A 72,089-nucleotide genomic window follows, 5' to 3' on the forward strand; every position below is an offset into this window, starting at 1 on the left:
TCAGTCTAGGGCCCCCAGAGAAGTTTGTCTGCTCCTGTTCAGTGAGCAGCACTGTAGTCTCACACCCTCAGGGTTGGAGATGCAAAACCCTCCTCTGATGTATGTGTGTATGGAGTTTGCATGTTCTCACTATGTCTGTGGAGGTTTCTCCTGTTTCCTTCCTCAGTCTAAAAGCATGCAGTTAGGTGGACTGATGACACTAAGCTGCCCATAGTGAGTGTCTGTGTGCCCTGTGACTGACTGGCATCCTGCCCAGGGTGCCCCCTGCCTCATGCTTCCTGTGTGGGTCCCAGGCTCACTGCAGCCCTGTACTGGATAATGAATGATGGACAGACATATTGAACTTTAACTTCTGGGTCCTAGAGTTCCTACATATTCTCTAAAATATTAATGGGTTATTGCCCCTAATATTTCTGTGTGAGTGAGTGATTAGTGTATGAGTGAAAGTGTAGATATGAGGGCCATCAATCCATCCAACAACTTGTAATGGTTGAGTATTCTTGAACTCAAATAAAAAAAAAGCAGAATTTAATATCTGTTTATTTAATTCTCCATGAATATTAGTCCAACAATATGGCCAATATGATAAAATGTGCACTCTGCTGTATACCCTCAATATCATCATAGTCCTCTGGTGTGTCTCCTGTCACCATCAACCCTGAACCTGAAACAGTAAAGATTTAAGAATTTAGAGCAGTTTTAGTACATCAAGATGAAGTCAAATTAATGTTATAATTTACCAGACAAACTGCCTTAATTATGCCCAACAGTATCCCCATTATCCTCTGTGGGTCTTTCATTACCAGATTACTTGTCACAGAATGAGAACCAGCCATATTCCAACCAATCATGCAGGATCAGGGCAAGAGTGGAGGGCACATGGCAGGGGAACAGCCAGAACAGGGTACCATTCCATCAACAAAACATTATGGGCAATTTAGAGATGGTTTGCCTAATTGCATCATTTTGGACTGCAGGAGGAAATCAGAGTGCCCAGAGAAAACTGGTGTAGTCACAGCAAGAGTGTCAAAATACAGGATTTACCCCTACAACCCTGGAGGTGGGAGGTGACAATGCTAGTCACAAGTGAACTGCTTACTTAATGTATCTGGATGGCATAATAAAAAATAGATTAAAAGAAATATGGGAAGAAACAAGGAACTGGAATAAGCTTGAGTACATTATGAAGACCCATATGATGATCATCAGGATTCTTCTCCTCAAGGACAGAATCACTGTAATGCTCTATCATCTCCTCTCCTTCTGATTCCCCAGGTAAACTGTGATCTTGACAGACCCACAAAGAGCTTCAATATCAAAGAAGTTTTGCTATAGAATCATAGATTCTGTCATAATAGCAGTTTCTTATAACAAACAAATACATAAAAATTCAGCAATTTTAAGAATACAGCAGTGCAGCAATACAGAATTCTAACAGAATCCCACTGTAAGCACTGCACTAACCCCCACATCCACAGACATTAGCCTCCTACCTGAGAAAGGCTCTCCCACACTGTCCTCCACATCTTCATACCGAGGGCAGCTCCTCAGAGAGGACACGTCCTGTGAAGCAGAAAGTCCATCCTGTGCTCAGGTAGACGCTGCATGAAGTTTCCTCTGCTGATGCCTCTCAGACTGAGAGGAGACAGGATGTGTGGGGTTAGAGCAGCTAATGTTCACGCCCACACAAGCTAACTGACAGTCTTACCAGCAACATCCTCTTCCTCCTGAGGGGTTTACAGTTATGCAGCAATGAGGCCCCCATGTGGTCTCTGAGCTCAATTACATCATTCGTTACATATACTGTAGTTAAATATACAGCTAAAAAAGCTGCTTCATGGACTTTTATGTGCAATTACATCATAAAATCAAATCAGGAATTTGCAATATTGGAAATGCTGTAAAGACTGACTGACATCCTGTCCAGGGTGTTTCCCTGCCTTGTGCCCTATGCTGCCTGGGATTGGCTGCAGGCTCACCATGACCCTGAATCAGACAAGTGCTCTGAAAGATTGATGAGTGGAAGATCATAGAGGTCTTACGTCACTAATAGATTATGCTGTTCCTTCCACGACTGTAACAGAAAATACGTTAAGGCGAGCTGATGTTTAGAGGATGTGTCCTGCTACCTCTGTGGTTTGGGAACAAAGGTTTTGCTGGGGGGACGGGATGAAGGCATTTGTGTGCTGCATAGCTCCCACTGTCAGTCAGCATCCAGGTTCCACTGGTTGGGGACTGCGATAAGCTCTGCAGGGAAGAGGGGCACTGGCTCTGGCTGGGGCTCATATGGCTTGAACTGCCAGGATGGTGTCTTTACTTTAGTGTTCTTCAACACAGGGCAATAAAATTTTTACTTGAAATGAGTGAAGAACAGGGCCCACCTGGCCTGCCGAGGGTTTACCCACTTAGTAGGCAGGGCTTTTATGGAGGGCTAAGAGTGCCAAAATTAAATAAATAAATACACCAATAATTAATTAATTAAATGTGCCATGAATTGTTTAAAATGGGAAATATAAAGATAAATTATTACTTAAATGTGTCATGAATTATTTAAAATGGGAAATAAAAATATCGTTAATTAAATGTGCCATGAATTATTATCTACCATTAGAAATAAAATCATTATTAATTAATTACATGTGTCATTTACAATTATTTCACTATTTATTTAATTTTGGCACTTTTGGCACTTTCACCACATCATGAATTAATTTTATCTGTCAGTGTGACCCATCAAAGTCAGTAGGCGGGACAAACAATGATCTATCTGGATCTTGTGCAGCCGATTGTTTTGGTCTGAAGCTGTGTCATTTCCAACATGGCGCTACCAATCATGGACCAGGCCCAATACTGCGCATGTATTCACATTTTGCGGCAGACCGTGATTCAGGGCATGGATGTCATGTATCATCATTCATTGGTCACGTATTGTGAGATGGGTCATTGATGTTTATATTTATAGTTCAGCCGTCACTTTATTGTGGTATTTAAACCATATTGTTTTGCAGATTGTAATATTTGCATCTGTGTGCGCGTTACTTTTAGTGCCGGTGTTCTGACAAAACATCCTACCTATCGAGACGTGCTATCGAGCCTTTCTGCGCATGTGCAGTTCCACCGTCTTGGGATTAGTGTTAGGTTTTAGGGGTTAGGGTTAAGGTAAGAGTTTTAGGGGGTTTTGGGGGGTTAGGGTTAGGGTTAGGGTAAGAGTTAGGGTTAGGGCTATCGATTAGCACTACGGTAGGATGTTTTGATAAAGTAGGACGTTTTGTCAGAACACCGGACAGTAATCTTACACTTTCCCAATTGGTATTGCTGAATAGATGCCTTTTCTTTAGAAATCGTAATAAAATTGGGGTGTATATCAATCTTGTGTACCCATATTGCTTATCAAGGGGCTGTGATATATGTACAGCATTTTCTAAAAAAAAAAAAAAGTCACTCCAAAATAATAGTTAAGAACTTTTATTTGCACAACATAAACAAATGTTTATGTTGTGCGGTTTGGCCCAAGATAAAACAATCGGTCGTCTGTCAGAAACAAATATAATTTGCTTCATTTAGCACCACAAAACACAGCTGCCATAACTGACAGGAGTGTGTGGTAATTACACTGATACAATTAAGAAAAGAAATGATTAAGGAGAAAAAAGCAGGCTTAGTTTAAGTAACTTCACAGCACATCGAACTGGGAGTAGTACATAATGGTAACATTAAAGTAATGTCACCTTTGAGTAAAATTGATGGCCATACCCTGTATTTTACGTCGCTCCTTCTGAAGCACATTAGGCATTAAAGGCCTATGCGAAATAAAATCTTTTAAAGTCGAAGGACTCCATCATTATCCGGTTAATTATCTTTCCTCTCGCTGTCGACATTATCATAAAAAATCAACAGACGATGAAATGTGACGCGATGCCATAAAAATAGCACGCCTTCTTCCAGAAGTCGCAAGCGTGCGCATGCGTAGTAGCGGAAGTTACATTTTCGGTAGTGACACCCCTACCTATATCGCTCAATTAAGGCCGTTGCGAAATTCTTCTTCTTCTTGATTATTATAGGTAGCAATGTAAAAACAAATACTGCCGTCTATTGTCTCGGAGTATGTTGACGGGTCCCGTACCGATCCATTATCTGGGATCTATTTGTTTTGACTTGCTGTACAGGGTAACCAATCAGATGTTACTCTCGGTTGACGACCCGCAGTGACCCGCCTACTGACTTTGATGGGTCACACTGACAGATAAAATTAATTCATGATGTGGTGAAAGTGCCAAAAGTGCCAAAATTAAATAAATAGTGAAATAATTGTAAATGACACATGTAATTAATTAATAATGATTTTATTTCTAATGGTAGATATAATTCATTGCACATTTTGTCACGTTCGGTGCTGAGGGTGAGCAGGGAAGCAGGAGAGAGCAGCCAGGTAGTCAGGGAAACCGGGTTTATTTGGAGGAAGACGGACAGGCACGGACATCGACGGACACTACAATGACAAGTCTGAGGAAGACTGACTCAGACGAGGACTAAATACAAAAGACAAGCTAGACTTAATAGGACACAGGCGATCACAATCAGGGCTGAACACGAAGTAACGAGGTGGGCGTGGCACACATTAGGATCGAACGGAGCAGGGTGTGACACATTTAATTAACGATATTTTTATTTCCCATTTTAAATAATTCATGACACATTTAAGTAATAATTTATCTTTATTAGTGCTGGGCAAGTTAACGCGTTATTATCGCGTTAACGCAGTACTTTATTAACGCCGACAATTATTTTATCGCGAATTAACGCAGTTTATTATATTAGTAGTAGTATTATTTTGAAAGTCTGTTGCTCGCTGGCTCTGAATCAGAGCATGTGAGCGGAGTGGAGCGGAGCGTGAGCGAGGAGCGGAGCCGGCTGAATTTGGTCAGAGCGTGAAGCGGTTTTTTAATTAAGGCTGGAGCAGTCCTCTGTCTCTCCAATTTCGCTCCGATACCGCTCACACTACGATTCTGAGGCGCGCCCAAATCTACCCAGAATTCATCTGTACAATTATCAAGACTGTTACACAAATTGGAACGAGATGGAATTCGCAAAGTATTTCACAAAGGAAACTGATAAATCATACAAGTGTACTATTCTTATCAAACATATAGATGACAAGAATGTAGAGCAAGAACAATAATGTGGTGAAACTGTTTCAGTGAGTAAAGATTCACTTTGGAATCACTTTTCTCAGAAACATGAGAGGGTGCTACACGAACAGGCGGAAGCCAAAGCAAAACGCGAGCAAGTTTTATATGGTTGTACCATATCAAGTCTATAGTAAATTAAAGTATAAAAGCCTATAAAGTAAAGATCGGTAATCAAATAAATTCATTTTGTCATTCAAAGTAGGTCTAATAGGATTTTTTAAATTTCACGTAACGCTGTCAGTGAAATTTTATTTTATAGAGAGACGCAGCAGCAGCATCAACAGAAAAAAATTGAGAAATTTAAAACGTGCATGTATATTTAGGCTATTAAGCCCACTGATTCCTTTATTTTTAAGCCTATTTTTGTGTGGAATGCCATTGCCAAACCTGTTCGTTGTTGCCTATAAGTTGCTTAAAAATAAATATTTTCTGTTCTGACTGGCAATGTTGCCGTTGCTCATATTTCTTTATGACATAAGGTTTCGGTTTAAGGTGACTTTTGTAAGGCATGCAGATTATTTGTCCCTCTTTTAAATTGGAGCGAGCGTGGAGCGATTTGACTGGAGCGGGAGGAAATTTTAGTGGAGCGAGGAGCGGTGTTGAGCGGAGCGGCTTAGTGCGAATTAGAGCGGAGGAGCGGGCGGAGCCAACAGCCTCGTGAGCGAGGAGCGGAAATTCTCACCGCTCCACTCCGCTCACATGCTCTGCTCTGAATACACCTACAAACCATGGGTCACAGGAGGGGAGGGATGTTGATCAGTACTGGCTTGGAATGGGCTTCATCACGCGTTTCAATCAATGAGAGCATTTGGGGTGGGGCTAAGACTGCTGCATTGTTACATGTACTTTTATTCAGCACAAACTCAGCACCAATAATCTGAGACCACTTAAAATGTTATTATTCTATTTTTTGTTAAAATCTTTAAACATATACTTTTCAAAAACCTATTTTCAGACATGCTGAGAAATTGTAAAAAATCACATTGTAGACATTTCTAGGTAAGACTTTTGAGCTCTGAAGCTTAGACACAGGGGTTGGCTACACATAGGTTTTTTATGTGGTTTGGTTACTAAAGTGTTAGAATTTTGGAGTGACACTCTTTTTCCTCAAAGTCAGTGGCTTTCACAATGAATATTGATTGAAACGCAAGAAAGTAGCAACAATAAAATCCCTTTCACAGTTTATTGGTACAGTAGATGGAATGAAAAATGAAACTGTGACCATATAAATATAGAAAGCGATAAATATGATGCAGTGACTATTATTAACACTTGGGACGAGGGCATCGTCAACCGCGTATCTTTCTTGTGTATTTCAGTTTATATCTCGCTGAAATCATTATGTAGAATCATGAAAAAACACTGACTAAATCTGTAATCGGTCTTCTTTTCAAAACTTCCATTTTTGGAAGTATTAAAGTTTTTTTAATTAGGTTAAATAGGAAAAAAGGCAAACTGTACCACCTTTCTTTGTCTTACTTGCATCAGGAGTGTATAGGACTGCTCTCAGCTGAAGATCGCTATTCATGTTCTAAATAGGATGGGTTTGAACTGGCGATCTTGTGATTACAGGCAGACAGGCTTAGCACACTGAGCCATGGACACAGGTACAAGAATTGCTGCTGAAAATGGCAACAATTTCTACCTATATATATTTGAAAAGTAGACCGTCCAAGGTTTCTGAGGGTGTTTTTTAAATGTTTATATGACAAAAACTCGCAATGTTATTTAAATGATTTGGCGAAATTTCTGTCAGGCGGGACCGCCGACCCCAGAGGGTTAAAATAAAGTGCACAAAACACTACTTTTGAATTCATTATAAAATTTTCGCATAACATTGCGATTAATCATGATTAATCAGACAAATCATGCGATTAATTACGATTAAAGATTTTAATCGTTGCCCAGCACTAATCTTTATATTTCCCATTTTAAACAATTCATGACACATTTAATTAATTAATTATTGGTGTATTTATTTATTTAATTTTGGCACTCTTAGCCCTCCGTAGGCTTTTGCCCTGGATTATATCTGTTTAAATAAACTGCTTACGTTTTACTGACCCGCTGGAGTGTCTTCCCTTTTCTCCACGACCCCGATCCCTGACATATATATGCACTGACCTTTATTATTATGTACTATTGTATTTAACCTGTTTTTATATAACAGGCTTTATGGCAGTCTGTCCCTAAGTACAAGTTGTCTGAAAGTTGGATTTTCTTAACCTAGAGACTGCCTGTAATAATAATAGACAGTAGGAAAAAAAAAAACACACATGACCAGAGGGTACAGCTTCCAAGCAGCACGCTCAACCCTTTAAGCTACACAGCAGCCTAGGAAACAGGGAGAGGACACTAGGGCTAAGGGGCTTCAAGACAGAGAAGGGACCAGGATGGCCAGCAACACCTGCTGGCCAAACGGGGACATAACAGACAGGGACGGACAGGCGCAGACGCTGACAGTTTTTATTTACATTTTACACAGCATCCCACAGCCAGTTTTGAATTCTCCTCATAACAGAAAACCTTTTCACACCTAGCCACCTGGTCTACTTCAGTGCTGATCTAGGCAATTAATTACAATTTTAACTCTGATGACTAGGGGTAACCCTCAAACTCCACCCATAAAAATGAAAAAGTGATTTTAACATGGGTACTGAACATACTGCCTGGTTAAGTTGTAAGTTCGCTTAAGTTTGTTTAGGCATAACACGTAAAATGAAACCTAAAAATTCAAAAATGCAGTAATATTCCTGCTTATTCATTTGTACCATCCCCATGAAAATGCATCAAAATATCAAGTTATTCACGGATTGCCTCTTATTCACATCTTACCTCTAGCAAAGTCTAGCTAGTAAGTGAAGTTTTAGTAGCAGTATGGTAAGTGAAATAAGTAAAAATACAAAAACTCAGGACAGAAATCAAGATTTCATTTAGTAATATCTGATCTACTCAAGAAGTGAATGTCTGGTCAGCAGAAACGGAAAGTTCAAAGATGTAGTACTCTGTGAATATGACTCAATCTTGAAGGATTTGTAATTTCTGAACCTGAACTTTCTAACTCTGCTGGTTAATGCTACTAATGAATATTAACATTAAAGCTGATGAAAAAAAACATTATTTTTAGTGCAAAGCTGACCTTTTAAGAGTTCACTTTGTATCACATACTGAATTTTGTAACATTAAAAAAAAAAAAAAAAGATTAACGTTGAAGGAGGTGGAGTTGCACTCCAGCAAGGTGTGCTTTGGATATAAGCAGCCATAGTTGGGCTCCACCAGGCTCAGTCTATCTGTCTCCCACCATCCAAAAGACATGCAGTTTGGTGAATTAGTATCCTTTCATTTCTCAGAGTGTGTGACTGGGTGTTTGTGTGTGCACCCTGTCATGGACTGATATTCACCCATCTGAACCATTCCCCTGAAATGCTTCAGTATATGACTAGAGTGAGACTCCAAATCAACAAAGCATCTACAGCTCCTATTATATATCCACAGCTAAAATACAAGAGGTAAGGGCAGGTAATGTTAGCTATATTCGTAGGTACATAATGCATAATGCATACATAATGCATTCACTACTAAACACAGACGTTTGGTTAGAAAATACAATTTTGTAGTTTCTTAAATTTGCAACTTTTATAGTATTTGTTTAAATATTATGCATGTTTTAGAGCACAAACAAAGACGTGCAGCTTGTTGTCGAAAGGGGCATTGGGCAAATGAAATGTCGTTTCCATGTACTGCATGGAGAAATTTGACTTTGCCCAGAGAGGGTAAATTGAGTAATAACTGTATGTGCCCTTCTGCACAATCTGTGCCAGCAATGGAACATTCCGCAGCCAGTGGAAATTGGTGTGTCACGCCCTGTATTCCTTTCCCCTCGTTTTCTCCATTGTGTGACTCTAATGAGCTACACCTGTTACTTGTTTGATCTTACCTCTTGTTACAGCCCTTGTGTGGGTCACCCCTGATGCCTCTCATCTGTTCCCTTGTTAGTGATGTATTTAGTGCCTCCCTGTCTTGAGCTCCCCAGTCCAGTCATTGATGTTGCTGCCTGCATGTGCTCCCCAGTCTGTCTTGTGTCCTTTGTTCTTGACTGATTCTCCCTTCCCTGTTTTGACCCCTCGTGATCCAGTTCCTTTTTTTTGTCCTGACCTATAATTTCAGTAAATAAAGCCCCTTTTGGTTTTTCCCATGTCTGTTTTTGCCTGCGTCCTTGCCTGTGACATGACAGTAAGATTGCTGTCGGCAGTGATGACGATGACAAACATCAAGATCAAGTCCAAGTACCAGAATTTGGACAAAATAGTCTAGCATACAGAGAACAGTTTGTGAATACACACTTTAGGTAAACAGTCAGAAATGTACACAAATCAGTCAGGACAAAGTGTTTTATGAGTTTATATATGATTTACTGAATTGAGTACGTAATATTCCAGTTTTAATTTGAGAAGTTTCTCAAATTTCCTCTATAACTTTTTCTTTATTTTAAGACCCCCAGCTTCAGTCTCATCTTTTGTCTCATAGGGAGGAGGGTGAACCAGTGACACCACCACTGCCAGCTTTTAGAGGTAGAGGAGCTGGGAGAGGCAGAGGAGCTGTAGGAGAAAGAGGAGCTGTCAGACGAAGAGGAGCAGCTGGGGGAGGAAGAGGAACTGTGGGAGGATGTGGAGGAATAGCAGGAAGCAGGAGCAGGATCTTGATGTGACCTTTAAGATACATACACTCACCTAAAGGATTATTAGGAACACCATACTAATACGGTGTTTGACCCCCTTTCGCCTTCAGAACTGCCTTAATTCTATGTGGCATTGATTCAACAAGGTGCTGAAAGCATTCTTTAGAAATGTTGGCCCATATTGATAGGATAGCATCTTGCAGTTGATGGAGATTTGTGGGATGCACATCCAGGGCACGAAGCTCCCGTTCCACCACATCCCAAAGATGCTCTATTGAGTTGAGATCTGGTGACTGTGGGGGCCATTGTAGTACAGTGAACTCATTGTCATGTTCAAGAAACCAATTTGAAATGATTCGAGCTTTGTGACATTATCCTGCTGGAAGTAGCCATCAGAGGATGGGTACATGGTGGTCATAAAGGGATGGACATGGTCAAAAACAATGCTCAGGTAGGCCGTGGCATTTAAACGATGCCCAATTGGCACTAAGGGGCCTAAAGTGTGCCAAGAAAACATCCCCCACACCATTACACCACCACCACCAGCCTGCACAGTGGTAACAAGGCATGATGGATCCATGTTCTCATTCTGTTTACGCCAAATTCTGACTCTAACATTTGAATGTCTCAACAGAAATCGAGACTCATCAGACCAGGCAACATTTTTCCAGTCTTCAACTGTCCAATTTTGGTGAGCTTGTGCAAATTGTAGCCTCTTTTTCCTATTTGTAGTGGAGATGAGTGGTACCCGGTGGGGTCTTCTGCTGTTGTAGCCCATCCGCCTCAAGGTTGTGCGTGTTGTGGCTTCACAAATGCTTTGCTGCATACCTCGGTTGTAACGAGTGGTTATTTCAGTCAAAGTTGCTCTTCCATCAGCTTGAATCAGTCGGCCCATTCTCCTCTGACCTCTAGCATCAACAAGGCATTTTTGCCCACAGGACTGCCGCATGCTGGATGTTTTTCCCTTTGCACACCATTCTTTGTAAACCCTAGAAATGGTTGTGCGTGAAAATCCCAGTAACTGAGCAGATTGTGAAATACTCAGACCGGCCCGTCTGGCACCAACAACCATGCCACGCTCAAAATTGCTTAAATCACCTTTCTTTCCCATTCTGACATTCAGTTTGAAGTTCAGGAGATTGTCTTGACCAGGACCACACCCCTAAATGCATTGAAGCAACTTCCATGTGATTGGTTGATTAGATAATTGCATTAATGAGAAATTGAACAGGTATTCCTAATAATCCTTTAGGTGAGTGTATATACAGTACATGCAGATATATGAGTGAAACATCATTACTTTTGAGTCATAGTTATTTCTTTTTGTGTGTGTGTGTGTGTGTGTGTCTGAGTGTCTGAGTGTGTCTGGAGGGGGTTCATTAAAGATCACACACTTTTGTCACGATTGCAATCATTACAAAAACATACTGATCAATCTCAAAAACTAACTGCATTACAGGATCAACGCATCCGTCCAGCCCTGTGATGCTTGTATCCGACCCCAGGATGTTATACACCACTAAGGCCTTAAATGCATAAATATTTACGGGAAGCACTTACTGTATAGATTACCCGCCAATAGCACATGATAGCCAGTGTAATTTAAAGCAAACAATGTTCTTTCACCTACCTGTTGCAGTAATTTCTCTCTTGAAGGCTGCAGTCTCAGTTGACTGAGACTGCAGCTCATACCACTATGTCTTGCAGTCCTCCCAAGACCGTTTCATTTGTGGAAATGCTATGTTTACAGTGGTACCTCGGTTCTCGAACTTAATGCGTTCCGGACTCCGGATCGAATCCTAAAAAGTTCGAGTTCTGATCAAATTTTCCCCATAAGAAATAATGGAAAACCAATTAATTGGTTCCCGGCCCCCCAAAATTACACCTAAATGTTTTTTTTTATTTTTTTTATTTATCATTTAAACACAAAATGAACAGGATAAAACAAGAAGAGCATTTTTTCTTAATGGCTTCAAAAACGATACAGATCTTATCCCAACATTACCCCTGTCCTGCCCCGATCGTCTGCTCCTTCCGTGTGCCACGCCCCCTCGTTAAGCTCGTGTGGGATCCCCATGTGATCAGCTGTTTCTGGTTGTTGTCATTAGTCCTCTGTATTAAGTCCGTGTTTCAGTTTGTTTCCCCAGTCCGGTCATTGGGTGCGTTCGACTTGCTTACAGCGCTGGCTTAAAGCAAGGCATTACGGTTAGATGCATTGCGACCTATCACCCGGCTGCACAAACTGGAACCGCCTTATTGGCTGAAGAGTTTAGTTACACGCATGACGTTTGTATCCCAGGCAGTTCCGATGCGTAATCTGCTATTTCTCCCGAATATCACGTAAAGCAGTGAGAACTGGGCCGGTATGCATAAAACTTCTCAGAGTAAAATTTCACTCTTAATTGCGTCACAATTCTAAGAGTGACGTGATTTTGCTCCTACTCCCAGACTTTAGAATAAGTGGCATGCATAAACATTCTTAAGTGTTAAGACTTGGTCTCAGCTCCTAAATAATTTAAGAGCGCTGGAGAGGATTCCTAAGCCAGTTAGGAGTTGAATGATGGCAGCTGCACTACGCGCACCCAGACGGAGACCGCGCACTTTCCGTCAAAGAAAAGACGTCCTGCAGACGTACGACAATAATGGATTGATAAATATGTACAGGCTCGATCATGAGGGCATTATTTTTGTTACCAACCTATTTAGGAATCGGATACAATCTCCTACGTCACCTAAAAATGCACTTACAGTTCAACTGAAGGTGATAATGATGCTACGTTTTAATGATAATAAGAAAAAATATAATAATTATAAGAATTATTATTATCATCATCATATTTGTATCATATTTATAATCATATTATAGCGAGGGTCATAAGAGCAATATAAGTAATGACACAAACCTGTAGCTTGCATGCTTGCTTTATAAACTGTGATTTCCCTTTCACAAGGTTGATAAAACATTATACTGTACCACCTTTTTTCACATTCCTCTGCTGAACGCCTTGTCCGAGGTGACGCAGCATTTACGCAGCTTGCAATAGCCTCCTAAGCTTTTTTTGTCTGTTTTTGTAACAGCTGGGCCAAACTTTCCTCGCACTACCATTTAAGCACCAACTGTGCCAAAAGAACTGTTTTGTTTGTCGTCCAGTTTGGTTTTCTTTTACAATCCAATGTCTTGCTATGAGTTTTGCGTTTGGCCCATAATTTATACATGTGCATCTATCAGCACTTAGGAAATGGGCTTAGACTTTGCTGAAAGGTACTTTTAGCAGCTTTATACAATGCTCTTAGGTCCTACTTTTTGCTAAGATTTTTTTTACTCTTAAGTCCAAGTGTATGACCATTCTTAATACCATTCTTAGGAAGTTTTATGCATACCGGCCCTGGATTTCAGTTAATTTACCTGGTAAAATAAAGTTTAAATAAACGACATAAATGCTCTAATAGTACATGTAAGGTTTATTTATTGTTAGTTACTGTAATGTTGCGCTGCTTTATTTAATTAATCGTCCAGTCTCTGAAGAAGGCATTCAAGTAAGAATTGCATTGTAGTATGACTCATTTCCTGGCGCGTACAATTTATATTAGGTCAGCATTCACGGTTCGACTTCTGATATTCAGATCGAGTTCTAGGTCAAACTGGTTTGTTCGGCTTTCAAGAAATTCGAGTTCTAGTGAGTTTGAGAACCGAGGTACCACTGTACTATTTAGTTAATTCACAAGTTACCAGATAGGCCGACTAACAGGTTGGCAATCACATTTAGCTAAATAACCTAGGCAGGTGAGTGTTTTTTTTTGGTTATTGATTTCATTTAGCATTTTTTTACTTATATTGCAAATGGCCGGGTTTATAGGCAACACAATGTCATACATTTTTAAAATACTTTGAAGATGCTCAGTCTTTCACTTGCATATCCTTGGGCACCAAGGAGCCGCCTAACCCCAGTAGGAGGGAGGTTGTTGTAGTAGGGGATTCAATTATAAAAGGTGTAGATAGTTATGTGTGCACCCGTGATAGAGGGTCCCGTACGGTGTCTTGCCTGCCTGGTGCCCAGGTAGGGGACCTTCCAGATCGAGTGGACAGGCTTTTGGCCCCAGCCGGGGTGGATCCAGTGGTCGTGGTGCATGTTGGCACCAATGACATAGGAAAGGGCAGAAGGGCTGTTCTGCAAGATAAATTTATAGAAGTCGCGGATAAGCTTAGAATCAGAACATCCACGGTGGTATTCTCTGGAATACTTCCCGTGCCACATGCAAGTCAGGCTAAGTTAGCTGAGATAAGGGGATTAAATGCGTGGCTAAAATGGTGGTGTAGGAAAGAGGGGTTCAGGTTTATGGGGCACTGGAAGACCTTCTGGAACAGGTGGGACCTGTTCAAGCCGGACGGGTTGCATCTGAACCATAGGGGAACCAGTGTATTGGAGAGGCGTATGTGCAGAATAGTTAAGGAATGTTTAAACTAGGGACTGGGGGGGCAGGGAGGTCAGTTAAGAATTTATGTGGGGAGAGATGGAAAGCCCAAATAAATATTAAAAGTAGACACTGTAAAAGGCCTACCATTAATGGTCTATATTTGATTGCTAGGAGTATTAGAAACAAAATTAATGACTTAGAGGCTTTAATTTCTTCAGACAATTACGACATTATAGGAATAACTGAAACATGGATGAGTGACAATGATGGTGATGAATATAATATGGATGGTTATACGGTGTTCCGTAGAGACCGGATAGGCAAGAAGGGAGGTGGTGTTGCAGTATACGTAAAAGAAAACTTGCAGGCAAGGGAACTCACTGATAAAAATAAAAATTCAGAAGCTGTATGGATAAAACTTGATGCTAAAGATTCAAATGGCCTAATTGTCGGGGTTTGTTATAGAGCACCTAATGTAGCTGTAGAGGAAAGCAGAATGTTATATGATGATATCAGGATTATGAGTAATAAAAATGATGTGGTGGTTATGGGTGATTTTAATTTACCTGGAATACAGTGGGACACAGTCTCTGGCTCTTCTGTAAATGAACTTGAGATGGTGGAATTAGTACAGGATTGTTTTTTAACTCAGTTTGTTAATACTCCTACCAGGGGAGAATCCCTTCTTGATCTAATTTTCTCTAATAACCAGGATAGGATTGGAAAATTAGAGGTTTTAGACCCATTATATGGTAGTGATCATAACATGGTTAAATTCGAGGTTGATTTTAGTGTCCGAAAAGCAAAGTCGAAATTAAAAGTATACAATGTTAGGAAGGCTAACTTTAATGGTATGAGATGGAAATTAGAAACTGTAAACTGAACATAATTAAATAGCAAAACAGTTGAAGAGGCATGGGAATTTTTTAAAAGCACACAAGAGGACTTCATACCCGTTTCCAGCAAAACTAAATCTAGGAAACGACAACCAAGGTGGTTTACTAAGGAAATTAAGAATAAAGTCAGGAGGAAAAGGGCTCTGTTCCACAATTGGAAAATAACTAATGATTTCAAAATTAAGCAGGAGTATCTAAGTCTACAGGCAGAGTTAAAAAATAACATTAGGCTATCCAAGAGGGATGTAGAAAGAAAAATTGCATTGGAGGCTAAGGATGACAGTAAAGGTTTCTTCCAATATTTTAACTCCAAGAGAGCTCTAAAAGCTGAAATCACTAATTTGCAGGATAGTAAGTGTCACGTTCAGTGCTGCAGGCGAGCAGGAAAGCAGACAAGCTGACCAGGAAGTCGAATAACACAGGGGTTTATTCGGAGGACAGGACTGGGGAAAGCACAACAAACACACGTCAATGACCGATCTGGGGTACACCGACTGAGACACGGACTAAATACACAAGACTAGGCAAACGGAACAGGCAACAGCTGGGCACAATCAGGAAAGCACACGTGGATAATGAGGGGGCGTGGCACACACTAGGAGCGGACGGAGCGGGGCGTGACATAACCCCCCCCCAAAGGCGCGCACACCGGGCGCGCCCGACAGGAGGCGACGGACGGGACGAAACCGGGGAACAGGACCTGAAAAACAAAAGCAAGACATCAACCAAAACCGGGGCACAGAACGGAGACGCAGAACAAGAACAAGGACGAGAAGAAGGACAAGACACTACACAGAACAGGGAAGGCAGACAGGCAGACAAGGAAGGGAGACACAGAAGGGGAGAAAGGCGGAACAAAAGGGCCAGGAGTGAACGAAGGAGACAAAGAGGGACGAGGAGCAGAGACAGGCGGGACAAACGGAAAGGGAGGAGGAACAAGGGGAGCACGAGGGAGCCCAGGCGGGCGACGGGCAGCGGCCGGAGGGGCCGCAGGGGAGAGGGAGGAGGGAGCAGGAGGGGACCACCCAGGGGCCAAGGGAACGGGAAGAGGGAGTGACGGAGGGGACACGGAGGGAGCAGGAGGGAACACCAGTGAAGGCAGGCAGGAGGGGGAAGCCGCGGCAGGCGAAGGCGCAGCCGAAGCCGGGGAAGGCGCCGTCCGACGCCCAGCCGGAGCAGGGGGGCCCGGAGGCGGCCGACAAGGACCCGGAGGCGGCCGACAAGGACCCGGAGGCGGGACCGAGGACCGGCACCGAGGATCCAGGGGGGGACCCGGAGGGGACTGCCGACCCCGAGCCGGAGGACCCGCAGGCAGCCACCGAGCCACCGCCAGGGGCAGAACGGGCGAGCCAGGGGGCAGGGCGGGCGGGACCCGGGCCCTACGCCTATGTCCCCGTCCCTTGCCGGATACAGAGAGGCGGGGTCCTGGGGGGCGTCGGCTTTGCCGGGGTGAGGGCGAGTGAGTCAGAGCCTCCCTGGGGGCAACAGGCGAGGCTGTAGGTAGGGCAGCCAGCAGGGTCGCGGGCAGGACGGGAGATGCGGCCTCAAGCAGGGCCGCGGGCGAGTCGGGAGATGCGGCCTCAAGCAGGGCCGCGGGCAGGACGGGAGATGCAGCCTCAGGTAGGGCCGCGGGCAGGACGGGAGAAGCGGTCTCGGACGGGGCCGTGGGCGTGTGGCCAGCAGGGGGCGCCGCAGCGGGTGCCACCATCACGCAGCCAGCAGGGGGCGCCGCAGCGGGTGCCACCATCACGCAACCAGCAGGGGGCGCCACAGCGGCCACCTCAGGCAGTTCAGGAGCCGGCAGGACAGGCGAGACAGGCAGGTCAGGAGCCGGCAGGACAGGCGAGACAGGCAGGTCAAGAGCCGGCAGGACAGGCGAGAGGCAGGTCAAGAGCCGGCAGGACAGGCGAGACAGGCAGTTCAGATGCCGGCAGGACGGCCGCCGCCGTCACATGGCCAGCACGGGGCACCTTGGAGGGCACCCCATTCGGAGCTGCAGTGGGCTCCCTTGGTTCCTGGTCACCAGGGGGCGCCGCAGCGGGCGCCGCCATCACGCGGTCAGTAGGGGGCGCCTCAGCGGGCACCGCCATCACGCGGCCAGCCGGGGGCGCCGCGGCGGGTGCCGCCATCACGCGGCCAGCAGGGGGCGCTGCGGCGGGTGCCGCAGCCAGAGTGGTGGCAGCTGCAGGGACTGCAGGCAGGACAGGCGGGTCAGGTGGGTCAAGCAGGACAGGCGGGTCAGGCGGTGCCGCTGGCAAAGCGGCGGAAGCTGCAGCAGGCAGTGCCGCGGGCAGAGCGGCGGCAGCTGCAGCAGGCAGGACAAGCAGGACAGGCGGGTCAGGCTGGACAGGCGGGTCAGGCGGTGCTGCAGGCAGATCGGCGGCGGCAGCAGGCAGCGCAGCCGCGGGCAGATCGGCGGCGGCAGCAGGCAGCGCAGCCGCGGGCAGATCGGCGGCAGCAGGCAGCGCAGCCGCGGGCAGGTTCGGAGCAGGCAGTGCGGCCGGTAGATTCGGCACGGGCGGCAGGAGGGGTGCCGAGCGCGTTGACGCTGCCCCTTTAAGGGCTCTCGGGACCCGGGGAATGCCGTCCCGCACAGCGCGGATACCTCCGAGGCCCAGACTCTCCGGCCGGTAGAAGTACGCCTCCAGTGGAGGCGGCGTCTCCGGTTGGGAGCTGGCCAGGCTGGTAGCGGTGGTGTCATCCCAGGCTGGGAGGAGAGAGCAGGCTCCCAGGTAGATCGATGGAGTCTCTTCCTGCTTTTCCTCCCCTCGCTCGGTGAGCCGGCGCTGTAGCCGACGGAGGCATTTCCGGGCTTTGGTAAGCGGATAGTCCTGTCCCGGTGGGCGCTCCTTCTGGAGCAGGTCCCGGCCCCGGTTAGCCAGCTCCAGGGCTACCGGGTCCTCCTGGACCTCAGGCTGGGATTGCCAGTACACGAAGGTTTGCAGCAGTCCGAGCCGGTGGTGCTCGGACTGCTGCTTCGTGCTTTCGCAGAGATCGGTCATTCTGTCACGTTCTGTCACGTTCAGTGCTGCAGGCGAGCAGGAAAGCAGACAAGCTGACCAGGAAGTCGAATAACACAGGGGTTTATTTGGAGGACAGGACTGGGGAAAGCACAACAAACACACGTCAATGACCGATCTGGGGTACACCGACCCTAGACACGGACTAAATACACAAGACTAGGCAAACGGAACAGGCAACAGCTGGGCACGATCAGGAAAGCACACGTGGATAATGAGGGGGCGTGGCACACACTAGGAGCGGACGGAGCGGGGCGTGACAGTAAGGGCCTTATAATTGATAACTAAATTGATATAGTAAATGAGTTTAATGATTATTTTTCACGGGTGTTCACAGTAGAGAACACAAGTAACTTACCACCAATTAACACGAATACTGCATCGTCTATGACCAATATATGTATAACTGAGGTTGATGTGATACTAAGCCTAGCTAAATTCAAAATAAATAAATCGCAGGGCCCTGATGGCATCTTACCTATAGTCTTAAAAGAGATGAGGGATATTATTAGCCAACCTTTAACTTTAATATTCCAGAAATCGTTATCTGCGGGTGTGGTACCATCAGATTGGAAGCATGCTAATATAACACCCTTATTCAAAAAAGGGGATAGAAGTAATCCAGCAAACTATAGGCCAATCAGTTTAACTAGCATTACTGGAAAAATAATGGAAGCTATAATTCAGGTGAAAATGGTAGATTACCTAGATGCAAATAACATTATAAAGGATAGCCAACATGGATTTAGGAGAGGTAGATCCTGCTTAACGAATCTACTTGAGTTCTTTGAGGAAGCTACAAGTGAAATTGATCACAAAAAGGCCTATGATGTGATTTACTTAGATTTCCAGAAGGCCTTTGATGTTGTCCCCCACAAACGTCTCTTGCTAAAGCTTAAAGCTGCAGGGATTTTAGGAACTGTGGCAGCTTGGATCGAAAACTGGCTAACTGACAGGAAGCAGCGAGTAGTTATTAGAGGCACAATGTTACAGTGAGCCTCCGTTCATAGTGGGGTACCGCAGGGTTCAATTTTAGGGCCACTATTGTTCCTAATTTGCATTAATGATATTGACACAAATACATACAGTAAACTGGTTAAATTTGCAGACGACACCAAGGTGGGCGGTGTAGCAGATACTGATCTAGCAGCAGAGAGGCTTCAACGGGATCTGGATTTAATTAGCGAATGGGCTGATACTTGGCAGATGAAATTTAACACAGATAAATGTAAGGTAATCCATGCAGGGAGCAGAAATATAAAGTACAGATATTTTATGGGTTCCACTGAAATAAAGGTAGCTGATTACAAGAAAGATCTCGGTATGTATGTTGATGCTTCCATGTCCCACTCTCGCCAGTGTGGGGAAGCAATAAAAAAGGCTAACAGAATGTTGGGTTATATCTCTAGGTGCATGGAGTTTAAGTCAAGGGAGGTGATGTTACACTTATATAATTCCTGGGTAAGACTCCACCTAGAATACTGTGTGCAGGTTTGGTCACCATACCTCAAGAAGGACATTGCTGTCACGCCCCGCTCCGTCCGCTCCCGATGTGTGCCACGCCCACCTCGTTACCTCATGTGATTCCCTGATTGTTCTTATCTGTGATTCGTTACCCTTAGCCTGTGTCTTGTATTTAGTCCGTGTCTAAGTCAGTGTACCCCAGATCTGTCATTGTATTGTCCGTCGATGTCCGTCCGTGGTGAATTAAACCCAGTTTACCTGACTTCCTGGCTACGATCGCCTGCTTCCCTGCTCGCCTCCTTTGCCTGAACGTGACAGAATGACAGATCTCCACGACAACACAGCGCGGCAGACCGAGCACCAGCGGCTCGGTCTGCTGCAGGAGGCTGTGTACTGGCGCTCCCAGCCTGAGGTACTAGAAGACCACATCGCCCTGGAGCTGGCCACCCGGGGCGCGGACCTCCTCACAAAGGAGCGCCCGACCGGACAGCAGTACCCGCTCGAGCGTGCACGCAAGTGCCTACGCCGCCTGCGTGAACTTATCACACTGCAGAGAGACGAACGCGTTGCCCGGAGCCTGGGCGACGTGTTCGCGACGGCTCCGCCTTCCACCGCTCGCGGAAAGAAGAAGCGGAGAAAGACCCGAGGGCAACAGGAAGAAGCCGCCCCGACGCTCTTCCTGGGAGCCTGCTCCTTGCTCCCCGCCTGGGGGGACCCCGTCGCTACCCACCTGACCAGCGCCCACCCGGAGAAGCCGCCTCCGATGGAGGCTTATAACTACCGGCCGGCGCGCCTGGGACAAGGTGGAATACGCGCCGTTAGGGACGCTATCCCTCGGGTCCCTAGATCCCTTAAAGGGACGGCGCATACGCGCTCAGCACCCCTCCTGCCTGCTCCGGACCTGTCCGATCCGGACCTGCCGGCCATGCCAGCTGCTGCTGCCGCCGATCTGCACGCGGCTGCGCTGCCTGCTGCCGCCGCCGATCTGCCCGCGGCTGCGCTGCCTGCTGATGCCGCCGCTCTGCCCGCGGCACCGCCTGCTGCTGATGCCGCCGCTCTGCCCGCGGCACCGCCTGCTGCTGATGCCGCCGCTCTGCCCGCGGCACCGCCTGCTGCAGCTGCCGCTGCCTTGCCAGCGGCATCGCCTGCTGCAGCTGCCGCCCCTCTGCCCGCGGCACCGCCTGCTGCAGCTGCCGCCCCTCTGCCCGCGGCACCGCCTGCTGCAGCTGCCGCCCCTCTGCCCGCGGCTGCGCCGCCTGCTGCTGCCGCCGGCGTGATGCCCGCGGCACCGCCTGTCCTGCCTGACCCGCCTGTCCTGCCTTACCCCCCTGTCCTGCCTGACCTGCCTGCAGTCCCTGCAGCTGCCACCGCTCTGCCTGCGGCACTGGCCGCGGTTGCGCCCCCTGCTGGCCGCGTGGTGGCGGCGCCCGCTGCGGCGCCCCCTGCTGGCCGCGTGGTGGCGGTGCCCGCCCTGCCGGCACCTGAACTGCCTGTCTCGCCTGTCCTGCCGGCTCTAGACCTGCCTGTCTTGCCTGTCCTGCCGGCTCTTGACCTGCCTGTCTCGCCTGTCCTGCCGGCTCCTGAACTGCCTGTGGTGGCCGCGGTGGCGCCCCCTGCTGGCCGTGTGATGGCGGCGCCCGCTGTGGCGCTCCCTGCTGACCTTACGCCCGAGGCGCCTGCCCAGGCGGCCCCTGCTGGTCGCACACCTGCAGCTGCCTCCGCTCTGCCTGAGGTGCCCGCCGAGGCGCCCCCTGCTGGCCACACGCCCGCGGCTCCGTCCGAGGCCACCTCTCCCGTCCTGCCCGCGGCCCTGCCCGAGGCCGCATCTCCCGTCCTGCCCGCGGCCCTGCCCGTGGCCGCATCTCCCGTCCTGCCCGCGGCCCTGCCCGAGGCCGCCTCTCCCGTCCTGCCCGCGGCTCTGGCTTCCCCGCCTGCGGCCACGCCCGCGGCTCTGGCTTCCCCGCCTGCGGCCACGCCCGCGGCTCTGGCTGCCCCGCCTGCGGCCATGCCCGCGGCCATGCCCGCGGCTCCGGCTGCCCCGCCTGTTGCCTCCTTAGAGGCCCTGACTCCCTCGCCCTTACCCCGGCAAGACCAACGCCCCCCAGGACCCCGCCTTTCGGTGTCCCGTAAGGGACGGGGACATAGGCGTCGGGCCCGGGTCCCGCCCGCCCTGCCCCCTGGCTATGGCTCGGTGGCTGCCTGCTGGTCCTCCGGCTCGGGGTCGGCGGTCTCCGCCGGGTCCCCCCCTGGATCCTCGGTGCCGGTCCTCGGTCCCGCCTCCGGGTCCGTGTCGGCCGCCTCCGGGCCCCCCTGCTCCGGCTGGGCGTCGGACGGCGCCTTCGTCGGCTCCGGCTGCGCCTCCGCCTGCCGCGGCTTCCCCCTCCTGCCTGCCTGCACTGGTGTTCCCTTCTGCTCCCTCCGTGTCCCCTCCGTCACTCCCTCGTCCCGTTCCCTTGGCCCCTGGGTGGTCCCCTTCGGTTCCCTTCTCCCTCTCGCCTGCGGCCCCTCCGGCCGCTGCCCGGCTCCCTCGGGCTCCCCTTTGTCCTCCTTCCGTTCCTGTCTGGTCTCCCCTGTCTGCTCCTCCTCCCTTCGTCCCGCCTGTGTCTGTTCCTCGTCCCTTTGTTCCTCCTCTGTTCGCTCCTGGCCCCTTCGTGTCGCCTGTGGGTGTTCCCTCCGTGTCGCCCTTTTCTGTCTGCCTGTCTGCGTTCCCTGTTCTCTGTCAGGTCTTGTCGTTTTTCTCGTCTTTGTTCCTGTTCTGTGTCTCTGTCCTGTTTCCCTGGTCTCGTTGATGGGTTTGTTCTTGTCTTCCAGGTCCTGTTCCCCGGTCCCGTCCGTCGCCTCCTCTCGGGCGCGCCCGGTGTGCGCGCCTTTGGGGGGGGGTTATGTCACGCCCCGCTCCGTCCGCTCCCGATGTGTGCCACGCCCACCTCGTTACCTCGTGTGATTCCCTGATTGTTCTTACCTGTGATTCGTTACCCTTAGCCTGTGTCTTGTATTTAGTCTGTGTCTAAGTCAGTGTACCCCAGATCTGTCATTGTATTGTCCGTCGATGTCCGTCCGTGGTGAATTAAACCCAGTTTACCTGACTTCCTGGCTACGATCGCCTGCTTCCCTGCTCGCCTCCTTTGCCTGAACGTGACAATTGCTGCCTTAGAAAAGGTGCAACAAAGAGCTACGAGAATGATTCCTGGTCTTAGAGGAATGTCTTATGAGGAGAGCTTAGCGGAACTGAATCTGTTTAGCCTTGAGCAAAGGAGACCTATGATTCAGGTCTATAAGATTCTAACGGGTCTGGATGCTGTTCAGCCAAATGACTATTTCAATATTAGTCTAAATACTAGAACTCGTGGCCATAAGTGGAAATTAACGGGAGAACATTTTAAAACAAATTTGAGGAAGCACTTCTTTACACAGCGTGTAGTTAGAGTATGGAATAGTCTTCCTGCTAGTGTAGCGGAAGCTAAAACCATGGGTTCCTTTAAATCAGAGCTAGATAAGATTTTAACAACTCTGAGCTATTAGTTAAGTTCTCCCCAAACGAGCTTGATGGGCCGAATGGCCTCCTCTCGTTTGTAAATTTCTTATGTTCATTTAATTTCTATTATTTAATTTAATTTGCAGTTTGTCTACTTTTTGTGTTTGTGTTTCCTGATATTTTTTCTGTTATTTTTGCAGTAGTTTCACTCAAGCTTATGCATGAGAATTGATGTCAGTCATAGCAAGGGAGTCTTACTCTTATCTTAGAAGTTGGTTCTTAAAAGTTGCTCCTAAATGACACTAAAAGTTTTTAACTAAGAGTTTATTCCTAAAACCTATTCACAAAGCGACTGAGAGCAACTTTGAGTTAGGAAAAGAGATAACTCCTAAGCTAAGAGTAAGACTCCGTCACTAAGGCTGACGTCAGTTATCATGTATGAGCTTGCCTGCAATAACCACGGGGATTGGTTGTTAAGAGGCCAGTATTTTTTAAAAGTTAAAGAAAATTTAGTGTGATTTAGGAGTACCTTTAGTTGTAAGATAAAGAAAAAAAATTATCCAATTTTCACAGTTTTAATTTAATTATATATAGTATGTTTAGTAAAAAGTAGTGAGGCTGTATTTTTTACCAGAATAAGAGATTTAGAAAGCAAGTAAATGTCTTTTTTTTAGAATATGAAGAAATGAAAACAACAAATTCAAAAAGGAAACACCATTCCATTTAACAAACAACACTAAATAAGATTGTATCTGTATTTAACATTTTTTAATTTCTTAACTATCTGTCTTTTATTTACACTTTTCGGTCTCATGTCACTTTGATTCCATAAACTCTCCTATGACGCTGTTTCTCTAAAGTTTATATTTTCATACACTAGAGACTCAGATGATTCCTGAAGCACAGCATTCACGTCATTGGTCCTACTCCTCAGTCTTGAAGGGAACTAAAGCAGAAAACAGGAATGGATAAAACATTAAAATGACATAGATCTAAAGTTGGATGAAATCTAAAAGACTTAGACTTGCCGTCATATTGACATATTCAGATGACTCAGTCTCCTCCTCCAAATCATTACAGAGGTCCTTGTCTTCTCTCTGAATTCAAATGACAAAGACATTGGTTTGCCACCTGCCTAGTCACATGACCAAAAAACAAACGTTCTTTCATACTTCAAATTATATCATACTTTGTTGTCCCCTTCCTTGTTTTTATCCACATTCATTGACTTTACCTTGATCCTGTAACACCAAACAGTCAAATTAAACAAGCAATATACTGTACTGTATAGGAGCACATATTTAATTTTAAATCTGATCGAAAACAATACTGTGGTCATGAAAGAAAATTCACTTACCTTTTAATGTAAACAATACTCACAACAGCTCCTATTAACACAATGAGTAATACTCCCACAATCGAAAATATAATTTTTGATTTAAAATGACCTGCAGAAAACAACAAGGGAAACTAGGGGGTCAAATTTCCTTGATCCAGTCAAAATCAGAAGTTTAACATGACCACTGTCCACCAAGCTGATAGTAGTCTTGGTTTCACCTTACACTAATATTGACCATTGTCCTCAGAGCTGATTTTACTGATGGTGTAACCTTACAGCAGTACTGCATGTTGCACTAAGAGCAGATAGTAGTGATGACGTAATCATACAGTAGTACTGTCTTCAATACAGTGATCAAATTTCTCTTTCATCAACCAAATATCTTTGTGATTACCACAAAAAAAAGTTTCCTCTTAATTTTTTATTATCTATTAAGCTACATCAGGGGTGGGCAGTATTATCCAAAAAGGGCCAGTGTGTATGCATTTTTTTTTTTCTGCAACTCCTAATTAGATTACTAATTAGAGGACTGATTAGCTGAAGAGTCCTCATACCTGGGTTTGAACAGCTGACCTTAAAATGACATTAGACGAGCTAAAAGGAATGTCGAAAGGAAGATCGCATTGGAGGCTAAGGATGACGTTAAAAGTTTCTTCCAGTATTTTAACTCTAAAAGAGCTCTAAAAGCTGAAATGACTAATCTGCAGGATAATAAGGGTCTTATAATTGAAAGGTTATCCCAAAAACCTGCATACACACCGGCCCCTTGCGGATGAGACTGCCTACCCCTGAACTATATGCATGTAAAGTATTAAGAGTATTCACTGTCTTAAACTGCCAATACATACTAGAACAATTAAGCAATCATGCAGAATATTGCAAGGGGATGGTAAAATTACAATATTTTTTCAAAAATTACATAAGTAAATATTACCCTGGGCCGGTATGCATAAAACTTCCTAAGAATGGTCATACACTTTGACTTAAGAGGTTGTAGAAAGAAAAGTCTAAGCCCAATTCCTAAGTGCTGACAGAGCCAGCATGCAAGTGTCGTGAAATGAGGACTACAAATAAAACCCTGCTCCAAATACTGAGTTCAACCAATAGAGGAGCTGCACGGTGAATATATTAGTGACATTAAACCGTTAATGTAGAGCTTTATACAACATACCTTTCTGTGATCATACCTTTAATTGGTTGTACGAAAATCTACCTACAGTAGCACATCACCAATCAATTTCCACTAATAGGATGCACACATTGTGTTTATTATAGGTCAAACGCAAAAGTCATAGCAAGACAATGGATTCTAAAAGAAAACCAAACTGGACGACAAACGAAATGGTTCTTTTGGCACAGTTGGTGCATAAATGGAAGGAGGTAATGCGAGGAAAGTTTTGTGGTTTTGTTGTTTAATAAAATGTATGAAGAGACAACTACTTATAAAAGTGGTCTTACCTGGAACAATCAAATGTACTTCTTTAGACATAGTCTCCTTGCTGCCTTTTAAAGCACAGGAGTAGGTTCCAGAGTGATAGTAGGAGACAGGGTTGAAGTGGAGTGTGGACTGTGTTTCTGGGAGTTGCTGGTTGTCCTTAAACCACGTCAATTCGAATTGGCTGAAAGAGCAACTTCCTGTGTCACATGTGAGATTCACAGAATCTCCTTCTGTTAATGTTCCATTTCCTTTAAATGAGGTCATCACCACCTTTAACTCTAAAATCGCACAGTGTGAGATAGAAGTCAAGCAGAAAGTAAAGCATTAAGTTTCACATACACTTGCTGTGTAATTAGCATGTTATTGTAGTTTTCCTCTTTCTGGTCCATATACTCTTTGAGAATCACTCAGACATTTAGGAAAGATATTTGTTTGTATTATACAGCCATTAGCTGAATGTAGAACAAGGTCAAGACTCACCATCTACTTGATGTACACTGCTCAAAAAAATTAAAAGAACACTTTTTAATCAGAGTATAGCATCAAGTCAATTAAACTTCTGGGATATTGACGTGGTCAGTTAAGTAGCAGAGGGGATTGTTAATCAGTTTCAGCTGCTTTGGTGTTAATGAAATTAACAACAGGTGCACTAGAAAGGCAACAATGAGACGACCCCCAAAACAGGAATGGTTTAACAGGTGGGGGCCACTGACATTTTTCCCTCCTCATCCTTTCTGACTGTTTTTTCCACTAGTTTTGCAATTGGCTACAGTCTGGGTCACTAATGGTAGCATGAGGTGATACCTGGAGCCTAAAGAGGTTGCACAGGTAGTCTAACTCCTCAAGGAGGAACAGGATGATCACTGCCAGAGACCTACAAAATGACCTTCTGCAGGCCACTGGTGTGAATGTCTCTGACCAAACAATCAGGGGTGCGTTTCTCGAAACCATCGTTGCTACCTACGTTAGCAACTTGCGTGGTTCAAACTATGTAAGTACGACGCAGGTGTGTCTCGAAACCATAGTTCAAACTACATAGGTAACGATACTGCGGACTTACGTGGTGCGATGTATCGTTGAACGACGCAGGTGTTTCTCGAAACCATAGTTCGAACGAACGTTCGCAAACACTGTCGTTAAGTTGTGTAGTTCGAACTACAGCTCACGAGCTGTAGTTAGAAGCGTAGTTATATGTAAATTCGTCAGCGATGGTGGAAAATACAGTGCAATAAGGGTATAGTCACCGTGTAAGTAAGAAATTTAATAATCTTTAATACCTAATAAGAAATAATTTAGCTCTACGATCACATATAATGTGAAGTTGTCTGAAAATGTAGTTTGAAACGTAATTGTTGTGTGGGTCTCTGGTCATAAGTACGGTAACTGTCTGTAGTGAGCAACAGGGACAAATCTCAGACTGCAAAGTATTAATTAGCACAGGGGTGGGTAATGTTAGCAGAATGACACTACAGCGGCCAGATACGAATCCATGCCTTTGTTCTCGGGAAATTACGTCTGTAATGTTTGGTTATTACACACACCTGTGTATTCCAGTCAGCCAGTATAACAATATTCTGTAAGCGACAAGTTCGGAATAAAAGTTATTCTGTTTATCACTCCAAGGAGCGTCGCATTATTTTTCCGCGATTGCTAATTTATTCATTTTATTGGCGTTATGTGACTGACAGAAATTGATGTCACAAATAAATATACATGTGTGTGTGTGTGTGTGTGATTATTATATATTTTACACAGTTCGCGAGTGTTTGTACGCGACCGGCTGTGAAAGTGCGTTGTTAGTTGTTGCGCACGACTTGCCGTGAGTCTGACCAATCAGCGCTGGAACCATTGTGGTTTAAACTACGGTAGGTTAGCCGTGAGTCTGACCAATCAGCGCTGGAACCACTGTAGTTCCAACTACATAAGTCCTAACTAACTAACTAACTAACTAACTAACTAACGTGGTTCGAACAACTGTGGTACGACGGTTTCGAGAAACAGTCGTTGGTCGGATGTTGGTTAGTTTGAACTACCATAGTACGATGCATCGTTAATGCTAACTTCCGTCGTTGTTCGAGAAACGCACCCCAGAAACAGACTTCATGAGGGTGGCCTGAGGGCCCGACGTCCTCTAATGGGCCCTGTGCTCACTGCCTGGCACCGTGGAGCTCGATTGGCATTTGCCATAGAATACCAGAATTGGCAGGTCTGCCACTGGTGCCGTGTGCTTTTCACAGATGAGAGCAGGTTCACCCTAAGACAGGGGTCGGCAACCTGCAGCTCGCGAGCCACATGCGGCTCTTTGGCCACGTGGCTGCGGCTCTTCTCAGAATGACAGACGCATTCACATTTTCATGGATTAACACATTATGTAAATGACCTCTGTTTCTTTAATTCCCTCTGTGATACTGACGTTGACATAGTTTACGTGCCTCGGAACCTGCGTAGTCAGGTAGTTTTTTTTTTTCCTTATCCGGCGGCAGAGCGGTCTCTGTTTTTCAACGAGCTAGCAGCGCTCCATGTGAGTGTGAGCAAAGTTTTAATCCTTCAGAGTTGCAGTTTTTCTTTTTTGCTTTTGCACCCTTTGGCAAGCGGAGCGAGGTATGTGATGTAATGAATGTAATATCAAATGTTTGTGCCAAAAGCATCAAATGTTCAAGTTTCTACTTAAAGACGTTCGCGCATTCCTTTATAGTTTAAATATGAAGCATGAAGCCCGTTTTTGTTTTTGGTACGCGAGTTTTGCTACTTGAACGTTTGGATGCAATCTTTAGTGTTATATTGTGTATTAAGCAGTTTGATTTCGATGTTGAAATTGTTTTACAACCATTTCTTTTAATGAAACTTTGAGCAATATGTGTGTATATTTATTTTATTTAATCATAAATTTTTTTTGTAGTTTTCACGGTGCTCATAATCCGGTGGTCAGGATGTTCCCGAATGCTTCCTATGAAGACAAAATAAAATGCTGCACCCGTTAGAGACTTTCTTCTTTATTATTGATGCCAAGGGATGCTACACATTATAACACTGTCATAAAAATTATTTATTTATGGTTTATCATTATTATTAATTTCTTTAGCTATATGTGAATGAGGGCGGTCTGTCGCGTGCTTCTGTGATGTCTTAACTGCATCATTCTCCACGACGAGATTACGTCTCTGGTGAAAAGAAATGCTCTCTAGAGTTTTCTTCAGTACCTGAGATTGGATGTACGCTTCAGTGTTTATTGGGAATCCTAATTCTTTCATATACTTTTTATAGTAAATTCCTTTCCATCCCTTCCCAGGTCTTTATAAAAATTGTTATATTTTCTCTGATTTACAATATTATAGCCAGCTGAGTTCGGAGTGGTGTACGTTTTGCGCTGCTCGATCAGCAGTTACAGTATTGAAGCGCAGAGTGAATGGCGGACAACTGTAGAGTCAAGCGATCTTTACTGAAGAAAGGAGCGGTGAGGGTGAAGACTATTGTTACAGAACTGAACATTGTTGTAATATTAGTCACCTTTGTGCTGTTATGCGTCCGAGTGATTTAAAACTGAGATGCCCCCCCCCCCCCCAATCTGTCTTTATTTTTTGTAACTATTTAAAGTTTTGATGTGTCTTAAACCCACTTCTATACCCATTGTGGCTCTTTGTAAATCTTGGGTCAGATATTTAGGATAAAATGGCTCTTTGCTTTAAAAAAGGTTGCTGACCCCTGCCCTAAGCACATGTGACAGACGTGGAAGGGTCTGGCGAAGCCATGGAGAACATTATGCTGCCTGCAACATTGTTCAGCATGACCGGTTTGGTGGTGGGTCAGTGATGGTCTGGGGAGGCATATCCATGGAGGGACACACAGACCCCTACAGGCTAGACAACGGCACCTTGACTGCCATTAGGTATCGGGATGAAATCTTTGGACCCATTGTCAGACCCTACGCTGGTGCAGTGGGTCCTGGGTTCCTCCTGGTGCACGACAATGCCCAGCCTCATGTAGCAAGAGTATGCAGGTGGTTCCTGGAGGACGAAGGAATTGATACCATTGACTGGCCCCCACACTCGCCTGACCTAAATCCAATGGAACACCTCTAGGACATTATGTTTCGGTCCATCCGATGCCACCAGGTTGCACCTCAGACCGTCCAGGAGGTCAATGATGCCCTGGTCTAGAACTGGGAGAAAACTCCCCAGGAGACCAACCGGCGTCTCATTTGGAGGATGCCCCGACTTTGTCAGGCATGCATACAAGCATGTGGGTGCTATACAAAGTACTGAGTACGATTTTTAGTTGCTGCAATGAAATTTCGGCAAAATGGACTAGCCTGCCGCATCATTTTTTCACTTTGATTTTCGGGGTCTCTTTGAATTCAGCCCTTTGTAGGTTGATAATTTTCATTTCCATCAAACAATGTGGCATCCTTTCATTCCTAACACATTACCTAGTCCATATCAGTATAGATATACAGCATGATTATTTTTCCCATTGAGATCTGATATGTTTTCAAAGTGTTCCTTTAATTTTTTTGAGCAGTGTACTATGCTTGATGCATATCGAACATTGAGGAGAGATATTTGTTTGACCAAATGAGACAAAAAACAAGCTGAACACTCACCATCAACTTGAAGAGTTACTCCAGGTTGACCGCACTGTTCACACCCATTTGTTGTAAATCTGAATCTATACGCTCCAGCATCAGTCTTTGTAACATTCTTTATCTTTAATGTACAGTTCATCACTTTGTTTCCCATAAACTCTGCTCTGTCTATATATTCAGCACTGATGTTTGTATTATTACTGTACCAGGTATATTGTTTTCCAATACAGTTCTCAATATTATGACTCCACATCATCAGCTCCACTTTGTATGACTTTGGATAATCATATTTACATTGAATCACAACAGTTGATCCTCCCAAGGCACACAGGGTTTTTTCTGAATAATGTACTGTCCATGCATCTAGTACCCAGAAAAAATGAAGAAATGTTTTATCAGCCTTGCATCTGGTAAAATATTGAATTTATCAAAACAAAGGAAACCTTCATCAACCAAATTTACTTCTTTAGACACTATTTCTTTCTAAAATTACATAAGTAAATTAAAATGAAATATTACTCTGGTTTTTAAATCACAGGAATTTATCTGACACGAGCTTAATATATTTTAAAGCAGTACTAAAATAACACACTCTTCTCGTATAATAAAAGTATGTTATGAAATATATATATGTGGTTTTGTAGCTTAATAAAAGTAGACTTACCTGAAACAATCAAATGTACTTCTTTAGACACAGTCTCCTTACTGCCTTTTAAAGCACAGGAGTAGTTTCCAGAGTGATATTTGCAAGCTGGATTGAAGTGAACTGAGGACTGTGTTGCTGGGATTGTTTGGTTGTCCTTAAACCAGGTGAATTCTGATTGGCTGAGAGAGCAGCTCACAGTGCTACATATCAGATTCACAGAATCTCCTTCTGTTAATGCTCCATTTCCTCTAGATGAAGTTATCGCAATCCTTAATTCTAAACTTACAAACAAAACAACAAGCAATTGGAGTTTTGTTCAGTAGTATGTGAGGTATTTCTATCACAGGCCCTAATAATATGGCAAGAAATAGAAATCCTAAAACTTGTGCCATGCTAGGGCTGGACAATAATTCGATATCAATAAATATCGCGATATAATTTTTTTCAATAACGGTGATACGATTTTTAAACACATTTCCGATATTTCGATATACATATATACTGTATCATATAATATACAGTATATGAATAATCAGCCTGTTTTAGTTTAAATGGAAGTATATTATTGTTAATAAGCTGAGTCTGAGAGTTTTATTTATTTGATAGTTTATTTCACATTTCTTGTTTGTAAAGGCTAAATACAAATAAAAAGTGAACCTTATTTTTTTTTGTACTGTTTTTATTTAAAAAAAAAATTATATAATTTTAATAGGAGGAGCCTGGAGGTATTATAGACTTTGCAAATTCAGTTTGCAGACATCCATTGTGTGTGTCCTCGGCAGTTTTTTCCTGAGGCTTTTTAATATTGTCCATATCGATATCGGAATTATATCGTATCGACCAAAATTAAGAAATATATCGTGATATAATTTTTAGCCATATCGTCCAGTCCTATGCCATGCTATATATTTATCTTATGTCCTCAAGGTCTCTTCTCAGAGCTAATATTGTCCTCTTCTTACATGAACATATTACATATGGGTGACTCAGTAATTTATAAGGTGTCTAAAAGACGACCAGAATAAGTGGATAGTAGATGAATGTACAGTATAAAGGAAATTATACAAGTTAGTTCCGACCAGGAAATCTGATTGGACAAGAGGTGTTCTGTGAGTGCAGTTATCAGAATTTAACCACACATTGACATTTCCCATCAGATGTATCACTTCGCTTTACAGGTGCATCTAAAAACTGTTACATATGCCTCATTTCCACCAACATGGAGCCAGTAATGGGCTGGTTGTTGCTTGGTGCCTTCTGAGAACCTGCCCGCGTTTCCACCAGCTTCAAAAATGAACGTGGGCAGAAGTGAGAGTAAAGATTCATATGTATTCTGTTTTGTCTGATTTATTTTGATGTTTTAGATTTTATTTTTTTATAAGCTACCGAACTGAAAACAAATGTTTTCAAAGTATGTACTATGTCTCTATTGCCTGTGTCCTACTTTTGTCTCCGTAAAGGCCCTTAAAGCCGTAAAGGTTTTTTCTCGCTCACTGTTTTACTACTGTACTTTTAAGGATCACGCAATTAAAGAGTCTGCTAATAACTGAATTTGCAGTCTGCCTCATGATCTGTTCGCCGCTTGAGTGCCACAATATTTTATTTTTTAGACCTAAGGCATGGTTTTAATTTACAATGCAAAGTTATTTCACTAATAAGCTGGCTAGCTGTTTCACTGCTGGCACTGGCGTTATTAGACAAAACTATATTTGTCATGGACTGAATTTTCTGGGTATGTGAAAGGTTTGGACACGATAGCCCATCCCACTTTCACTGACGTTATGGGAACTGTTTTTTTTTTTTTTTGTGGAGGCCCGTAAATGTTCAAATAAATAAGCAAAATATGCTGTATCTTATTATTGTTACCTTATAATGTTAACTTGGCCGGCGCACACCTTAACATTAGCCATTTATCTATAAGCAGTTAGCCAACAAACACGTTAGCCGGATGTTATCATTAAGGTAGCGGATAGGTGCAATGGCTATCCATCCATCCATTATCTACCGCTTGTCCGGGGTTCGGGTCGCGGGGGCAGCAGCTTCAGGAGAGGCACCCAGACCTCCCTCTCCCCAGCTACCTCCACCAGCTCCTCGGGGGGGACACCGAGGCGTTCCCAGGCCAGCCGGGAGATATAATCCCTCCAACGAGTCCTGGGCCTGCCCTGGGGCCTCCACCCTGTAGGACATGCACGGAAAACCTCTCCGGGTAGCCGCCCAAGAGGCATCCGCACCAGATGTCCAAACCACCTCAACTGGCTCCTTTCGACGTGAAGAAGCAGCGGTTCTACTCTGAGGCCCTCCCGGATATCCGAACTTCTCACCCTATCCCTAAGGGAGAGCCCAGACACCCTGCGGAGAAACCTCATTTCGGCCGCCTGTATTCGCGATCTCATTCTTTCGGTCATTACCCATAGCTCATGACCATAGGTGAGGGTAGGGACAAAGATGGACCAATAGATCGAGAGCTTTACTTTTTGGCTCAGTTCTTTCTTAGCCACAACGGACCGGTTAAGCGCCTGCAAAACTGTAGACGCCGCTCCGATTCGTCTATCCAGCTCCCGAATGGCTAATAAAGTAATATAGTTAATATGGGAACAATGCAAAAACGTATAACAAAAATGTGTCCTGTAAAATCTTGGAAAATGTGGTAAACGCCCAATCATACTTTTTATAAAAATACAGTCTGTTGTATATCGTCATTTGTTGTTATGTACAGCCGATCTTGTGTGTGTGTGACTCCCGGAACCGGAAGGAGAGAGTTAAGTAAAAAGAATGAGTCACCGCCATTAACTCGGGCTAGACTCCTTATTACAGGGGCACCAGGGAAATCATACCCATATTTCTACCATACTCAGGAACATAATAAGTGGCGACGAGGACTATCGACAGCTGCGCATGTCTTGTTATCGGTTGGAGGAGTAAGTAAAACTCTCGGAAGCTAATGCTAACGCACGAGTGACCAGCGGCGGGGAGATCACGCAAAAAAAAAAAAAATTGTGAATAAATATATCACTAGGAGATCGGCATGGCTGGGATTATTGGCAGCATCGGCCCCTTTGATGAAAGTATTGAACAATGGTGCTCTTACACGGAACGTTTTGAGTATTTTATCAAAGCGAATGGTATTGAGGACACTAAAATCGTGCCGACATTCCTAAGCGTAATGGGTCCCAGAACATTCAATCTGCTACGCTGTCTGATTCACCCAGATAAGCCCGGGACCAGATAAGCTCCTTATTACAGGGGCACCAGGGAAATCATACCCATATTTCTACCATACTCAGGAACATAACACAGTCGTATACTGTGAAACCATAATATAAATTTTTGGTCATACCGTCCAGCTCTAATCATACTGTTTTATTTTCATTATAAGAACAGTTAATATGCTCAGTCCTCTACAAGCACCACACCAGCCTAAGATAACTGACTGGGCACTTTAATTTCTTATTTTAATTCTTATGCACTTTATCTTAACGTTTTTGGTGTCCACTAGTTCAGTGTGTTAAAATGCAAAGACAATAAAGTTAAAATTCAATTGAATTATGTTGTTTTGGCTGATTTATTAATGTAATGTGATTCATTAAGACCACCCAGATCATACACAGCAACTTGCATTTCAGGTCTATTTTTACATTTTCAGTGAACTGTACAATATTGCAATATATCGCAATGTAATCGTATCATGAGCCATGTATCGTGATATGTATCATATCGTGAGGTCCTTGCCAATACCCTCCCCTATGCTACATGTAGCGGCGCTACCTCCCATCACTGGTATTACTTATGTATTAGCCACAAAATTTAGTCTTAGTTACATACTGATCTCATGATAATTCATCATTAATGAATCTTTTATCTCAAGTAGCAGCTTTTTCCATATTTGTTTATGATTCAGTAGTAACTGAGTCATTACTAAGTATTTGTGCCCAGTTCAAGTAAAATGTGACCTGAATAGTTACTCTAGGTTGACCGCACTGTTCACACCCAACAGTTGAAAATCTGAATTTACATGTCTTTGTAATGTTCTGCATCTTTGATGTACAGTTTCATTCATCTTGTTCACCAAGAACTCTGCCCTGTATCTGAACTCAGCACTAATGTTTGTATTATCACTGGCTTTCCAGTACAATCCTCAGTATTATGAGTCCGGAAACCCTGTTTCCACTTTGTATGATTTTGGATAATCATGTTTACATGGATAGGTCACTGTCGATCTTCTCACAGCACACAGGAATTTTTCTGGATAATGTATGGACAATTTACTGCCTAGCACCCCACAAAAAATAAACATTCCTTCAACCTTGTTTTTGCATTTTCTTTTAATAAGAGAAAATGCAAGGTTATCTGAGGTACCTTAATGTCTCTTTCTTAATTAATAATAAAAGTCGTGCTGAATGTCTAGTGAACTGTACATGTGTCCTACCTGAGCAGATGACTCCAGCATCCTCATGGTGACCACAGTTATGATCTCCCCATCCTCTATGTCCACAGTCCTCCAGTGTCGACTCTGACCCATTACAGTCCACGTCGTCCATCCAGATGCTCCCTGTTCCTTCTCCAAAGTGAGCACGCCATGGTGCTGCTACAGCATCTCCACAGAACATCTGCCTACACACCACTGCAGCATCCTTCATATCCCAGTCATCATAACACACTGTGCCCCACTGTCCTTCATGAAGAACCTCCACTCTCCCAGCACAACGGCTGCTACCATTTATCAGCCTTACTTCATTGCCTGGAAGCACAGGACAGTGTTAGATATTTCAGTTCAGTGTCACACTCTCACAGTACATCACTTTTTCAGAGGTGTATTAAAGGGTTGCCAACTCTCACACATCTTGTGTGACACTCATGCTTTCAGACTCTCATGCTCACACAAGAAATCGTATGATAAATCTATATTGTTCCATTACAAACCTAAAATTTGCTACATGAAAAGTGTTGGGGTAGTTGGTAAATTCAGCAAATTTAACCAGTTTTCTGTATATGTCAGTGTCAATATTGTTTATGTAAATTAGGAATAATAATGGTCCTAAAATTGAACCCTGGAGTACCTTACTATTGACATAGGCCCATTGTGACACTGTGCTTCTAATAAATACCTACTGCTTTCTGTCTGTTAACCAGTTTTCGATCCAATTCCTAATATGCCATCAGGGCCATGAGAATTATTTTTGAGTTTAGCCAGACATCATCAGCTTCAGTTTTATATACAGTATATTGGTCTGTGCTGCCCTCGTTGCACGTCCTGTACATAACTAGACAGCCAGCTAACTCTTTCCCACATCAAGACTCTGAAGACAGCGTGTTCCTTTGTCCACAGGTCTACTGAGCAGGGAAAGTGTAAAACTGAAAGTACAAAAAAATGCTGCCATTTACTTACAGGCGAGTTTGCTTTTCATGTACATACATAAACAGTGCAATATACAAATATAAGTTTATCACTCTGTTCTTTACTGCAAAATATATGTTTAACTGAAAATATAGTGCTATAGTATCAAATAAGATACTTTACTATTCAAATGGCTCATTACCGTTACATAGCGATTGCATCAGCCGCAGCATGCAATGGATTACCAACGACAAAGTTCACAGAACACAACAATAACATCAAAACAAGGATCGGGGGTATTCCATGAAGCAGGCTTAAGGGAAAGTCTGACTTATTCCGACTAGTCAGTCTTACTTAAGTGAGAGTTCCGTTCCATTAATGTGTCTTAAATTAATCCCTGCTGAATTACCATGGTAATTTAGGCCTGTGAAAAAGCCTGGTCCGGACCAGGCTAACTGTCTCGCATAGTTTAGCATTGTCTCAAAGAACGTCCGACGTGTGGGAACAGATTGTGGAAAAGATTGTTCCGTCGGGTGAAATTCCACGATCTTACTATTCATGTTATGTAATCTATTGAATTATATGTCCTCATCTGACATTATATTTTACATTATCTGATTGAATTTTTTTTGTTAATCTGTAACGTATACCAAAATGACATGATTTTGTTTGAATTAGCGGGAGAATGAGTCTTGTATATACGTATATTAAAAAATGGAACCCTGTAGTCAATGCTGTGAGTAAAAGCAAGACGAGAAAGCAGAGAATAAAAACCATCATTTGTGATCGAAGTAAAGCTCTGCATGATACTTCCATAATAGGGAGAACAGAGCTGAGATTGCTACATAATCAATATAATGAAGTCTATAAAATCACGTCTTGGCATTCCAATTAATTCCAAAATAATTACAGTAAAATCCCGGTTATAGTGGACTCACTTATAACGGAATATCATCCATAACGGACGAGGTCCGTTGGTCCCGGCCGCGTGCCTTTACAAACATGCAGAAAAAGCATCGGATATAACGGACTCGCTTATAACGGAATTTCACTTATAATGGACAAACAATTTGGCCCCCAGGGCCGCTTTTAGCTGTAGTTTTGTTCGGCTCCAACGGACATGCAGTTCCGCCTACAAGGCGTGTGGCGTGCCGGTGATATCCAGCGCAGATACGTACGTAGTCAGGATTATTAATAGTCACGCATCTGATCAGGTAAAGTTGGATTACTACATGTACAATACAATAATCTATACCACAAGTGTGTCTGCTGGGGTGTGGCATGAGTTAATGGTGTCCTGTAGTTGTGTTCTGGGCATACAGCAACTCTGGATATAATGGACTGTTTTTCCAGGTCCCTTGAAGTCCGTTATAACTGGATTGTACTGTACAGGAGGTAAATGCAAATACATGCATGTTATTTAGTAGCGTAACCAGTGGATATAAAGCCTCCAAGAGAGCTGATACATGGAAAGATATCACCTTCTCTGTGAACGTTTTGTGCCAAATAAATCTAAATAACATGCGTCTCCTTCTCAGAGCACGATTGGCAAGCTCTTTAAGAAGTATCAGAAATGCTATTTTGATAGCAAGGCCAATGCGCAGAAACAGCAGACATCCCAAGTCTCCCGGAAGTTCCGGGAGTCTCCCGCATATTGATAGCGGCTCCCTGATGCCCGCAAATTGAATAAAATGTCCCGGAAACTAGAGCAAGCACACAAGAGCATGCGCGCGAGACAGTAACGTGTCCATCGCGCACTTGAGAAAATCGCGCGCACGACGGAATGAGAGAGAGAAAGAGCATGCGTATGTATGGATCCCTGCGTGTGTGCCTGTTCATGTAGCCCGTGCTAGACAGACAGCATCCTGATTGGTCTACTTAGCAAAATAAGCCAATCAGATTTCAGTGCGGGCGGGCTTTTATTTAACTTCTCGAGGACCGAAGTTATCGGTTCAGTGGAGCCTTCAAAATTTAGTGTGCTGACTAGAAAAAATTAATTAACAAAAAATTATACATATGGCCAATGTAGAAATTCTCTTGTGTGAAATAAAGTCATTTCCCTTCTTGGGGGGGGGGGGGGGGACCTCCCTGAAATGAGTTTTTGCAGGTTGGGATGTCTGAAACAGACCTATTTAAAATCCGCATGATTGCCGTTACTACCATGAAAATGATTTTTACACTTTAAAATTATTTAGATTCTGTTCTTAGCTAAGAACAAATTCAAATAAGGAAACATTGGTGAATGTCAGAATCTTCGTTAAAAAGTGCGTACGTGGGGTTTAAGAACAAATTTGTTCGTAAGAACAGTTGGTGAATGAGGCTTCAAATCAACCAAAGCTTGGTTGAGAAAAAGATCCTGGAACATCCTGGAGTGGCCTTCTCAGTCACCAGATTTAAATCCGATTGAAAATCTTTGGTGGGATATAAAGAAGGCAGTTGCAGCACGGAGGCCATCAAACATCACTGAGCTAGAGGCTTTTGCACATGAAGAATGGGCAAAGATTCCGATGGAGAGGTTTAAGAAGCTTGTCAGCACTTACCAAAAATGTTTGTTAGAAGTTATAAAAGCTAATGGATGCTCCACAAAGTACTGAAGCTGGGGGTTGAATAATACTGCACATGCACATGTGTGAAAAGAGTTACATTTTTCATTTGATCTTCAAAGTTAAGTCAAATTCTGTTTATCAAATTAACTCAGATATGTATCAATAAATGTTTTTTTTGTTGTTTAATGAGTTTTTTTTGTCATTTATTGTCATTATCTTTCATCTACATTACTATCCTGTCTTTTGAGGTGAAGGGGTTGAATATTTCTGATTGCAACTGTACATATACACTGCACAAAAAAATTAAAGGAACACTTTGGAAACACATCAGATCTCAATGGGAAAAAAAGTTATGTTAGACATCTATATTGATATGGACTGGGTGATGTGTTAGGAACAAAAAGATGCCACATCGTTTGATGGAAATGAAAATTATCAACCTACAGAGGGCTGAATTCAAAGACACCCCGAAAATCTAAGTGAAAAAATGCTGCAGCAGGCTAGTCCTATTTGCTGAAAATTCATTGCAGCAAATCAAAATCGTACTCAGTAGTTTGTATGGCCCTCATGTGCTTGTATGCATGCCTAACAATGTCAGGGCATCCTCCTAATGAGATGATGGATGGTGTCCTGGGGGATCTCCTCCCAGATCTGGACCAGGGCATCACTGAGCTCCTGGACAGTCTGAGGTGCAACCTGGTGGCGTCGGATGGACCGAAACATAATGTCCCAGAGGTGTTCTATTGGATTTAGGTCATGCAAACGTGGGGGCCCGTCAATGGTATCAATTCCTTCATGTTCCAGGAACTGCCTGCATACTCTCGCCACATGAGGCCGGGCATTGTCGTGCACCAGGAGGAACCCAGGATCCACTGCTCCAGCATAGGGTCTGACAATGGGTCCAAGGATTTCATCCCGATACCTAATGGCAGTCAAGGTGCCGTTGTCTAGCCCAGTGGTTCCCAAACTGGGGGGCATGCACCCCTAGGGGGGCGCAGCGAGGTATTGCGGGGGGGGCACACCAATGGGACAGCCTCAGGGGCATGTGCCACCTTAAAATAATCTCTTCACAGACTGGACGATTAAACAAATAAAGCAGCCCAACATTACAGTAACTAACAATAAATAAACCACTAACTTACTTGTACTATTAGAGAATTTATGTAATTTAGTTAAACTTTATTTTACCAGGTAAATTAACTGAAAGCCAGTTCTCACTGCTTTACGTGATATTCGGGAGAAATAGCAGATAACGCATCGGAACTTCCTGGGATACAAACGTCATGTTCTTCAACCAATAAGGGAAAAGTGGTGTCATCACGGAGGCTGTTCCAGTTTGTTCAGCCGGCTGAGAGGTACTGTAAGATCTGTCTTAAGTCGTCTTTCTCTTGCAAGGTTTTTGTACCATGTGACATGGTGACGCGTGACGACGTTTTGCAGCGCCGGTCAAAAAAATCTAACCATATCATGAAAAACGAGGTTTAAAATTTTCTACATGAAGTGCAGGGAGACTATCAATTAATGGGTATGATTTAGTGTTGTTTTGTGCTATAGTATAGCCTGAAACCTGCGGTTATCCTTAAATACAAAATGCGGTAATCGTAAGACAAACTTTAATTTGTCTACGCCAATGAATATTAACAGGAATGTTAAATCTGCATTAGCATAATTTCAAACTTATGTTGGACTTTTATTTTTAATTGATTGCTCTTTTTTCTCCCACAGTGGTGAAATTGCACCATTTGTATTTTGTAATTGCATTTGTTTAGCTCTATTAGAAAAGGGAGTTGTATTTCAAATAAAGTTTGAATCTGAACCTGTGTAGTGTGAATGGGGGGGCTCAATAATATTCCTATCTAGAAAAGGGGGGCCCTGCAGAGAAAGTTTGGGAACCACTCCCAGGTGGATATGCCTCCCCAGACCATCACTGACCCCCCACCAGACCGGTCATGCTGAACAATGTTACAGGCAGCATAATGTTCTCCGCAGCTTCTCCAGACCTTTTCACTTCTGTCACATGTGCTCAGGGTGAACCTGCTGTCATCTGTGAAAGGCACAGGGTGCCAGTGACGAACCTGCCAATACCGGTATTCTATGGCAAATGCCAATCGAGCTCCAAGGTGCCGGGCAGTGAGCACAGGGCCCACTAGAGGATGTCGGGCCCTTAGGCCACCCTCATGAAGTCTGTTTCTGATTGTTTGGTCAGAGACATGCACACCAGTGGCCTGCTGGAGGTCATTTTGTAGGGCTCTGGCAGTGATCCTCCTTTTCCTCCTTGCACAAAGGAGCAGATACAGTATCAATCCTGCTGATGGGTTAAGGACCTTCTATGGCCCTGTCCATCTCTCCTAGAGTAACTGCCTGTCTCATGAAATCTCCTCCATGCCCTTGAGACTGTGCTGGGAGACACAGCAAAACTTTTGGCAATGACACATCAATATGCGCCATCCTGGAGGAGTCGGACTACCTGTGCAGCCTCTAGGGTCCAGGTATCGCCAGTAGTGACACTTACCGTAGCCAAATGCAATACTAGTGAAAAAACAGTCAGAAGAGATTAGGACGGAAAAATGTCAGTGGCCCCCACCTGTTAAACCATTCCTGTTTTGGGGGTCGTCTCATTGTTGCCCCTCTAGTACACCTGTTGTTAATTTCATTAACACCAAAGCAGCTGAAACTGATTAACAACCCCCTCTGCTACTTAACTGACCAGATGAATATCCAAGAAGTTTAGTTTACTTGATGCTATACTCTGATTAATAAGCATTCCTTTAATTTTTTTGAGCAGTGTATATACACATATATATACACACTAGGGGTGGAGCCGAATGTTTACGTAGCTCTGTTAGCTCGGTAATTTAGACAATAGGCTGTTGACAGAGTAACGTTAACGTTTGGTTAAAAAGGTTAAAACAATGCTTGTGTAGTTGTGTCGAATTATATGCACTTGTAGGAGTTATATGGTACCTTTAAGTTACTCTGTCTACTGCATATCCATAATTATTATAATGGATATAATTAAAGAATACTTACACTATAGCGTAAATTAGAAGTGCAACGCAAAAAAACTTTACTCGAATACGAATACAAATACAAATACTTTTCCCCCCTCAACAAATACAAATACAGATACAAATACCAGCTGCTTTGCACACCCCTAATACACACACATACACACACACATCGTACACGGCACACGGGAGCTTAAAACAAAACGAAAACAATCGGATCACAAGCAAAGTACACGATATGCAGAGAACTGTGAGGCGTCGGGGAAAAATCTGCGATATAGCGGGGGCGCGATAGCTGAACCACGATATTGCGGGGGATCACTGTAATGGCAAAAAATAACTAACTGTAATGACTGTAAGTCAGATAAGAAGGCTCTCCTGGGAGGTTTATGAAAAGCCACAGTTAGGTGTCTGTTTTTTCATCTTTCAGTTCCTATGGGCAGACTGCACAATGAGACTGTGTCAGGTGATTACTGGCACTTTGCCTCAGGAGAATTTGAAATACAGCAACCATGACAGATCTTCCTACAATGTCCTCTGGCAGATTGTGGGAAGCATTGTTTTTCTACTAGTTGTGAACATTTAACATTCCTTACATGGGGTCCTTTGCTGTCAATGGGAGCTGTGCATTGGTGAGGTGCTGATGAAGCTGGATACAACAGCTGCATGTGAGTGAAAATAGCGATTTCTCTTTTAAATATGTACTATAGTTCTCTCAGATATGCACATTTTCAAGTTCCCCAATAGTAACAAATCCCTAAGCTGTTCAAATGTAGCCCCTTTGGTTACAGAGTGCTATTTGCCAAATAAAACACTGTTCTCCTGAGACATTCGGTTGGCAGTTTTTGTCTGGTGAGAGGCTTCTGGCAATACTTCATATGCTCTTAATATAGTTTTTTGTAGAGTCATTACTCTCTCTTTCATGGTGGCAAAAGCCTCATCTTCTGCACTGATTTACATTTGTAGAAGCAGGGACTGTATTTCCTTAGGCCACCCCAAGGAAAGGAGGCAATACGCTCAAAAGCAGGACAAAATTAATCAACTTCAGACTCCTTAAACTGAAGCCCAATGTTTATATTTCAGTCCATGTCAAATTCTCAGACTGATGGATCTGACATAGAGGGATAAGGGAAAAGCACTGGTTCAAAACTTGTAACCATCTCAGGACTTTTAGCTGAAGGTATTTCCATGGAAGGGGCAGTGCGAGGTTTAGCTGTATCACAACATAGCGACTGGTTTTGGATCTGGCTGATGACACATCAAAACCAGCAGAAAGATGGAGCTGTTGCTTTTCCTACTCTTAATGTTTTACTTCTAACTCCAGTTCTATAAGGCGGATGACTAAGGCCCAATCCCAATTCTATTTTCTACCCCTTTGCCTACCCCTCACCCCTTCCCCTTGCCCCTTGAAATGAAGTGGAAAGGGGTAGGGTTAAAAAATTTCCCCTAAGAAATGGGACACCACTACTACACTGTTATACGTCATCATCCATTGTCACTACCTCCTAACGTTACGTCAGAGGACATGCGCCGATGTTTATCACAAATTCCAAGATGTCGCCGTCAGCATCATAGCATGTAAAGATTACTCACTCCCAAAGTTTTTTTGCGCCGTATTTGGACTTTAAAAACAGATGTTCGTTTTCACCTCGAAAACGTCCCTATACAGAATATAATTTACAAAAATGTTGTCATGTTGCAATAAGTACGAATATATAGTGTAAGCACCGTTCATTTACATGTACACATATGGCCGTAAGCAAAACAAAACAACGCGTTACAACATGCAGTCAGTTACCGGGTAACGTTATATGACATAAAAATATATTTCCTAATATTGTGCAATCAGTGCTATCCGCAAGCAAACTTTAGCGATTTTTTTTCAAACTTTTCTTTACAGAACATCACCGTAAACACAAACACAAGATTGATGGTAATATACATGTAATGAAAAAATGGCATAAAAACCCTTATTAATGGCAAAAATTACTTAACATTTATGGGTCTGCTTGCTCGAGTGGGCAGCCATGTTGTAAATTTCTCTTAGCCCTTCGTTTGAAGTGAGGTCCCGAAAAATCTTCGTTTCGAGGGCTATCTAGCCCTTCCCCTTACCCCTACCCCTCCAATCAAAAGAGAATTGAGACACCCCTACCCCTACACGTGAACGCGCCAAACGGAGGGGTAGGGGTAAGTGTAGGGGTAAGGGGTAGAATTGGGATTGGGCCTAAAACTGCATTCGATTTGGGGTCTGGTGATGATGCAACTTTTGCTTAAACCTCTGCAGTAACACACTGTTATGACCTGCCCGTCCAAACCTCTTGTGGCCACGCCCCCCTCGTTAACCTCATGTGGATTCTCCTGTTTCGAGTTGTTTTCATTAGTCTTGTGCATTTAAGTCCACGTCAGAGTCTGTTTCCCTAGTTCTGTCATTGTAGTGTTATGACGTTTCTGTCTTGTCTGCCTCTCCACCTGTCAATTAAAATCCTTATTCCCGATTCCTTGTCTTCCTCGCCTGCTTCCCCGGTCCGTGCTCTGCACGGTCATGACACACACACACAAATCAGATTAGCACTCATTACCTCTAACTAATCGTCTTCAGGCAAGATCTGCCATTGACATAAGTATAAACAAGTAAATGTAAAAATAAATTATAAGATAGATAGATAGATAGTTTTGTCATGAAAATGGCATGTATTACGGAAGTCTGTAGAGTACATGCATAAACTTTTTTTTTTCTTTTCGTTATCTCGAGAGCACGACTTATTTTTTTTTGTGATCTTGACATAACCCATGTCACTTTCCCATGATCTTGAGGTTTAGTATTATCCTCATGGATCATGCATCAGATTTTACTTTGATCGTGGACTGTCCCAATCACAATCAGAATCATAATCAGAAGACTATTAATCCCGGAGGAAATTGCTCACATTGCGACTGCACAATCATATATAAACACGAAGACAAGAACAATACAATATAAGTATAAAAATAGGAATGAAGTGTAAAACAAATTATGGCACTGTTAAACATTCTAATTAATAAAATAAAAATAAAATAAGATAGAAAATCTCTGTACAGGAATCAAAGTACCTTTGCCCAAAAGTTACAGGAAAAGTAAAAGTGTATATTGCGCAGTAAAATAAAAGCATATTTCACCAATATCATTAGTGGTTATATTGCACTTGTTTGTAAAACCAAGTTAGAAAAAGTCGAGATATATTGCACCGAATCATATGGATATCCTTGTATCGAATGGATACAAGGAAATTAACACTGTCTGTCGGTGCTAGAAAATTGTCATATTAGTGTTCGTCATTTGAGAAGGATGCTCAGAAATTTGCAGCTATACCGTCGGAGAAATTATTGCGAGCCTGAACGAGTAGTCAGTTTCGATCATTACCGACCAACTGGAGAGTCCGGGACGTCTCCATGGTTACCGGGTGATGTTTGAAAGATGTCGGCTTAAAAAAAATAAGAAAAAAAATAAGTCGTGATCTCGAGACAATGACTTTGATTATGTCGAGATCACGAGAAAAATCTCGAGATAACGAAAAGAAAAAAAAAAGTTTATGCATGTCCTCTACAGACTTCCGTAATAATTAGCTCTACAATTATTCTTTGTTCTATTTCTGCATTTCCGTGTATATATACATTTCTCCATTTATTTATTTCTCTATTTCCACATTTCTTTATGTATTTATTTCGGAATTTCTGTCTCAGTATGCTTATAAGGTAGGCTGTTCAAACCTGCAGTGTGCTGTCAGATCCTGAATAAGCAGGCAGTTTTTATTTTGACACGAAGCGTAATGGATCACATGACTAGAGTTAGGCACGGTGTAGGGCTGTTGCACTGTGGGAAAGGGCCAACATTGTTGAAGTTATGCCGCCCTGAAAGGAATCTGATTCTGCTTGTGGGCCAAGAGGCGTTGTTTGTGTTGTATGTGATATAATTATAGTATGCATTTACATGTACGATGGAACCTTGTTTTCAGTTAATTGTGAGTATTGTGTAGTTTGGATTAGCTTGCGTGTTTGAGACTGTGATGGGGGTGCTAAGGAAGAGACTAATTATATGGACGGAGTGATTGATGTAAATATTTGTCTTAATTGTGTTGCATTATAGTTTTCACGGTGTCTGCTGAAGAGATAGGGAGAGTGAGATAAACCTTCAAATAACATATGTATGAAGCTTGGCCATTGTTTAGTTGGACCCGTGTAGTTACAAGCAGATCGTTCTGAATGTTTTCTGAGCGGATTAGTTCGTGTTTAATTCAGAGTAAGTATGAAGTCGGTTATGTTGTGTGTAGTCAGAGTGACTACATTAGTCTGGTTCGTAGCGATTTAATTTGATAAAAATGTAAAATACGAGAATTATTTAACTCATACTCTATGAAGAATTCAGTGATAACGACGATTAACAACGATGATACCAGAAGTGTTATTTTCAGTATGGGATAGATGCAATTAGCAGTAATGGAATTCTATTATTATTATTATTTTTATTATTTATTTGCATTGTAAACGTCAAGTACGCAAAATGGAGACAAATAGGGAACCTTGCCTTGCAAGGGTATGCCTTGAGTCTCTTGAGATCAGAAATAACTGGCTGAGGTTAAGAGAAATTTGAGGTTAGTTTGGAGGGGGGCTGGGTTGTCGACAAACAGACAACTGGAAATGAGGGGAAGTTGATAAGAAAAGAGGCAAGAGTTGAATAGAAAATGTTTGTTGCAAAAGTAGGAAGTCATGCTATTGATCATGTATTGCAATATGATAAGTTATGTTAATGGATGCAGAAGGAACACATAAGCTTAGTAGCAGCAGTAGTATTGAACTATGGGGGTATAAATTCAACAGGGGATGGGTTCTGTGACAGACCTCAAGCGAGGAAATGGGGGAGGTCAGGCAGTGCAGATTGTACTGTGATAAGAAATGTAATGTAAGAAACTAGTCATAAGTGATGTGCCTCTTGAAGTAATAACCAATCATAATTGATAGGTGATTTGTTTTATAGAGAAGCAGCCAGTCATAATATCCATATGTTTTTAGGGAAGCTTGAAACTATGTTTTTAGGGAAGATTGACTGCTTTGTTTATTCATTTGGTGTGTCACCACCTTGTGACGGGGACACTTTGTCTCTTTTGCTTACTTCCTGCCTGTTAAAGAAACTCTACCTTACAGAGTCTGAAGTTGGTCAACTAGTAATAGTGAGTTTTCTGCCGACTTCATTGCTGTCCCAAGTTATATAGCGTTAATAGCTACCTACAGGCAATCAGAAAATAGCATTTGTTGTTTCCAGGTAAATTCCAAATTAAGTTACATGTGATCCTACTGCAAACACATTATTAGCCATCTGCCAGCCAATCAGAAAATAATGCTGTGGTCCATTTGACTAGGGAAATCATGAGTCCCTAGTCAGAAATTTCAAATAGAACGCCCTGTGAAGTCAGAATTCCTATTTGGTAAGTCGGAGGAATCTACACAACCCTGACCTCAGAATTCAAGATGGCTGAGCCCTTTATCAACAGAAGTTAAAGCTGTAGTTTTATACTGTTATTAGCACTTTTGTCTTATTTTTGGCTCATTGAATTGGTCGTTCACACAATACTATCCAACCACTCTCTATGGATGAATTGCTACAGTGTTTTTATGCACAAAGTACCACATGTGACATGATGTATTGTTATCAACTGATAATGCTAACTATGGCTAACAACTAATCGGGGGTGCAAAAGCATAGTTGCTAACTATGTTAGCAAGTTGCTTAGTTCAAATGCAAGTATGATGTAGGTGTTTCCAGAAACCATAGTTTGAAATATGGAGGTAATGACGTTGCAAACTTGTGATCCATCGTTAAATGACACAGGTGTTTCCTAAAACCATAGTTCGAACGAACTTTTGCAAACACTGTCGTTAAGTTGTTTAATTCGAACTACAGTGCTTGAGCTATGTGGATGTGTAGGTGTGCACCTCTTACCTGGTCCCTTTCCCGTGATATTGTCATGACAAAAGTTTTAAAATCTCCATCCTGTGGCCATTTGTTAGTAAGTTTTACTTAATAACACACACATATAGCACTTTTTGCGATATGACCACAATCTCATATCCTAATAACGATTCATACCACAAAATAGCACATTTTCTGGAAATTTAATGAATAAATGAGAAAATTACAACATAAAGACCTATTTTTTAGGTCTAATTTCGGTTAACACAATGGAATCTGATATTTCTGAGTCTCATTACACACTAACATTTTAATGTTTTAAATATTTAGATTGGAAACTACAACATTACTATTGCTGAACTTTTGTATTTAACAAAATGTACATACAGTAGACACTGGCATATTATACAGTTGCATCAAGGACTAGAAGTTCAAGTACTTTTACTTTACAAGCAACTACTTATTTACTTTTGCTTAAGTATAAGGGCCAGTGGGGGTTCTTCAACTTTTACTAGAGTACATTTCCTGTTAGTTTATTTACGTAAAAGTAGAAATAAAGAATTTACAGCTAAAATCAAATCAGTTAACATCTCATGGGGAATATAATGGAGCTTTGTTTAGTTTTAAAACATTGACAAAGGCTCACAGTTTAAAAACATTGTAATTAGCAATACTTGTTTTCTTTTGTTCAGCGTAATAACTTAAAATAAGGGTCTTTCTGGTTATTAAGCACACTAAATAGTTGTCAGGCTTCTGGTTTTGCCAAATATGTTTTAGATTTTTGTTCATAAACATTCACCTTCTGTTTTAACAGCAGTGTTGTAGATCTGGGCGATATGGCTTAAAAGTAAAATCTTTGATTTTCGATTTTCCCCTCCCCTATTTAAAATCAAACTACAGATGACAAATAAGTGGTTCAAAACAAGTTTTAACTTTATTTTGTTTTTTTTACTTTAGAGTTAAAGTGCAATCTGACAAGCCAAAAAAGATGCTTGTAAGTAAGATGGCAGACCACGCCATTGTAAACACTTTTAGAAACTTGTAAAAACTTTTAGCATGTTAATGAATCCCGGCTTTTCCACAGTATGTATGGACACCATGCCTTTTGCAATATACATTGCGACAGCGTTTGTCATCGCCTTCCACCGTGCCCCATTCTTATCATATGGTACACAGTTTGAAAATGTGTTAGGGACAGTTGCTTGCTTAACTTTGGATGTTGTGCTGGTGCTGTGGCTATTTTCATTTCACTGGGAGCTGCACTTCTCCCACTCCGCTGTGTGCCTTTGCTTTAGGTGCTGGAATAAATTTGTCGTGCTGCTTCCTTTGGTTGCAACAGTTTTTTAACAGACTTTGCAATGAGGACTTGTTTGGTCTGTGTCCGACGGCGCAAAACTGAACCATTGCCATGTTGTATGTGAATCCACTACAGTGTTTGGGTGCGCCGCGCTAATGTACCCGTGAAGAACGGTGCGTTGCATTAGTTATGCTTTTGGCGCTCATGTGTAAAATAAGTAGTAAAATCAATTTTCATAAAAACACATCGTCCTGAACTGTAAATTCGAATTAATCTATAAAATCGATTTATCGCCCACCTCTACAATGTTGAGACCTTTCAAGTATGTTTCACTGCAACCCGCGGGACATCCAACCCGGCCTACTGTATGTGTCACCTCAGGAGCCTGTGAACTAAGCTAATCATTAAACAAGCACTTTGCAGTGCTTGATTTACATCAATACATGGACTATACCACAGTAGTGTTACTACCTGCCTAATAACTTCCATCCATCCATTTTCTGTAACCGCTTTTCCTATTGTGGGTCACGGGGTGTCCCGAGGCTGTCCTGGAGACTACTGCTGAAAGGTAGGGAACAATCCAGGATGGGGCGCCAAATCATCACAGGGCACACTCACACACCACTCAGTCACACAAACATACCAATGAATTGATTAGAGTTCTTGCATGGTGATGCAATCTTTTTTGGGTTATGTGATGTGGGCATGACTGTGCTGCCAATAGGAGAGTGCATGTATCTTAACAGCCCATAACTTATCACGAGCAAAAAGCACTTATGCGATTGATGATGGTACAGTAAGACCCTTAGACAGTAACAGTTCTTCATGCTGGGACCACGTCCTGTAGTCTGTGATTTAAAACCAAAATAATTTTCTGATGCACTTTGTAGGCCAGTCATACTTTACTGTAGAGATGGGCAATACCAATGACTTTCATTTTGATCCAATTTGATCCAGTACTAAGGTTGCCCATACCAATACAGATATTCAGTGCTTTTCCAACCCTAATGGTAGAATTTGTCAACCGGGGTTGGGCCCAGGGTGACAGGGGATGTGCTGGTGGATTGCCTATGTACTCGGCCCTGAAAGTCTTTCCTTTTCTCCCCTCTTAGGAGCCTTTCAAGTTTTTCCCCAACATCTTCAGAACTAATCACGCCCTGCAGCTCAGAGGAACGCTCAGTTTTGATTTCATTGGCTAACAGTTTGAGAGCGCTGATTAGCCACACTGCATATGCCAGGTGTGGGCAACCTTATCTGCAAAGGGCCGGTGTGTATGCAGGTTTTTGGGATAACCTTTAGGTCAGCTGTTCAAACACAGGTGTGAGGACTCTTCAGCCAGTCAGTCCTCTAATAAGTAATCTAATTAGGGAGTTACAGCGAAAATTCACATACACACCGGCCCTTTACGGATAAGATTGCCCACCCCTGGCATATACTGATATATTCATGCTATAGTTAGTATCTTGCAGTCCTACTTTTTTCTTTGACTCCAGACAAAGAAGGTTACTCTGGAAAACTCTATTTACTTAACAGCAAATATTAATTTTGCTTAGGTATGCAAGAAAAGATTAATCCAAGGTTTAATTTTGGATAGTTATCTAGTAGGGACTGATTTGTTTCACTTACTACCCGATCCAGTGATATCTGTCTGACTCGTAAATTTAAATTTTTTTGAAAATAAATAAATAATATTGTCCATCCATCCATGGATCCATCCATTTTCTGTACCCATATGCACTATTCAGGATTGTGGGGGTGTGGAGCCTATCCTGGATGCTAATAGCACAAGATTATGAAAAAAGTTTATAGAAAAATTAGCGACTAGTACAATTTTTATCTTGTAATATATTTTACTCTTTGCAGGTGATTGTAGTGCTTGTTAGATACAAAATATAATTAAAACAAGTTTCCAAGACATGAAGAGTTGTAACAGTCATATCCAGCCATAACAGCAGATTGTTTGATATGCATATAGACTGTCATTCCCAGACATATCTTTTCATTAGCTCTTCCTGCACCACTCGTCACTACATATACCTAGTAACGTTTTCACTTCTTTTCCAGATATTTGACAATATACTGCATTAGAATGTCAAGGACCTACATAAGTATATGACACCCTCCAATATTATGGTCACCTTTTGTAAAGGTGAGGAAACTTATGAAAAAATGTCTTTGTGGTTAATAAACAAAAATGAAAACTAGAGAGAAATCTAACACCTAATTCATTCTAAGAAAAAAGAAACTTGTTAAAGTTATTAAAGAGAACTTTTACTTTTAAAAATTTTACTCCTTACAGGTGATTGTGGTACAGTGCTTGTTGGATGCAAAATATAGTAATCACTGGTGCACAAACTTCTCCCTGGTCAATAACCAATGCTCTGAGGCAGTAGAATATATGGCAATATAATGCCAGCCACATTATTTGTTACGGGAGTGTACAGTTGTATTCATCATTGCTGTTTTCAACCCATTACTACACATCTGTAACTAAAGCTGGTATTAAACATTTCCCTGAGTGTTAATGCTAATGACATGCTTAGTGCGCTTCGTGATAATATAATTTCACTCAAAACAAGCATCCGGAAGCACTCTACATGATTGTGGGTGGCTTCAACCACACCAGCCAGATATTTTACCAAACTTCCACCAGTAGCATATACAGATCAAATTTAGTATGTACAAATCATGACCAACATCAATAACATCAGAAGATTTGATGGTTGCCCAGTTAACTGTGTGAGCTGGAATTTTAAATCCGTTAAAGTAGCCAAAATCTTTGTCTGAAGACTGATTAAAAATGGTGTCCATAATGATGGAATAAAATGGAGATGCATTTATTTCATCGACTATGTTGCTCTTAACTCTCTGTGATAATATATAAATGATCTCATCCTGAATAGCATGGCTCAGATATTTAACTGATCCCTCGGGCCCACTGATCAATTCTTTCAGGACAGGGTCATAGCGGACCTACAGTTCAATGATGGACAAAAAGTTTCCTGCTTTCCCCTGCCCAATGGACTCTCTATGTCTCCTAAAGGCCATGTTACATGAGGCTAATGCTAGTGTGACGTTCATAATGCGCTCTAACACTTGCCTCCAAAAGTCAGCCGCATTACGAACATCCCTCTCCATATCAGCATCTATTGTACCATGGAGTTTCCACTGCTTATAGACCGCGCACGCACCGAGATGGATCTGGGTAGATTCATGCACTGCAGTTTTGGAGGAGACATGTTTCCAATCTCTAACTCCGTTTACCCAGGCATTATTGTAGGAGGGGGCTTGACGTTTGGCAAAAAGCCAGCAAGGCTCGCAATACGCAGTCAGGCTTGGGCGATTAGCACAACCAGCTTCGTGGAAGTTTAATACCAGCTTTAGTTACAGATGTGTAGTAATGGGTTGAAAAGCTGCAATTGCCAGTGACGGGAATGGGACCCAGGGAAATTACCACGATCTGTTGGAAAATTAGCTTTCATGCTAGGGATCATGCTGCTCACTTCAGCTAACTCAGTTAACTCTCCACGTTCCCCACCGTCCTGATCTTGGTTGCTCATCACAACTAACCCCTCTCCATGTTCCCCTCCCTCCAGTTTTTGGTTGCTCATTTCAGCTAATTCTTCTCCACGTGCCCCACCCTCCTCTATACTTTGGCTGGAGCTCCTGCTAAGCACCACTACTGCTGCTACCACAGAGCAATGCATGCCCCCGCCCTTAGCTCTGCCCCTGCATCTACCCCAACCAGAAAGCCTGGCTGAATAGAGGTCCACGTTCTGTAAAATCTATATGACTCTGCCTTCTTAGGACTGTGCAGACCAGCTCTCAGAGGTGTTAAGAGATATCATTAACATCTCACTCTCCCACGCAATTGTCCCTACATGTCTGAAGACCACCACTATCATCCCCATCCCAAAGAGCTTAACAGTGCCACGTTTGAATAACTACTGTCTGGTAGCACTCAACTCAATAATCATGAACTGCTTTGAACGGCTGGTCATGGCACACATGAGGAAGTTAATTGACTCCACTGTAGATCCCCACCAGTATGCATACAGACAGTATTGTTCTACTGTAGATGCCATCTCATCTGTGTTTCACCTGGCTTTCACTCACTTGGAGAACAAGGACGCGTATGTTAGGCTACTCTTTTTGGATTTTAATTCTGCCTTCAATATCATCATCCCACAAACCCTGATAGACAAACTATAACTACTTGGACTGAGCCCATCACTGTGTAACTGGGTACTGAACTTTTTAACAAACAGGTCCCAATCCGTTAGAATTCACATCTCACACGCCCCATCCAGTGTTAATTTTGACAGCAAATTTTTATTTATTTTGTCATAGTCTTTTGACTAAAATGTAATTTAGTTTGTCATAATTTAGTCATTTAAATTATTTTAGTTTTAGTCTAGTTTTAGTTGACTAAATATCATAAGAGTACAGTTGACTAAAACTAAACCGTTAAGTCGACTAAAATTAAAAGTGCAAAGTGTAATGTTTAAAGTTTTCCTTCGATTTCTAAAAGTCATTATGTTCACTGAGATGAAACGAAACCAATGTTAAGGAATGGTATTAAGGTCTGACTGTGTAGTACACAAAGACACAGATTTCACTCTTATTTGAAACACAAACATATGTTTATTTACCCAGAAACTGAGTACTGTAAAATCAGTAGTGCCATTAGTGCAAAAATAAAGAAAAAGTGCATAGGCTATAATGCCACCAGGCCTGCTATCTCTGAATATTAAAATAAAAATATTAAAATACATATTTGTAGACGCAGTTTATTGGTGATTTCATGTTCGTTGAAGTTTCTACTTTTTAACAACTGTATGAAGTAATGTTATTTGTTATATAATTCAACTCAGGTGAAACAAAAAATGTACATTTTCAGGGTTGCCAAATCTCAAGAATCTGGAATGACATGCTTTCAGACTCACACAGGAAATCTTACAGCAATCTTACTATATTATACCATTATAAACCTAAAATTAGCTACAAAAAAAGTGTATTTACACGGTTAAATACAGAAGCAGATCATTTACAAGGTAAGAACTGTTGCATATGTGTGCAGACATCTCGAATTGAAAATCTCATTCCAGCCAGCTGGCGGAAGTTGGCAACCCCGCGTATTATTTGAAATGAAAAGTAAAATGCACTGTTTTCACCTGAAACAGCTTGTCATTCCATTTGCATTGTTACTCCGACAGATATAAAATGAATGAGAAAAACACATCACGTTTTATATCTTTTAGAAATAATAAGACCGCCCATATCCTACTTTAATGGTGATTAAAGTGATAAGTTCCTATGTATTTATATTAAAACGAGACTTTAATTTTATTACCGGTGTGGGATTATCGAAACCAATACTTAAATCCATGAACACTAAAATATGACATAAACAAGACTGCGTTACGGTTTTACGGCTTAAGTTAAGCACTTTATTTAAACATGCATAATTTTCACATTTTATTTTCTCTTATTTTGAAATGCAGCCCTACTTTTATTTAGTAAATGAGAAAACATTATACATATCGGCAGTCATACATATATGTTCAGTTCTATGTCACATGACAATAAATATTGTCAAAAAGTTTTTGAATTGTACTGAATCAATTTGATTTGACAGTCAGGTATTGATTACATGCAATGTTGATACAACTAATATGCTACTTGTAAAAGTTACACATTATGATCTTCTGGACCTTTGCTTCAAGAAATTTTCTCTAACTGGACCTCTTTAAATTTTAGTTGAATTCCCCTGCCTTATGCAAACTACATTAATTCTGATTGGATCTCATCTCTGGCAAACATTTTCGTCTCGTTTTTATTTGTTGATGAAAGTGTCAATACACTTCGTCATAGTCTTAGGCCTGGCAAAATCATTTTTATTTAGTTCTCATCTCGTTTTAGTCTGAAAATAAAGGTCGTTGACGATAACTATGACGAAAAATTTTCATCAACAAAATTAACACTAACCCCATCATCCTTAATACTGGTTCTCCCCAGGGATGCATCCTGAGCCCCCTATTGTGCACACTGCTGACCTATGACTGCTTAGTGAAATATCCAAGTGATCATGTAGTGAACTTTACAGATGACACGGCAGTGGTGGGACTCATCTCTCCCAATGATGAGTCTGAGTGAATTCTGTAAATTCTCATCCACGGTACACGCTGCTATAAATCATCAGTTTTACATGTCATGGCATTGCTGCAATAGTTTATTACTAGTGGTGTAACGAGATCTCGTGATATTACAACAACAAAGTGAAAAGCAGTCTCGCGAATGTGCTGCAAGTCAGCTGCTGTAAGCATGTAAGATGCCCCAGGCACTTTTGAATCTTTTGTGTGGCAGCATTTTGGGTACTTGGCGAAAAATATAAATGGTGAAAGGGTGACAGACAAAACACGAACCATCTGTAAGCATTGCAGGAAAATAATACCATACACAGCAGCTAACATTACTACTATGCAAAGCCATTTGCAGCACCATCATAGCTCTTTACTTAAATCCACTGCACCGGTGAATAAAACATTAAAACGCTTACAAATGTGTCTGCACCCCAGCTTTCACAGTCAAGTGCTAGAGCCACTTCAATAACAAAGGATATCGGCATTTTCATTACAGCCGACATGAGACCATTTTCTGTAGTAGAAAATTCGAGGTTTCGGCGACTCCTCAACACATTAGAACTGAAGCATTTTCTGTCTTTCAAATGAACCAAATAAAAGGCTGCTTTCCAGTAGTATTTTTCCTCTTTGAAGTTTTCCTTAAAATATTGTTTCGTCTCATTCTCGTGAACCCAATATTGTGTCTCGTCTTGTCTGGGCTGAGTATATCGTTACACCCCTATTTATTACTTTATTACTGTGAATTTGCACCCACATGTTGCTACTTCTGCAACTAATGTTGCATATCAGAGCATGTATTTTGCACAGACCTCTACAATTTCTTCTACACTCATGCTGTTCACTTTATATTCATAGTTATAGATATTCACCTAATGTTATTTATCCTAATGTTATTTTATTTTTATTTTTACTTTATTTTATTCATTGTATTATTGTTATGGATTTTATTTTTATTGCTACCTATTCCAGGATCCAAACACCTCATTTCATTCTCTTCATCACAATAAAACATCCTTTATCCTTTGCATGTGTTCATATGCATTTCATGTCATGAAATAAGCTTGAAAATGAGATAAATCGTGATTAATTCGAGAAAATCATGAGATTAACTAATTACCGTTTAGGAGAAATGATTTGCCATGATGCCATATTCTGTGGTTAAGAACAATGGCTTTCCTTCCCCAGACAGCTTAGTGTTGTTGCACCAGGCTGCAGGAGCTCTCAGCTCCACACTTTTCCTGCACTGTTGTGGCTCAGCTTTCACAGCAGGTTAAAGTGAAGGTCAAATAATGTCTTTCAAACATTATTTTGTTCAATGCACATTATTGGCCTTTGCGCATAATGTGAGGCAAAACAAACTACATTGGGGGAAGTGAGCTGTTCTTAACAAAGATGTGTTAAACCACGCTGCAGCCAACATAAACCAGCATCAAGAGAACCTTCTGAGCAACTAGAAAAGGGAAGTTCACTGCAGAATTCTTTGTGACAGATGATGCCTCTAACATGGTGAGGGCAGTGCTTAAAGGTAGCAATGGATACATCAGATTCTTTTGTAATTATGGGAATATATAGTGCAATTACAATGAGTCTTAAAATGAACTCTTCCATCCATCAAACAAAACCTGGAGTGCGTCATCTATGGAGGATTCACATACATACATCAGAACGCCATACATCACATTTTGAGTAGGGCTGAACAATATTTGATGTTTTGATGACATTTTAAGAGTTGAAAATTAACTATATACAGTGAGGGAAATAATTATTTGACCCTCTGCTGAATTCTTAAGTTGACCCATTAATAAGGAAATGAGAAGTCTGTAATTTCACCGATAGGTTTTAACAAAGTAATGCCATTAAATGACAATACTGGCTTGGTATCTGTTAATACTTAATTAAGTACTATTGTGTTGTGTTAGTGCACATGTAACTTGACTTAATTTAGTGCTGGGTTGTACGGGATCAATTACTTATTTCCTTAGATAAATGACAAATTGGTTTGTAACTGTTACATAATGATTTTTTCTTGCTTGTTTTGTTAATAATCTATCTTTTGCTGTTGAAATAAACATACCAGTGAAATTACAGACTTCTCACTTCTTTATCAATGGGTCAATTTAAGAATTCAGCAGAGGGTCAAATAATTATTTCCCTCAGTACTTATCTACCTACATCCATCCATCCATTATCGTGACCGCTTAATCCCCAATGGGGTTTCGGGGGGCCCGGAGCCTATCCCAGGAACAACAGGCGCAAGCGGGAACACACCAATTTAGACACGCCAGTCAGTCTATCCTGCTCACTTATGGACTGCGGGAGGAAACCGGAGTCCCCGGCGAAAACCCACGCGAACATGTGGAGAGCGTGCAAACTCCACACAGAAAGGACCTGGGATCAAACCCAGGACCTTTTTTCTGTGAGTCAGCAGTGCCACCCACTCAAACAAACAAACAACAAGGTCAAGAAAGATTATGATTGTCTCAGAAAATGTGTGTCAGAGCTCATGTAAAAGTGGTACACTTTAGACTTTTTTAACATATACTAGATTTTAAAAGGGAACCATCGTTAGAATTGTAAAGCTTGCCAAATTTTCTTTCTTTTGACTAACCAAAAATGTTTCAGTGCAATGTACTGATGGTTTGAACCCAGCAGACTATTGCGGTCCTTGCGATCGGACAGTTGCATGTGCACAAAATGCCATGCCGATATTAACATTGCACATCTAACAAGCTTGTAAGGGCAGCACCGTGGAGCAGTGTGTAGTGCTGTTGCTGCGCGCTACTGCTTAGTATGAATACTGAGAGTCAATCTTCAATGACCTGTTTATAGAATAAAATAATGACAGCTTATTAATCCTTGTGGGGAAATTCCCTTTCTGCTTTCCCGCATCATGCTCTTCATATAGGCCAGAACAAGTTTTGGGGGTCAGAGTAAAGGGATAGGCACCTTGTGGCCCCCAGTAGAGCTGAGGGGTAAAGGCCTTACTCAAGGGCCCATGAACATGTGGCTATTCTGGAAACCTACAGCTGCAGCTATATTAGGACTGTAATGGTAAGTATATTTGTTGTAGCGTTTGTTTAGATGCTTTTCAGTTTGGAATGCACAATTAACGGAAGTAATACATATCCTGCCACAAGCTGAACTTATTTTCCATGTTAAACTGCATATGAAATTATTATTCTAATTGTGGCTGTTAATTATTTATGGCTAGTTATGGTTCCAGTGATATTGGCGAAGCAAGAACTGTTGGAAACATGCTAACCCATTTCAGGTGACATCATCCAAGTGTGCAAACAGCTACAGCAAGGCAAAAACTGTCTCTGAGTTAGTCATCCCATGACATTTAAGGTGCTTTTAAATCAATTCTCAAAATGAAAATATGCAGGTTAAAAGAATGTATCTGACTTCCTCATTACAGATGTATGACCATACTCACAAAGAACAAATAATTTAGAAGGGATTTTGTTGTATTACATATTTATTTTTATTTTGTGTAAATTAGTGTCGTGTTTTGTTATTCAGATATGTCGATAGACACATTCAGCACTTCTAATGCAAAATAAAATCATTCAGAATATCTTGCACTTTGTCAGATCGGGTCCACAATTTGTACTAGTAGCCAACAGAAAAGCAAATTGTTTGTCATCGGCTGATGTCACACTTCTCCAGCTCAAGTTCCTATGCTCCAAGCACAGCCGCACCCTATGATGTGTTTAACACCTTTACGGTTTAGGAAAGTTGTACATTCAATGCTTTGCATGTGTAGAAATTTCAGTGGAGCCTTAAAAACTCCTATTGTTCATGAGTTGCTATCAATGAGTCGAAATTGAGTCTGAGTCAAAAAAATAATAAGCTGCATGTCGAGTCAGAAGTCAATTTAAGAAACACTCTAGTTTGAGACTCAAACTCGAGTTGCACTTGAGTCCCCATCTCTGGCTTCACTTGAAAGGCTTGGGGGATATGCCTCTAAATAATTGAGAGTTAGGACAACCTTTTCGCACTTTGCGCTCAACAAAGTCTGTTTTTTCCACTGTCAAAATAGGGAAATGGATTTGGATACGCCTATAACTGTTAGTTCCGCTTTGCTCTTTACGCTTTGTGTTAGATCATCAAAATAGAGACCATTATGCTTGGTTTACTGGTTGCTAATTGTCCTTGCAGTTTTAATAATAAACCATTTTGAAACAATTTTGTTTTCCCTGCTGTACAGAAATTGCACTAAATCGAGAACTCTAAACTAAGGTGTGTGCCAAATTGTCAATTTTGTATACAGTTATACCCCTAATCTCAAATGATCCTTCATCCCACAACCCTAATTAGAACAAGTGGTTGGAAGATGGATAAACGGATGGATGGATAATAATATAAATTGTAATTTAAAACTATTTGTTCTGTTTGACCCGTAACTCCACAAACCAGCAGATTCCATCTGTGTAACTGATTTTGAAGCTGAAGTTATAGTTCAAGGCAAATACTTAAAATGCATCTAAATAAAAAAAAATTGTCCTTTAATAATCAAAGCATGACTATTAAAAACTTCTCTGAGAAATTTTATTAGCTGTTTCTTGATTGAGTGAAGTTAGTAAAATGAGCATTGTGCAGCATGTCTAGTGAACTGTACATGTGTCTTACCTGAGCAGATGACTCCAGCATCCTCATGGTGACCACAGTCATGATCTCCCCATCCTCTATGTCCACAGTCCTCCAGTGTCGACTCTGACCCATTACAGGCCACGTTGTCCATCCAGATGCTCCCTGTTCCTTTTCCAAAGTGAGCACTCCCTCGTGCTGCTACAGCATCTCCACAGAACATCTGCCTGCACACCACTTTAGCATCCTCCTTATCCCAGTAATCATCGCACACTGTGCCCCACTGTCCTTCATGAAGAACCTCCACTCTCCCAGCACAGCAGTGACTACCATTCACCAGCCTCACGTGGTCTCTGTCTGGAAGCAGAAGGCGGTCACCGTATGAGAGAGAATTAGATTTGCATGTTGAGGGACAGGTATACAGACAAGATTTACAGGATCAATCAAGTGCTAATCCTAGTTACCATGGTTACCAAACAGTTACGATAGGATCTGCAAGTTAAGAAGTTTCTATAATACGGCCCAAGGATGGAACAGACAAATGAGAATTAAATGAGAATGAGAATTCATTCAACTAAGCCAGTTTGATCTGTGGTGACTTGGTTTCCAATGTACAGCCAGTCCTGCTACAATGAGACTATGCACCAGGCCATGCATACAGCACAAACACAATGGGTATATGGAGGGCCCCGAAGATATCATGACTATAGACAATCTACAAAAATCAAATGTAAGTGAATTTAAAAATGTTGCTGTGTTTTATATGATAATTTGTCAAATATATTTTGAATCTTTGACTAGTGTAATGCATGGATGAACAAAAAGTTTGATTCTTTTAGATTTGAAAATTGGTTTGATTGATTCACTGAAAAGAACCAGTTCAAAAGAATGATTTGTTCATGATTTGGACCACACTATCATTCACTTGGATGTCTGTTTTTGCGTGCAAGTAGTGTTTCTCACTAAGACAAAATCACATCGTAGTTCTCACAGTGCTTTTCTCTCCTGTTGCAAATCATGCAAATACAAATGCAATTGTGCATTGTATTGGACTTGGGTACTAAAATATCAGTTGTGTTAGAATAGATTTGTGGTATGATATCACGCTTTGTAGCAGGCCTGACAGTAACCATTCAGATGTTTTGTCTAGGGCCCTTTATTATTTCAATTATTACTTAGATTACAGTTTAAATTATGATCATTCAAATTACATTTGTAATTATTTAAATGACAATTCAAATTAGAATTTAAATAATCATTTAAATTGCACATTTATTTATTGGATACTGTCACAAAACACCCTCCATATAAATTACGTATAAATTTATAGTAATTTTTAACACAGAAAAATGGTTTAAATGTGCTGTTGCGATCATACATAAAATTTGCAATAAACAGCAAATATTTAATATCTAAATAATGACCCCTGACCTCTGCTGGCTGAGAGTGGACCACTGGAGCAGAGGAAGATCATGGTACTTACTGGCTGTGGTGAGCAGAAGCAGGTATGAGAGAGGGAGGATGATCAGGCAGATCTCCATCTTCATCAGGACAAACCAGCTCTCCCCAGAGCTGAGACTCCAACCTTCACCTCTGAGCTCTCAGCAAGGGTCTTTATACCATCCTGCCCCCCAGAGAGCACATGCCCCCACCAACCAATCACACTCAGCATTGCCTTATAAGGAGAAATACAGGAAAACTTTAAACAGGCACAGTGACAACTCAGAGGGGCTCTATTCACGTTAGATATATACTGTACATAAAATAGTAGTGATGTTTGTCAGGACCCCTCCTCTTAGCTATATACCCCTCCCTGATGTTAAGTCTAGTTAAAACTGAAGTACTTTTATTCACTGGCAATTTTTGTTCTAACATCCAGACCAGGTTGAAATTGCACAAAGTTATTGTCCAAGTGCTGCATTTTGTAGAGAACAAATTTGTCTTGATTCAAGTAACAAATCTAGTAAATGGAAACCTTCAATATCTGATCCACAGTAATTCATTACTGCCGTCTTACTGGGAATGAGAGGGATCCCAGCCTTTTTTTTTTTTTTTTTTTTTTTATATATATTCCCTCCTCCACCCCCCCTCTGCGGAGGACTACTTTATCTGTATCTATTTATTTATTTATTTTATTTTATATTTTTATTTACTTCCTCAAAAGAAAGACAACATATGACATCTGTACTAATCACAACGACCATCAAACATTAAATGTTGTTGAACAGCACACACAACCAGCATTACAACCCATGCCCAGAAACAACAGCCGATCAAGACAGTGTGTGTCCGTGAGCATGTGCCCGTGAGCACCTGTGTGTACACAACAACAACAACAAATTGATTTTTGTATAGCGCATTATCACAACATGACATTGTCCCAAAGCACTTTACAGCATCCCCACCCAAAGCCCCCAGTGAGTAAGCCATAGGCGACAGTGGCAAGGAAAAACTCCCCAGAAGGAAGAAACCTTGGGAGGGACCAGACTCAAAGGGGGAGCCCATCCTCCAGGGGCCGGCAGGGAGAGTCAAATACAGTTAAATCTGAAACACAAACGGGGAGCAGGGGGGAGATGACAAGCCGGTGCCACCACTCCCTCCAATCACCAGGCAGCCAGAAGGCAGGGAGCGGGTCATACAAGGAAGATGACACAGGCAGAACGGCGAGCTGGATGCACGGACGTCATTGGTAGTGGCGACGTCACATGTTGCAGGGTGTGCTGGACATCTTGATAAATTGAGGGCTCCAGGCGGAACCCCCCGGATGAAGGTGGTGGAAATAAATGCAATTAGTCAAAGTAAGGGAAACTATAGGCAGTGCTAAAAGTTAGATGAGTGCAATATGAAGTGCAATGCTCCGGCAGATATGGCTATGGCAGCATAAGTAGGAGGGAGAGGCAGGTGGGAATGCAGGCATGGGGAGTCCCTGAAATGACAGCACTCCAATCCCACAAGCGATTGTGAAGCTAGAGTGACAGCACTGTCAACTCAGTTTATCCAAAGCCAATGGCACCGATCCCCACCCAGCTCTACACCTCACACTATAGGTTTAACTGGGAGTGAGAAGCTAGCTAGAGCTAGAACTAGTGTCCCTATAAGCTAAACTAAATAGGTGTGTTTTTAGTCTAGACTTGAATATTGAAAGTGAGCCTGAAACCCGCACATCCGGTGGAAGACCGTTCCACAGCTGAGGAGCTCTATAGGAGAAAGCTCTGCAGCCTGCCGTAGATCTTTCTACCCTAGGTACTAACAGATATCCCGCACCTTGAGATCGAAGCAAGCGTGGGGGATTGTATGTGGTCAGCAGATTATTAAGGTAGTCTGGTGCTAGGCCATTCAGTGCTTTAATAATAATAATAATAATAATAATATAATAATTGATACTTTATTGATCCCCGTGGGGAAATTGTTTTTACGCCTCCCTCAACTTGCTCTTTGCAGAGTAAGCTGTCCGCGAAGGGCAGCCACCCGTAGCGGCGCCCAGGGAGCTGGGGGTTGAGGGTCTTGCTCAAGGACCCGCAGACGTGCTGAGGCTGGGCTTGAACCGGCGACCTTGTGATTACAGGCACACGGCTTAGCAGCAGTTAACAGCAGTATTTTATAGTTAATCAGGTTAACAGCAGTATTTTATAGTCAATCCGAGACTTAACTGGTAACCAATGAAGGGAGGATAAGACTGGTGTGATGTGATAAAATTTTTTAGTGTTTGTGAGAACTCTGGCTGCTGCATTCTGTACCAGCTGAAGTTTATTTAAGGAACCAGACGGGCAACCAGAAAGGAGGGCATTACAGTAGTCTAGTCTGGTAGTTACGAAGGCATGTATTAATTTTTCTGCATCTCGAAGTGATAGCATCTTACGAAGCTTGGCTATGTTTCGTAGATGATAAAACGCAGTTCTAGTAATACTTCTTATGTGAGCATCAAAACATATATCCGAATCTACTAGAAGACCAAGATTTCTAACCACTGTGTTAGGTTGTGTAGGAAGGCCACTAATGCTGAGGTGGTGAAACTTATTTCTTGCAGCCTTGGGACCAATCACCAGTACTTCTGTTTTTTCTGTGTTTAACATTAGAAATTTTTTTGCCATCCAGCACCGAATATCTAACAGACAATCTTCTAACCGAGATAGGAGTGATGCATCATCAGGGTTAACAGATATATATAACTGTGTATCATCTGCATAACAATGAAACCCAACACCATGTTTTCTAATAATGTTACCAAGCGGTAGCATGTATAGGGTAAACAGTAGTGGGCCCAGTACTGATCCCTGTGGGACACCGTATGTGACTTTGGTGGCCTTTGATGATTCGTTGTTCACATGTGCATACTGATAGCGATCAGTTAAATATGAGCGGAACCAAGAGAGTGCTGTCCCTGTAATGCCAACTACACCTTCTAACCGGTCCAAGAGGATATTATGGTCCACAGTATCAAATGCTGCAGTTAAATCTAGTAATACCAACAGCGATATCAAGCCACGGTCAGAAGCCATAAGTAAATCATTCATTACTTTGACTAGAGCAGTTTCTGTGCTATGGTTTGGTCTAAAGCCAGACTGATATAATTCATTAGTATTATTTTTTTGTAGGAAAGAAGACAACTGACGAACTACAGCCTTTTCCATGATCTTTGAAATGAAAGGAAGATTTGAGATTGGTCTATAGTTTCCTAAAACACTAGGTTCAAGATTTGTTTTCTTTAGAACGGGTCTAATAACAGCCATTTTAAAAGGTTTAGGAACATATCCAAGCTTAATAGAAGAGTTTAACACATTTAACAGGGTATTGCTAATCTGTGGTGCGATTTTCTTGAAAAATTTTGTAGGAATTGGGTCTATGAGGCTTGTAGAGGATTTACAGGAGGAAATTAAGCTCAGGAGTTCTGGGTGTTTAAAAGGAATGAAAGATTCAAAAGTCTCATTATTGATAGGCTTAAGACTAGCAGGAGTCTGGCAGTCATAGGTAGCTAAGGACGTGCACTGGATGGTCTGTCTAATCTTAGTTATTTTACCATTAAAGAATGTAATAAAGTCATTACTCTTAAGAGATTGTGGGACTTGCGAGTTTAATGGAGAATTCTGTGTTAACCTAGCCACGTATTCAAATAGGAATTTTGGATTGTTTTTGTTCCCGTCTATTAATATGGAGAGATACACAGACCTAGCAGTCACTAGTGCTTGTCTGTATTTAGACAGGCTCTCTTTCCATGCAGATTTGAAAACTTCTAGTTTAGTTGAGAGCCATTTGCGCTCTAGCTTGCATGATGCCTGTTTGAGTTCACGTGTATGATCAGAGTACCAGGGGGCAGGTTTCCTATCTCTAAGCTTAATCTTCTTAAGTGGAGCTACAAGATCTAGTGTGCTACGAAGGGATTTATCCATGTTTGCAGTCGCCTGTTCAAGATCATTTATACACGATGCTTCAGATGTAAGGCTGAAGGACTGTGGAAGTTGTTTCATAAATGTTGTTGTAGTTAGTGAGGCAATGGAACGTCTGATTCTGTACTTTGGAGCTGTGGTCAACAGGAGGCTATACTGGATTTCAAACGTTAACAAGTAATGATCAGAGAGCAGGGGACTCTGAGGCATAATAGATACATGTTCCACCAAGATGCCATGACTAATAATCAAATCAAGGGTATGGTTACAGGCATGAGTAGGCCCGACTACATTCTGACATACACCTAGAGAGTCAAGAATAGCTGTAAACGCTATTTTTAAAGGATCACTATCTTTCTCCATATGAATGTTAAAATCACCCACAATAACAGCTTTGTCAGTACTGACCACCAGGTTAGTTAAAAAATCAGCAAACTCCTTAAGAAAATTACTGTACGGCCCAGGTGGTCTATAAACAATAACAATGGTGATTTGGGGTGAAGAGCAAGAAAGAGATGAGCCAGCAAGACTAAGAACAAGAGTTTCAAATGTGCTGAAACTAAGACCACATTTCTCAGTCACTCCTAGGCTGGATTGAAAAATTGCAGCAACACCACCACCTTTGCGATTTGGTCGAGGGTTATGCTTGTAACTGTATTCAGCTGCAGTAGATTCATTCAGTGCCATGAATTCATTTGGTTTAAGCCAGGTCTCCGTGAGGCATAGGACACCAAGACTAAAATCAGTAATTATTTCATTTATTAATAGTGCCTTAGGAGCCAGTGATCTTACATTCATAAGTCCAAGTTTAAGTTTAAGCCCTGCATCACAGCTGTTTTCTAGTAACGGATTCATTGTAATTTTTATTAAGTTATTATGGCACACACTACGGTGGAATCGGTTTCCATGATTAAAAACGCGGGGAACAGACACAGTCTCAATAAAATGAACCCTAGGTGACGACTCTAGGCGACTAGCAGGCGGTCGGTTATGCCGGTTTGCCTGCCGCCTGGGCTTGGCTCTAGTTAGTCAGCGATTTGTCTGGAGACTATGAGCTATGCTTTTAGACAAGAGGTCAGCACCAGCCCGCGAGGGGTGAATACCGTCCCTCTTCAAAAGCCCAGGCCTACCCCAATACATCTGCCAGTTGTCAATATAACCCACACCATTTATCGGGCACCACTCCGACAGCCAGCGATGTAGCGATGATAATCTGCTGTACATTTCATCGCCACGTCTAGCAGGGATGGGGCCAGAGCACGTTACTGACACACACATCTTCTTCGCAAGGTTGCACACCTCTATAAAATTTGATTTCGTGATCTCCGATTGCCTCAATCGGACATCATTAGTGCCGACGTGGATAATAATCTTAGAGTATTTACGTTTACTTTTAGCCAGCACTTTTAAGTTTGCCGAGATGTCGGTCGCTCTGGCACCAGGGAGACAATTAACTATGGTCGCTGGAGTCGCTACTCTCACGTTTCTTAGAATAGTCGCCTATTACTAGAGCACTTTCAACAGGTGTCTCAGCGGGAGTTTCACTGAGTGGGGAGAACCTGTTGGAAACGCGAATGGGCGAATGTTGCCGGTGTGAATTTTGGTTGGATTTACGACTATGCCGCCGGGTCGTCACCCACTCGCCTTGCTGCGTAGGCTCTGCTGCCGGAGCGGGGGGAGACTGAATACCTATGGCGGACATATCCGGAGCCGCTAACACTGAATCAATGAAACTCTCTGTTTCCTGAATGTCCCGTAATCTTCTCCGTCAGCCTAGCGACTAACTGACACTTCTCACAGGTAAACGTACCGCTAATAACCGGAGAAGAATAACTAAACATATTGCACTCAGAACACGGAACAGGAGACATGATGTTATACTTACGTGAAACGGGAAGTTTTAAAGCTGGAAGCACCTTTTTGATTGAATGGAGATCGTGGGTCGATGCTTGCGAAGGTGATTAATCCGTAGGGGTTTGGAGAATTATCAGAAGACTATTAAGCTTGTAAGGATTTTTTATTTTTTTTTCGATTACTTAATTCTAATTATTATTTAGGTGATATCTATAGTTTTAAAGTTCGCGCGGTAGCAACCAGTTTCGCTCACGCAGGAAACAGCGGAAATGACATCAGAGACTCAGACCAGGAGGATGCACCCTCATAACACCCAAACCAACTACAAAATCAGACACCTGTGTGTCAGCGCGCTGGTGTTCCTAAGGTTTCTCCATGTAATTGTCTAGTAGTGTGTGTGGGGAGCCACAGCCCCGCCCACCCAGGACTTGAAGTCGACACGGAGGAGACCCGGGCCCCAGATATCCAGAGGCCCCCCAGGGCACGGGAACCCCAGGAGGACCACCGCAGGGACAATTGCAGCCCCCACCGAGAAAAGGGCAGAGGAGCGCTCCGGAGGGGGGCCATCCGGCAGCCACATCACAGGAGCCCCAGGGGGCCGTGGCGACGAGCACGCAGGCCCCGCCGGCGGCCGGCCACACCAGGGCAGACCGGACCCCGGGCCCAGAGATCCAAGGGCCCCCCCACCCCCCCACCGGGGCCCCGACAGAGCCGGAAGGGCCAGGCCCCGGCAGGCAACCGCCGAGAGTGAGCCAGCACACACCAGAGCATCCAGCCCCGGACATCGAGAACCACCAACGCATCGGCAGCCGGGGGCCTCATCCACCAGCAGGGAGTGTGGCGGGGGGGAATAGAGCCTGAGATGTTATTTCAGGTGGAGTCTAAGACCCAACCTGACACAGGCGTACACATACACAAGCATACGTTCCCTCCCTCATGTGCACATAAACAAATATTCACCCATTCGCCCAACATGAAGACACAGAAATGAACGCCGTACACACACTCACACTCCCCATATATACTCTATACTCCGAGATCCAGGCACCACCGCCCCCAGAGGGGCAATCCGCCACCAGACCTCGGAGATGGACCCCTTTTTTCCTCTGGCATGGGGACAAGAAGACCACCCCGGACCCCACAGCAGCCAAGAAGCCCACCAGCCCAGACCCCAACCGGACGGCCAGCTCCTCCCAGCCCCCGGCCCCAGATGGTGAACAGAGAACAGGGGTGTGAAAAGACCCCATGCTTCCCTCCACCTGCTCATATATGGTGTTGGTGCGTGTTGTTCTAAAGTGGTTTAAAACAGGGGAAGGGCATGGTGCTAACCACCCTCTGCCAATCAGCAGCTGGTGTCAGCTCAGCCCCTCCCCAGAACCCTCAATGTCTATGTGCAACTTAAAATTGAGAAGTGGGCACTGGCACCAGAGGTAAGGCTGAATGAACAGACCGCCCTCTGGACGCCATTCCTTGTGCCCACCCCCAAGGCCCTAAATGTATGTGTCATGAGAGAGTAAGTAATGAGAGTGTCTAAGTTGTGATGTGTGATTGAGACACAGGTGGTCACGGGGGGACAGAGGAGGAATACCTCCCCTGCATCCCAGCGACGCACCTGCACCTCAAAGCCCTACATCTGTGTTGGGGTGACAGAGCGGGAGGAGGGAAGCATTTAGGGATGGGGAGGAAAGGATCGGGGGGGGCAAAGTACCCCTCCTCTGGAGCCAGCCCCCCCGCTGACCCCCATAAGCACCCCCGTTCCCCGAAATCCACCCAGGGCGGGAGAGCCGAGGCCCATCCAGTCCGGGGGCCCAGAGCAGCGGCACCACCGGGCACCACAGAGCCCGGGGCAGCCAACCAGACCCCACCACAGAGGGAAAAACTACACCCACCCCACCATTCAGTCAACTCCCAGACTACATAAGACAACAGACACCCAGGTTGGGTCCATTCTCCTACTCTATTGGATTCCCCCCCACCCCCGCAGAGTGGATACCCCTAAGGCAGGGACCACCTGCGGACAGATGGTAACAACCTCCCCACCAGCTAAAGAGGCCCCCAGCCCCTCCAATGCGCCGAAGGTCCCCGCGCCGGGGCCGGGCCCCAGTGCACGCGCCAGCCCACACCCCGGCGACCCACCCACCAGGACCCAAGCCCCCCCAGCCCAGCCGGAACCCCAGCCCGGAGGCAGAGCGCCCCCAGAATCCCAAGCCCGCCCCGGACCCACCCAGGAGCAGCACGGCCGCCAGGCCGGCAACCTACGTCCGCCGGCACAGGCTACCCCAGCAGCGCTGCATGCAGCCGCCAGAAACACGCCACCCAAGAGCCACCAAAGCCCCATCCAGGCCAGGACCACAGTCCCAGCGCCGAACCCCCAGACACCCCAAGCCCATATGCCCCCCCCCCCCACACCAACAACAAAGACCGAAGCGGGACAAACCTGCGACCCCCCCACCGCCACTAGGTGAGGGAGCTGATCAAAGAAGCCCAGAGAGATTGGTCTAATGTGGCAGCAGAAGCTGTATCAAGACTAATATGGTCCAGCAAACACTCTCTATATTGGTTAATATTAAGGTTATTTTTATTTTTCCAGTTCATGAGGACAGTCTTCTTAGCAATGCATAAAGCGGTGAAAGCCATGTGGGTTGTGTTAATCTCGGTAGTGACACCATCTAGGTCGCCCAACAAGCAGACTGAAGGAGAGGCTGGAATGGTACATTTCAGACACTTTGATAAGTCCTCACAAATCCTGCGCCAAAACATCTGAACAGGTGGACAGAACCAAAGAGCATGGATGTAATTGTCAGGTGTATCCCCTTGACAGTGTGAGCAGTTGTTAGAAGATGTAAAACCCATCCTGAACATCCGATGCCCTGTATAGTGCACTCTATGCAGGATTTTGTATTGTATTAATTGTAAATTGGGACTTCTAATCAGTTCAAAGGTTTTTAAGCATGTCTTAGACCAGAAATTGTGGTTCCAGCTGATTGATAAATCTGCCTCCCATTTTGCAATAGGAAGGGATATTTAATCATCCATTTTCGAAAGTGTCCTGTATATTTTAGACAGTAATTTGGGGGTTTTGAGATTAAGGAATTCTGCCACCCTTGGTGGTATTTGTAATTTGATTTGATTCGACTTGAATTTCCTTTTTACTATAGATTTAACTTGTTGATATTCTAAAAATCTATTCTTGTTAATCCCATGTCTTTTAACTAATAAGTCAAAGGGGATAAAGTCTATTTCTTCGAATATATGTTCCAAGTATTTAATACCTTTACAACTCCAATCCGGGAAATTTATCATGTTATTGTTTAGTAGTATGTCAGGGTTGTTCCAGATGGGAGTACGTTTGCATGGGATTAATGAAGACTCAGTCATTTTTAGAAACTCCCACCATGCTGTCAGAGAAGAGCTGATACTGATGCTTTTGAAGCATTCGTGTCGTTTAATGTTTGAGCTAATGAATGGTAGATCTGAAATCTCTATGTTATTGCATAGAGCCTGTTCTACGTCTAGCCAAGGTTCATCTAAGAGGGTATGTTTTAGCCACCCTGAGATGTTTTGAAGCCTGTTGACTAAGAAGTAGTGGTGAAAGTTAGGCAGATCTAGTCCTCCTTTGTCCTTGGTCCTTTGCAACGTTTTTAAGCTAATACGTGGTGGTTTATCTTTCCAAAGGAATTTAGAGATGGCGGAGTCCAGAGATCTAAACCAGTCAGGTGATGGTTTACTTGGAATCATTGCAAATAAATAATTAATTCTTGGTAACATCATCATTTTTATTGATGCAACCCTTCCCATGAGTGATATGGGCAGGGACTTCCATCTAACCAGCTCATCCTCTACCTTCTTTAAAAGTGGGATGTGGTTTAATTTAGTTAAATCTGCCAGCCTAGGTGAAACATTAATACCTAAATATTTAATATCCCCAGATTGCAGTGTAGTGGAGGAAGAGTTCTGAAAGGAGCAGTTAATTGGAAGAACTGTAGATTTTAACCAGTTTATTGAATAATCTGAGACTTGATGCCTTTAATCACTATAGCCTGTCTAATTGCTGCTGCTAGTGGTTCAATAAAAATTGCAAACCGTGAGGGGGAGAGAGGGTATCCCTGCCTGGTGCCCCTCTTGAGACAGAAGCTAGAGGATGTTTGGTCATTTGTCCTAACACATGCTGTTGGGGAACTATATAATATTTTTAACCAGTTTATAAAAGAGGTTCCAAAACCAAATTTGTGTAATGTTGCAAATAAAAAACTCCAACTAACTCTATCGAATGCTTTTTCTGCATCTAGAGACAATATTATGATTTGAAGGTTTTTATTACACGAATAGTCTATCAGATTGAGTAATCTACGTGTGTTTGTTGATGAGTGCCTCCCTTTTATGAAACCAGTTTGGTCAGGATGAATTATGTGAGGGGTTATCTTTTCTATTCTTTTTGAGAGAGCTTTGCAGATTATTTTAAGGTCAACATTAATAAGGGATATTGGACGATAGCTGGTAGGCAATATAGGGTCTTTGCCTGGTTTTAGCAAGAGACTAATGTTGGCAGAATTCATATTTGGTGGTAGTCTACCATTTTCCTTGGTTTCCTGCAACATTCTGTAGAATGTTGGTGACAGAATTGTCCAGAATTCTTTATAGAATTCTACTGGAAATCCATCTGGGCCTGGAGCCTTATTATTGGGCATACTGTTCAAAGCTTCCTGGAGTTCACCTGGTGTCAGCAGAGAATCCAGTGCCATCGTTTGATTATCTGATAATTTCGGAAGGGTTATACTATCAAGAAACTGATCAATTTCGTCTTTAGATGGGTTTATCTGTGGTAAGTATAAAGATTTGTAAAAG

The 72,089-nt window shown here is 42.8% G+C and overlaps 1 long non-coding RNA gene across 2 annotated transcripts; it reads right to left on the minus strand.

Moving 5' to 3' along the window:
- Window positions 1-23,741: 23,741 nt before the first annotated feature.
- On the minus strand, window positions 23,742-35,881 carry LOC111843335 (uncharacterized). Of its 2 annotated transcripts, none has more exons than XR_011989670.1 (8): window positions 35,570-35,881; window positions 31,162-31,419; window positions 30,516-30,860; window positions 25,936-26,193; window positions 24,496-24,586; window positions 24,328-24,379; window positions 24,167-24,235; window positions 23,742-24,084 (listed from the first exon to the last, which is right to left on the minus strand). It is a non-coding gene; the product is annotated as an uncharacterized lncRNA (long non-coding RNA). The 2 variants fall into 2 exon arrangements; XR_011989671.1 differs by having other exon boundaries at window positions 31,162-31,424.
- Between the last annotated feature and the right edge of the window lie 36,208 nt (window positions 35,882-72,089).

The sequence above is a fragment of the Paramormyrops kingsleyae genome, chromosome 3 (assembly GCF_048594095.1).
Source record: "Paramormyrops kingsleyae isolate MSU_618 chromosome 3, PKINGS_0.4, whole genome shotgun sequence".
NCBI classification, from domain to species: domain Eukaryota; kingdom Metazoa; phylum Chordata; class Actinopteri; order Osteoglossiformes; family Mormyridae; genus Paramormyrops; species Paramormyrops kingsleyae.